Here is a 72,089-nt window from a genome sequence, read left to right on the forward strand (position 1 = left end):
AAAATCAATTCTGGAATAACTACTGTACACCGAGGAGTAAAACGTGTAGCCCCTCTTGGTGGTCCTTAGGCAGCACCAAGGATCAAAGAGTCTTTCCTCATGGCACAAGGGGCCTAGAGTTGGCCTCTGCCTCTGGTCCACTGAGGAGGAGTCAAGCTCCCCATTCAAGACCGTATTGAAATCCCCACAAATGATCAGATTACCCTTTTGCATTTTCTTAGCTAGTTGGATAACTTTATGTATAAATTTCAATGGTTTAACATTTGGAGCATATAAGTTCCAGCATGGAGGTGGTCCGATCCAGCTTCACTACCAAGATGATGAAGCGTAATTGCGGGTCAATGTTAATATGGTCCTGTAAAGAGAAAAAGATAGAGTGTCCCGAACAGCAATCAAGACTCCATTTTTTTTGTCATTAGCTGTGAAGATGTGCAGGAATTTAAAATGGGAACATTTTGGGGGTTTGATGCTGGAAAAATGCATCTCCTGTGCACATAAAACATTGCATCTCAGGTCCAGCGTAGTTTTCCATAATGCTCTACGCTTGTAGGGACTGTTCAGGCCTCTCACATTGTAAGACATTAGTTTAAGGTTAATTTACATGGTAGGTAGTGCTTTGTTGCCATCTAGTGATAGAAAAGTGTGATAGGAGGTTTACGAACCCCTTGTGGGACAGTTGTGTAACCAGAGAGAAGATGATTGGTAAGGCTTCCAGAAAGCCAACAGTAACTTGAAAGAGCAAAACAGTTCTTGCAAAAAGCAAAAGGTTTACGGGAAACATCACGTCAATGAAGTTGGGGAAAAAACAGTACTAAAATAGCCGAACAGCGGGTGATAGACATTCCATCACAGAGGCATTTTGAAAGTCTGGAAGGCACAGAGGATATTGTGGCACTTAAATCATCTGCAAAACGTATATCAGAGTGCTTCTTCTGACTTTATTGAATAAATAAATAGCTGTGATAATCATCTGACAAGCCACAGATCATAACAATTCATTCACAAAGTGACCCTTCCCTTCTCTACTGTTACCACCACCACCTGCCCAGACCCGTCGCTCTACTAGACAAGGAGCTAACAAAAGTTCAAAGAATGAACAGTAAAAAAAGCTCTAAAAGGAGCCAAGTACAGTTAATACTGTTGCAAAGACCTGGAAGGATAGAGAAAGGTAATACATCTACTCTAAGCCAGGAAAAAATGTATGGTAAGAGCCATCAGTGACCGCCTCGATTATGATTCTTGGAAGACCACTTGTGAGATACCAGTTGCCACTCAGGCGATATCATGGATGGAGGTGCATGCACAAGGGAGCCTGACAGCGACACTGGGAGGATATTCCATTGACTAAGAAGAATAAACCCTTCCTCAAGATTTGTGATGGGAGTAGTTGTCCTGTTGTAGGTAATAACCAGTGTGGCTGGATACTTTCATGTGTGTACAATCTTGTGATTCCTGAGTGCTTTCTTTATGGTCTCAAGGTTGCAACATCGTTGCACGGTGTGCTGTGAGAGATATGGAAGAATTAGTAAATCTGAAAATTGCTCAGGAAGGTGGTCATGTTTGTGGACAGAGTTTATTATTTTTTCTTTTACGTGGTAAAAGTGAACCTGTAGTGAGACATCACATGGAATGTCTCAAGGCAAGAATGCAGGTTGGGGTACTCAATGGACACTGTCTATGATGAGATCAGCAGGGGAGCGTAAAGAAAAAATCCTGCACATACTGTGGTAGTTGGGATGACAAAACAGATCCTGATACACTACAGATATTAAGGCTGTGTCGGCACGGTCCCCACGCCCTCCACCTGATGTTTTGATGTATAGTATTTAGCCTTCAGAGCCTAAGAATGATAACCTCTAACAATGAAATACAACCACACCCCAAATGATCCCAGCAAAGAGTCCACAACAGCCTGAGACAACACACAATATATACATATATACAACATTCCAGTGTGGCTGTACAGCGAGTCTGACTAGCACAGATCACAGTGGGGTTCTCAGTTACCCTGTGCCCCTAATGGACACATTTTTTCCAATGCTAAATACCTGCTCAAGCTCTTGGAAATTGTTGCCTGTTCACACTTGTTCAGATTTTTAAGTTGAAATGCAAACCTGTATGCTATTTCCATTGTCAATGTTCCAAACATATATTCTTTTTCTCTGAGGTTAAATGTCCCAGATAATACTGTAAAGAGCTGTCTAAATTAAGCAAAGTTGGCATGTTTAACCACTTGCTTACTGGGCACATATACCCCCTTCCTGCCAAAATTTCAGCTTCCGGCACTGCGTCGCTTTAACTGACAATTGCGCGGTTGTGCGACGTGGCTCCCAAACAAAATTGACGTCTTTTTTTCCCCACAAATAGAGCTTTCTTTTGGTGGTCCTCTCAGAACAACAGAGCTATTGTGCAGCCTTCAATTGACGGCAGCCGGTAGTAAGGTGGGTAATGAATACTATTCATATAACATTTTTATGTTTGTATTACATGTTGTCTTGAAATCCCCTTAAATCTCAATCATTATTGTTCTCTGTAAAACAAATTTGTATAAGTTCTGAGAGGACCAATGGGCTGCGCCCAAACTGTAATCTCAGAAGTAACCATTTTATGTAGTTTGAAAACCTCTCAATTTCCTGCAGAGCTGACCTTGAAGAGTACAGATGCATCTTGATGATGATGTTTGCTGTCAATGAGATTAACAGGGACTCCAATCTTCTGCCCAATATTACTCTGGGCTATCATATTTTTAGTACTTGTAATGATCCACGGAAAACTTTGGGATATGTCGTAAATATATTGTCTGGGGAAACGGAAGCTCCCAACTATTACTGTAAGGGACATGGAGAAGTGGCCGGTTTTATTGGTGACACTACTTTCCAATCAAGTCATGCGCTGGCTCAGGTACTTAGTCTGTATCAGTATACACAGGTAAGTGATCACTTCAATATATTAAGTATGTAATATGGTGTGTTCAATAGATGACTTAGTACAGACTAGGTAGAATTTTCATAGATTTTTTCTCTTGTTAAAAAAAAAAAAAATGTATAGCTTTATTAATCTTTAAGGGGCGCAGATCAAAATGAACAGAAATTTGTACATTTAGGGCACTCAGAACATAAGGGAAATATCTAATGATCATTATATACAGTCAGGTCCATAAATATTGGGACATCGACACAATTCTAATCTTTTTGGCTCTATACACCACCACAAGGGATTTGAAATTAAATTAATAAGATGTGCTTTAACGTACTGCAGACTTTCGGATTTAATTTGAGGGTATTTACATCCAAATCAGGTGAACGGTGTAGGAATTACAACAGTTTGTATATGTTCCTCCCACTTTTTAAGGTACCAAAAGTAATGGGACAGATTAACAATCATAAATCAAACTTTCACTTTTTAATACTTGGTTGCAAATCCTTTGCAGTCAATTACAGCCTGAAGTCTGGAACGCGATGACATCACCAGACGCTGGGTTTCATCCCTGGTGATGCTCTGCCAGGCCTCTACTGCAACTGTCTTCAGTTCCTGCTTGTTCTTGGGACATTTTCCCTTCAGTTTTGTCTTCAGCAAGTGAAATGCATGCTCAATCGGATTCAGGTCAGATGAATGACTTGGCCATTGCATAACATTCCACTTCTTTCCCATAAAAAAACTGTTTGGTTGCTTTCACAGTATGCTTCGGGTCATTGTCCATCTGCACTGTGAAGTGCCGTCCAATGAAGCATTTGGCTGAATATGAGCCGATAATAATATTGACCAAAACACTTCAGAATTCATCCTGCTGCTTTTGTCAGCAGTCACATCATCCATAAAAACAAGAGAACCAGTTCCATTGGCAGCCATACATGCCCACGCCATGACACTACCACCACCATGCTTCACCGATGAGGTGGTATGCTTTGGATCATGAGCAGTTCCTTTCCTTCTCCATACTCTTCTCTTCCCATCACTCTGGTACAAGTTGATCTTGGTCTCATCTGTCCATAGGATGTTGTTCCAGAACTGTGAAGGCTTTTTTAGATGTTGTTTGGCAAACTCTAATCTGGCCTTCCTGTTTTTGAGGCTTACCAATGGTTTCCATCTTGTGGTGAACCCTCTGTATTCACTCTGGTGAAGTCTTCTCTTGATTGTTGACGTTGACACACATACACCTACCTCCTGGAGAGTGTTCTTCATCTGGCCAACTGTTGTGAAGGGTGTTTCCTTCACCAGGGAAAGAATTCTTCGGTCATCCACCACAGTTGTTTTCCGTGGTCTTCCGGGTCTTTTGGTGTTTCTGAGCTCACCGGTGCTTTCTTTCTTTTTAAGGATGTTCCAAACAGTTGATTTGGCCACACCTAATGTTTTTGCCATCTCTCTGATGGGTTTGTTTTGTTTTTTTAGCCTAATGATGGCTTGCTTCACTAGTGACAGCTTTTTGGATCATATATTGAGAGTTGACAGCAACATATTCCAAATGCAAATAGTACACTTGAAATGAACTCTGGACCTTTTATCTGCTCCTTGTAAATGGGATAATGAGGGAATAACACACACCTGGCCATTGAACAGCTGAGCAGCCAATTATCCCATTACTTTTGGTCCCTTAAAAAGTGGGGGGCACATATACAAACTGTTGTAATTCCTACACCGTTCACCTGATTTGGATGTAAATACCCTCAAATGAAATCTGAAAGTCTGCAGTTAAAGCACATCTTGTTTGTTTCATTTCAAATCCATTTTGGTGGTGTATAGAGCCTAAAAGATTAGAATTGTGTTGATGCCCCAATATTTATGGACCTGGCTGTACACATCCCACTGGGTCCCACCATAATACTAACCACGTTCAATGCTTGAATAAGAGATCACCCCAGATGGCTCAATCCAACCATGTCCCCTTGGTAGGTTTTAGAGTTGTCTTCTGGCATTTTGCATCTAGTGTTCATATTATAAGCTCTGCAATCAGAAGGTGTAGGAAAACAAGTGTACATAGATTTGTTCTGAAGGAAGGCCTTGTTTGTGGTAAGCACTCATTTTCCCTTTTGTGAGCACATGGCTAGTTGCTCTTATTTGGCTGGATTAGTGATGTATGTATATGTATGTTTTTTTTTTATTGCACACAAGGAGCCCTTACCTATGGATCCATCTGATGTGACTCACACTGTGAAAGGATTGTAGAGCTATCAGTCAGATTTTGGGCATTTTACTATATCCAGGTCAGCCTATTTTTGGTTTACTCCCATATAAAATGTCTTTGATACAATTTGATGTAGCTGACAGCTGGTAGACGCTCTACCATCACTTCTACTGCTCCTGCACTAAGTATATTTTCTTTGCTTCCTTTTCCCTAAGATGTGAGTGGACACACATGCAGATTTTTTATTCTAGTGGGGTCTCTCTATATGTCTGATACCAGCAAGATGGTTTATCTTTGTTCTCCCCCTTAGCCTCAACACACTGGATAATACAGCTAGAGGTACGCATATATGTGTATGCTATATCATCAAGGATCCACCACGTAACTCCCAGTTTCCCCATTTGTACTTCTTTGACTATATAGGGCTGGTGCTCTTTGATATTCTAAGCCATGATAGCCTTGGGCCTTTACTATATACCTTTATACTCTAGATGTACAAAGAACCTGCAAGTATAAGAAGATAGGAAGAAAACATGACAAACAAAAAAGGAACACTATCCACACTACATACCAGAAAAAAACAAGACCACCAGCAATGTGACAAAAAATGAGCAATTGATAATTGATGAGTATCTGTCCTGGCCTCGCCCCCCATACTCCCGGAGTCTATGGGTGACTATACAGGCAGATGACCCTTTTTTGCACACAAAATAATAGACTGACATTTCTTGTCTGTGTCTTTATATTGGCACGTTACAGATTTTAATATATGTGTGAATGACACATGTGATATGTGGTAAAACTGAAAACAACAAGAATAATATAACATTACAATACAATAGTAAATATCACATAAAATAATAACTGAAATGTCTAATTCCTTTTCCTAATAGTCTGTGGAGGAGGAAAGGGAAGATTGCTTACCTCTGATGCCATGGATAGGGAGAGATAGCATCTAGGCTGCTGCCATGAGATTGAACATGCTGATCCCTTTGGCTGTTTCACTTCCTGACTCAAGAGGATGTGATGCTTTTTACATTGCATCCTTAAGTGGCTGGATGGCTTTGTTATAAACTATATTAATGTTTGGCCAGTAGGTGGCGCAAGCGTAACAGCTAACCTGGAACAAACATCATTTTTAGCTTAATAATGCAACAACACAATATACAAATTAAATGACAAGGTGAATTCTCTTTTCTGAACCTCAGGAGAGAGAAAGGTATCCTGGAGACATAACACTCCCCGTCTGGCGTTAACCAACGCCACTAACAGCGTCATTGGACACTAGTAAAATCAAGTCTGATATGGTTCTGAGAAATGACTTTACTTCACCCTGTTTGGAAGTCTTAACTTCGATCTTCCTGACATGTCCATCTTTGCTTGGTAATGTCTGCATTCAAGAACTTTGCTTACTCTGAAACAAAGTCTACAAAAACGTTGAATGGTGGAAATGGTACCTGGAATATTTTCTTATGTTTAGAACCATATGTGACCCACCTTTGTTGTAGGTCATAAGGAAGCTTCAGAATTATGACCTACAGAATTTAATCCCTCTGACTGCATCCAGGGAGGCAAGACCCGGCTGGTCTCCCTCTTCTTTAGCAAGAAGTAGTTCCTCTAGCAAGTCGGCTAATTCTCGTAGTTTGTGATAACCCTTGCTTGGTATTCTGGGAAAGTCCTTAATCATTTTAAACAGTGCATGCTCTATAGTCTCTGTTGAGCCATAGCACTCTACTAATCTGCTCCAAATCTGTGTAAGATCAGTCTCTGGTTGTTTTATGTTAATGTTCCTGATTCTACTGGCATGTTCGGCAGAGTCTTTCCCAAGCCATTGGACTAGGAGGTCTATTTCCTCTGCGTGAGCCAGGTATAGACCCTTTATGGTATTTTGAAAGGACGACTGCCAGGCTTTGTAATTTTCTGGCTGATCATTAAACTTTACAAGTCCTTTTGTGATTGGATCACGTCTGGCGAAAAACTTGGAAATGTCTGTTATAACTTGGTTGGTGTTAGAGCATGTTGGCGATTCACTATTGTAGTGGGAGTGTGGTGTGCGACCATACCTTTCAGAAGTTTCTGCTTTAGGCCCCCTTGTCTCGTACCATTGTGTAGTAGAAGGGTTATTCTGACGCTGGTTTGGAGGTTGAGGGTCATGGCGTGCATAGACATAGGCTTGATCTGTAATGTGCTGGCAAGAGTTCTGCTGCTTTCAGCTCTGAGGAGTTTGGTTGCTCTAATGCTCTGTTACCTGCAGTGTTTGGTTTGTTTCTCCTAGGACACCATCTATTCCCTGTAGAGGAGAAGTATTGTAGGATAATTTGAACTGTTGGTGCAAGTACTCTGAAGTGCATTGCGAGGGATTCGGCTCTCCTTGTTTGGAGCCAAGCACATTGTTGTGTTCAACACTGAGGCCTACGGCTGCTTCCAGGGCTTCAGCTTCAGCTATGGCAGTTGCAGCTTCACTTCTTGTAGTGAGCTTCTCCAGCGTGACATTTAGACATGTTTGTTCAAGCTTTATAGAGGCTTTCCAGGCTTCCAGTGAGGCCCTTTCTTGTGCTTTCTTGGCTTCTAGCGAGGCCTTTTCTAACTTCAACTGCATTTCTTGTCCAGCAAAGGTAACTTGAGCCTTTGAATAATGGGGGGAACTAATGCGCAAAAAAACACACTAACTAGAGCAATAGGTATTAATGACTAATAAAAGCTAAATAAAATTACACTAAGCAGCAGCCACGACAATATAGTGCTCACACACTGATATAAATTGATAGATAAGAGGGGTAATGGCGCTTGCTAATGAGCAAAAAATATAATAAATAAATATAATCTAAAATACTGCTTCAATCCTAATCCAAGTCCAAATGAGACGAGCCAAGTAGGCCAAAAAAAGGGGGTGTATCACTCCTAATCAATCCAAACCCACCACCAATCAACGGGATGATGAGGGGGGTGCACTGAGTGATGTTTTAATAATTATGAACCAATTGGTGGTATGTAAGAGTACCACCACCTGGCTACTACGAATAACGATAATCCAAGTATGTGTAAAAATAAATAACAATTACAAAATTAATATAAATATATAAAGCATAAAGTGGCAAACAAGAGCCAATAATGATTCAGGTGCAAAAAATTGTAGGTGACAACACGTGCAAATAAATATACATATAAATATAAAAATATAAAAAAAAATTAAAGGAAGATGCACACTCCACACTCCAAGATATGTGCTTAGAATATGATAATAATCACGTGTGTCCAAAATAGATCACAGTAAGGTGCTTCAATCAACAGTATTTTTCCAAGTGCATAAGTGCTCCAATAAAGTGCTTGACTCCACACAAGGTTCCACGGTGCATAACGTGCAGAACAAGTGCTTCGTTTCCCCAAGCCTCTCACCTCAGAAAGGCTTAAAAAAAGCCTATAGATCTCCAATACTGCTGGCTTAATAGCACAGCAGATTTTGTTTGTGATAGTAGACTCCAATCCCACTGGTTAGTGATCCCCAGGTCCCAGCAACCAGCTCTCAGGGTAGATGGCTCTCAATAAACAAATAGAAGCTCCATAGCGTGAAACTGATTAAATAAATGTAATAAATAAAAGCAAATGCACTTACAGCAGGCTTGTAAACAAATAGCATGTAGTGTGTAGTTAAGATGTCTCCGCTCTCGGCCGCGAGCAGAGATGGCGTCACCACCGGCTCTCCTCCTTTTGCGTTACGTGGCTGCACACGCCTCTTACTCATAGGATCGTAACGCGTAAGGAGATGAGCCGGTGGTGACATCATCTCTGCTCGCGGCCGAGAGCGGAGACATCTTAACTAGACCCTTAAAAATATACCAACCTCATTGTGTGTGAACATTCAAGAAAGTGGATACAAGATTAGGACGCGGTGGTATAGGACACCAGATGTAGTGCACAAGTTTTCCCCCTCCGTACCGGATAGGTGCTGGAGGTGTGGAAAGGCCCTGGGCACCTTCCTTCACATTTGGTGGGAATGTCCTCTGATCCAGCCGTATTGGCAAACGGTGCATGATGTGACGACAACGGTCTCTACACTCCCCCTGGAGTTTTCATCAGCACAGTATCTTCTTCATCTTTCGAAAATTGCCAAACAACGGTATCGCAACTCTGTAGCGATTCATATGATTAATGCGGCCAGACTATGTGTTCCTGTTCACTGGAGAGCCACAGAGCCTCCCACTGTCAAAGAATGGATGGCACGCATCGACCGTATTGCAGCGATGGAGGAGCTGATAAGTACTGCATATGATAGAATCTCTAGCTTCACTTCTGTCTGGAACGAGTGGTTTGAATTTCGGAACTCAGCAGAGTACCAAGCCCTTATACAGCATACAGGCTAAATAAGATCCTGAAGGAAATAGCTGAATGAAGTCTGGTTTATGACACTATTACTATATGCCGCTTTTTACTGTGATGTGGACGGCGGGGGTAAGGGGCCTTCCCACTTACCTCTTCTACCCTCCCCCTTCTCCCCTGTGTTGAATACCCCCCCTTCTCCCCCCCCCCCCCCCCCCCATCCCCTTTTTTTTTTTTTTTTTTTTTTTTCTTCTTCTCTCTCTCTCTCTCCCTCTCTTTCTCTTTCTCTCCCTCTCTTTCTCTCTATCTTTCTTCTTTCTTTTCTTTTCCACTCTTCTCTCCTCATCTCTCTTTCTCTTCTCTATAACAGGTATATCAGGGCTGGGTGTCGGAGGTGGACGGGGTATCCCGGGTCGACCCCTCACCCATCCCACTTGTACAAAGAGGATCCAAAGGGTGAATTTGGGACTTTGTAAAAGTAGTCAGGGGATCTAGGTAGACGGTTAGCTCTAGAAGGACATAAGGGGCATCTTACGTAATAACCAGTGCATATACTGCTTCTGGAGCGTCTGACTACGCATCCCCCTTGTGAGACATGTAAGGTTAAGATGACTTACACGGTGTATGTATCTGCTTTATAATAACTGTCTTCCATGCTTAATTCATGCTTTTCTTTCCTCATGTATACATTTTGTTGTATATCCTCTTGTGAGGACTTGCATTATCTGTTGATATTACGGTTATATTTGTATAATTGTCCATACCGGTTTGCTTTCAATAAAATCTTTATGGATTAAAAAAAAAAAATATACCAACCTTCACTAGCTATAGCTCTGGTTTTGCCTTGCAGGGATCTAAACTCGCTGGGGTACTAAAGCTTGATGGATATTCAGAGTAGACCCAGCAATTGGTCCTGTTCGCTTTCTTAGCTAGTTGGAGAATACACAAAGCTAAAAATATAAATAAACTAAGATACTCCTCATCCTTTGGTATAGTTGAGCAGTTTCTTGCAGTGGCTGGCGTGGATCCAGTTGTCTCATCCATCAAGCTTTTTTACAATGACCCAGTCACCTGAGAGACATAAATTGCCGCTCCAGGCAGGTCCTGCTTGGTTGTAATCTTCCTCTCAGGAACCAAGGGTGCTGGGAATGCACATGACAATTAAGAACAAAAGATGAATAGGAAAGCCACACTCCAATGCAACATAGCTTTATTGTAAAAAACTGGAAACAGGCACTACAAGTCACAGCAACGAAACCTAGGACAGCTGACGCATTTCACACTAACTTAGTGTTTACTCATAGCTGGTTGGAAAGAATGTAAACCGGTTATTGTGTCAGGGTCCAGGAGGGACTCATGTACCCTGTGGTGGACCTTTTGAAGTTCATGTTACAGTGACTGCACCTACCCCATCAGCTGAGAATGTTGACAGCTTCTGAGGGAAGTACAACCCTGTTTTTGGTTGACCTCCAAACAAACCTCTTATGGTGAATGACTGTAGTCATTGCATAACCTGTGCGTGGCTTACCATCTGGAGTGTAATACCTGGAACCATTGGCAAAAAGGTTCTCAGCATCTGGGATGGGAGCCTCCTTCACCAGACTGCTAGTTGCTGATTCAAATTCCATCAAAGAAAGACAGTCGTGGAACCTGTCCATCCCTCCAACAGCAATACGTCAGCCTTCCTCCTCTAGCCCGACGTTTGTCCACTAATGTGTGTCATCACGCCCCGATGAGAAACGTCGGGCTAGAGGAGGAAGGCTGATGTATTGCTGTTGGAGGGACAGACGAGCGCCATCTGATGGGTAGGAAGCACTGTTCGCTTTCTTGTTACATGCTTGCAATCTTCTTTTAATATGCGAGTGCATCCTTATCTCGACAATAAATCTTTTTAATCTGATAAGATGTTTGCGCAATGAGTTTCTCTCTAATTTTTTACACGGAATATCATTTAGTTTGCTATTGGAGTTGCTCTGGTTAACCCCTTGCTGATATCCAACCCTATTCAAATTTGATTGGTCCGTGGAGTGAGTACTGGTGGAAGATCTTTCTGGGAGAGGGATCATTTGGTGAAATGAGTGTTTCCAGGTTCCTTGATTTGGGATATCTTATATGTGCATTACCCTTGTACTGACGGTAAGGGTCAGTGTGTTTGGGTGCTGGTGGCGGCTCTCCTATTCCCTTTACACTTGATCTTCTTCTTTTTCCCTGGATCTTGTGGTTTGGATCTATGCCTCAATTGCAATATATTGGAGTGATTCAGTGGAACTTTTTTGTATTATTTTAGCGCTACACCTCATTTTCCATTCCTGTACATTGGTAAATTGTCAATGACATTCCTCAAAACCAACAACAACGAAACAACAATGAAACCCTCTAACTCTTACTTTCACGTTCCTACAAAAATACATCAGCCGAGACGCATAGGAGGGTCCCCAAAGTAAGTTCTAACATATTAATATTACTACATGCAAACAATCAGAAGAAATAAACATGAGACAAACATTTAGATACAAATGTGAGGGAGATACAGACGGAATGCTGCCTTCACTCTTTTAACAATAGAAAAAAATACAATGGAAACAAAATCACGAGAGCAGCTTGAAAACCTTGCATGGACCAGCCATACAAAGTTCAAAAACAGGCATGAGATTGTTAAACCACAAAAGCGTGTACTACACATCCATCAACCCACTCATCATTACAGATTTCTGAAGCCACAGTCGAGCTACATCTAAGGTCTTTGCTGCTCAGAGCCTGGGATTGAACTCAGTTATGAATTTCTCCCACCTCCAGAGTGATACCCCAAATAATGTGATTTTTAAGGCCCTGACGAAGCAGGGCAACCCATGAAACGCGTAGGCCATACTTATGATACATCTGACCAGGTTCTACACACCCTGGACCAATGGGACCCTGACACCTTGCTCTGTTGACTCTGCTGAGCCCCCCCCCCCACCATCCTCCTTTACTACTTCCTACCTTTACCCCTTCTTCTTATTTACTTCCTAGAAACCTAGGGTGTCACTTTTATTTATTTTTTTTTCCTTATTTTTCTCAATTACACAGAAAACGTTTCTCGGTATGCACTGATCCTAGGTGAGTGGTGGTGAGTCAATAAGGGCACACAGGAGATGCCTCCTCTCTCCAGCCACCCCCTATATCACCAATAGATAGATTAATGCATTGCATGAATCTATTCATAGACATCAAGAGCATGGAGGAGCATGGAGGACACCGTTCGCAGCCTGCAGCCCGCAGAATTTTCTGAATTTTTCAGTTTGTTTGCGCCCCCCAAAAAAGTTTTGAGCATCAGCTGCCACTGGGTGCCCTTACTGTAAATATGGGACTAAGAGCCACATATACTGTAGCAATACGTTCACTTCTCGTTCCCCTCTTTATAGTGGCTTGGTACCTGCTAGTTATTTTTTTTCCTGTCTTTTTTGTTTTTCTTTAATGGTATGTTCATAATTGCTAAATTTGTAAGTTGGTCTTCCACCACACTACAGGCTATGTCACAGGTAGAGATGAGCTTCGAGTTTGAGTCAAACTCAAGTTTGACTTGAACATTGCCTGTTTGGCGAACAGCGAACAATTTGAGGTGTTCGCGGCAAATTCAAAAAGCCGCAGAACACCCTGTAAAAATCTATAGGAGAAATAAAAAATGCTAATTTTAAAGGCTAATATGCAAGTTATTGTCCTAAAAAGTGTTTGGCATCCTGCCCCAGGGGACATGTATCAATTAAGGTGAACTCCGCCATCAAATAAAAAAAAATGACATGGGGTTCCCCCCAAATATCCATTCCAGACCCTTCAGGTCTGGTGTGGATTTTAAGGGGCACTCCACCCCAACTTTTAAAAAAATGGTGTGGAGTTCCCCAAAAAATCCACACCAGACCCCTTATCCGAGCACGTAACCTGGCAGGCCGCAGGAAAAGAGGGGGTGACAAGAGAGCGCCCCCCTCCTGAACCGTACCAGGCCAGATGCCCTCAACATTGGGAGGATGCTTTGGAGGTCTGTGACCCCTCAAAGCACCATGTCCCCATGTTGATAGGGACAAGGGCCTCATCCCCACAACCCTTGCCCGGTGGTTGTGGGGGTCTGCAGGGGGGGGGCTTATCGGAATCTGGAAGACCCCTTTAACAAAGGGGACCCCCAGATCCCGCCCCCCATGTGAATTAGTAATGGGGTACATTGTACCTCTACCATTTCACCAAGGAAGTGTAAAGAATTGTAAAAAAAAACACACACACACACCGTGGAGAAAAGTCCTTTATTAAAAAAAAAAAAAAAAAAACAGCGGTGGTAATCCACTCTCGGTCTCTGCTCCAAGGTTGTCGGTATCCTGCGATGGGTGATCTCCTCTCCGCCGGGGTCCAGCGATGAGAATATCTCTTCATCCAGGTCCGGGATCCAGCGCACGCATCGCCGCCTGTCTCCACCGGAGACAGCCCGGCGAATGATGTAGCTTCAGCCAGTGACAGCTCTTATGTAGGTGAGGGCGGGGCCGCCCGTCACGTGACCCCGCCCCCCTCTTTTTTCCTTCAGAAATGACACTTTGTGCAGGGACAGTTCTAAGCACGGGAAACAAGAGCTACTTCCCAGGCATACTATACACCCCCCTAGGTACGAAATTTAAAGGAATATTTCACTTTAATTGTTTCACTTTAAGCATTATTAAATTCACTGCTCCCAAAAAAACTGTTGTTTTTAAAACTTTTTGTTGCATTGATACATGTCCCCTGGGGCAGGACCCGGGTCACCAAACACTCTTTATGACAGTAAAGACCCAGGAGTTTCTGGGTCTCACCGTGCTGCCGGCCTGGCTGAAAGATTCTTGGCACCATGAGTTGTGTACTTTATTGGAACTGTACAAAGTGTGCGAGTGGTTACACGATCTTGTGGCAGAAGATCATGGGACAGCCTGACAACACATATCAAGTCTGTGGCAGAGACTTTGACGAGCTTTGCTCCAGCTGCTAGGCCAGTGAGAGTAGGCCTATCTGGTGGTTGCTGACATCCAGTGTGGAACTGAATTAATCCTCTGGATCTAAGTTGTACCGGTGATCCGCAAAGCAAAGATACTTGAGTCTCTCCCCATCCCTCTATCCCTCTATTGGAGAATTTTGTTCAATAAAAACCTTGAAAGAGACTTTGTGTTTGGTGCAGACATTTCTGTGGACAACTCTTCAAGGAGAACCCCTGAAATGAGCGTATGGAACAGTAAGGTAATGGCAGGCCCAAATCTAAATATGCCCCTGTTTGTGTGCCATTTATATATTCCATTCTACAATTAATGTATTCAATAATAACATCCCACTTATGTATTTCCCAACATATTATCCAGATCAGTTATCGGTCCACTGACCCTCACCTGAGTGATGGAAAAATGTATCCAACCTTCTTCCGTATGACACCAGACGATCGGGTCCGTTTTGTAGCTATTATAAAATTTTTGCAGCATTTTGGGTGGAATTGGGTTGGAATAATAACAACAGAGGACGGCAGTGGTGATGAGGAGGCAAAAGAACTGAGTAAGATGATGAGAGAACACGGGATCTGCACAGAGTTTATCATTACACTCATTGCTAAAGAAGCAGAAATGATTCAGACAACGAGAATCATTAATGAATCATCAGCTAAAATAATCATAGTGTGTGGAACTTTCACAATGTTCCTAGTTAATATTCTTCGTGATATACTCTCTATTACAGAATCATTCACATTTATTTTGCCACCTACATGGAATAAGATATCTTGTATGAATTTCCATGAGGACGCATTATTCAACTACAGCTTCATTTTTATTTGGCCACAACAAAAAGAAATAAACACCAGTAATTATAAAAATGGTGTCAACTTCTCCAGCTGCTTAAATGACCCCATAATGCAAGATCTTGGGTTTTTCTTCTTTCGCTGCCTTTCCCCAAGCAAAATCAAAAATGACATTTTACAATTTCTCTATACATTTTCTGTAGAACTTTGTACAGATGTAAATGATGTTTCACCATTTTTTGATGGTTATAGAGATATGACCGCCTATGCATACAAGGCTGTGTATGTTCTGGCCAACGCTCTACATGGAATGGACATGAAGAAAGATAAATTTGAACCAAAAGAATTACAGCACAGAGTAAGTTGTACAATAAGTGTTTATATTACTATGACTCTATTCTATATTATATAATAAATATGTGAAAGGGAAATTCAGGGAGTGAGATGGACGACTATCTTCACCCTCTCTCTCATTTTCTGGGCAATCAGGAAAACTGCAATCACCAACATGTTTCATTTCTCTACATACATTTCAAATATAAATAAACATGTAGCACCCCTTTACTTTCAGAAAGGACGCTATGTCAAATTTAGTGGGGAGTGAGAGAGTTATGTTGCTCTCACTCTGGAAATTGTCAAATTTGGCTGTCGCCAAATCTGGATTGTTCTGTGATTCAGTCTGTACCTCAGAAATGTGGTCTCATCTCTGGGCGGCAGGTGGCGCTAGAGAAATCAAGGCGGAGCCGCTTCTACCCAGCAGCCAATAGGAGGAGTGTTTCCCTCGCGGGGCATGCTGGGGGGGGAGTATTTCTGTGGTGGAGGCCATGGTTCTGGGTTCTTCGCGGGTTCCAGGTGCGGCACCCACCTTTAGGGTGTGCGCACATCACGGGCCCCGGCGTTATGGCCTACCAGGCCGGGGTCGTATGCCACGCGGAGTTCTATACTCTGGGCCCTCCTGGCCTGGAGCGAATGATGCTGCTAAGGGGCCCCAGTGACTTACTGGGTCCCCACTTCTACTAAAAAGATCCCAGGCTGTATTCTGTTCGGTGGGGGATCGGCTTGAGGAGAAACCCGGAGGCAGGTGATCCAAAAAGGCTTGAACGAACCACCGGGGGTCTGGTGACCGGACACTGACAGGTACGCTACGCTGTCAACCGGTGACCTTAACCTAATTTACTGGGAGGATTCGCTCTTCTGTTCACATTGTCAGCATTGGGCCTGTGGCAGAGGTTTCATCTGGCATCTTAATCTAATCAGAGCCAAGTCTGTGGCAGAGACTTGTTCCCCCCCAGAAACCTCAAGTGACACTCTGGCTGCCAGGTCTGTGGCAGAGGCCTGTCCAGGGGTACTTCACCCACTCTGGCTAGAGTGGTGACGTATTGATTCAACTACAGAGGGCAGAGTTGCTTTCTTCATCCAAAGCCTGATACTGCAAGGTTACTCTATTTTCATCAACCTATCCTGTCTACCTCAAGTTGATGTGTTGGTCGTGTTTAGATCAAGGAAATAAAGCATTCAGAAAACCTTATCTACAGATTGGACATTCAGTTACTGCTCTACACACTACCTTCACCCCTAGACATCACATAGAGGTAACTTAATACGCCAATCCCAAATCAATCAGCAGCTCCTTTGGGGGTAGCGCTACATGTGGGGGCTCGTCCGGGATTCGGCTGTTACCTCTGGCAACGGAAATCGCGAGTAAAGATTTATTAAGAGCAAAGAGTGTCATACTTTGAACTCTCCGGTAACGAGGGAGTTAATCCTCACACAGCTAAGCTTGAGCGTACATGCAGAAGAACATGCGCCTGAAACGTGTCTGGACAAGTTCTTCAAGTGGGAGGAGTCACCCACCCTTGCCTGAGACGTATAACAGAGTCTTTGCGCCAATTCTACAGATCACCGCCCACCAGCGAGAGAGAAGGAGAGACCACGTGCGTGATGTCTGCTGCTGCACTGCCGTGTGCTCTTTCCTAGCGATTGAGACCCCTGCTACTTCACCAGGAGTCTCCAGCATGTTTTCCTTGCCTGGGGTGCCTGTGACGGACACGGGTATCCGAATGTCCACCGAAGGACAAATTCTGCTCTTGTCGAGCAAAGGATCGGAAGATCTTGGGACTATTCTGCCCTCGCTGGCAGGAACTGTCCATACTGATCCAGCCGTTCGCCCGGTGCCAGAAGTGCCGGGCCTACCTATTTGTCGCCAAGTCACTCGCCAAAGCTCCTCTGGAGTACAGGGTGAATTATGTCACAGGAGTCATCACCACGGGGGAGGAAGCCACATGGCCAGAGCCATTCACGTCGGTGGCAATAGTGGAAGCGGAGGTTCGGGACATTGAGATTATTTTGGTTTCATCCACCTTGACCCTGTAATCGACTGCCTCGCCTTCTTGCTCACCGGAGGTAAGCCCTGTGGACAAACCGGACCAAGACGATGACCCGACAGGTGTGACAAGTACACAGGCCAAGACCACATCGGAGACCACCACTTCTACAGCAATCTCTATGTGGTGTGCCTCTATATGAGCAGGGCCTGTTCCAGCCTCCCGCAGCCACGGTCGAGGCCTACCTTGCCGGACTGGCCAAGGGACCCTACAGCCAAACCCTGCGGTTACTTGCCAGCGGAGGAACTGAACTCGTCGGACTTTGATTCTCTTTCCGACGATGGTGACCTCCATGATGACATGTTTGAGCCAAGGTTTCCAGAGACCCAGGGGTTTGGAGGATTCCGTGCCCCCTACGCTACTCGGAGGAAGAAACTCTCCGGCCGGAGCGCATTGCGTGGGTCTCAAGTTCCGTCAGTGGACATCCCGCAAGTGACCTGGGGAGTTGGTGAGTCAAATCCTGTTCCTTCCCTCACTGCTCCCATGCCCCATTGCCGTGCGCGCTCTGAAAAGGGCACCGGACGCTATAGTGCTGCCGGGACGCGGAGACCCACGTACCTTGCCTAGATTGGCCAGGCTACAGTGCCTGGTAGTTCAAAAGGTTGCTGCCAGCCATGGGTATGAGTACCCCTACGTGCCACCTTCCCTTTTGAAGAAAGTAGACGAAAAACGGGAAGCATGGTGTCAGGAAGCCATCTGGACACATTTAAAAGTGCCCCGCATTCTTGAGGGTACGGATTTGGGCCTGTCCTATTTAAACCCCAGGTTTGAGCGTTGCCACCGAGAGTGGAGCTGGGGTCGTCAAATTTACAGCGACCGGGTCGTGCTTAAGTGCCCTGGGAGAGAAGACCAGGTATTTTCGTTCACCACGACCACTGCAGAAGGTGACATTATCATTCTTCCTGACCTGCGGTTTTAAAAATAGGTCATATGCCTGTTCCTCTTGACCTATTTGCTTTCAAGAAGTTCTGGACAAGGGTTCTTACCCTCACTCAAGTTGTTTTTTCCCCTTTTTCCCCTGGCCTCTCCGGATCCACATCACGGCTTATGTGAAGAACTTCAGGGGGGTTGGGTTCCGTCAGTTAGTGGGGGTCCTTGCAAACTTCTCCACAGCATTGAAGGAAGATTCAGCGAATAGAGTTGAGCGGACACCTGGATGTCTGGGTTCGGACCCGAACCCGGACTTTGAAAAGAAAGTTCAGGTTCGGGACCTAACCCGGACTTTGACCCGAACCCCATTGAAGTCAATGGGGACCCGGACTTTTGACTACAAAAATGTCTCTAAAAAACTAAGGGAAAGGGCTGGAGGGCTGCAAATGGCAGCAAACTGTCGGGAAGAACATGGCAAGTACTCTGAAAATAAATGTGGATAGGGAAATAACTCAAAATGGCATAAAAAAAATTGCAAAATGTCGGGAAGAGCATGGCAAGTACTCCTAAAATAAATGTGGATAGGGAAATAACTCAAAATAACATAAAAAAAATAAAAATAAAAAATAAAAATCATTTTGACCTAGGAGGACGAGGTCCATATGTATTAGGAGGTTGAGGTGGATGTGGCGGTGTAGGTGGAAGCGGCGGTGGAGGAGGAGGAGGTAGCCAACACAGCAGGTTTTGGTTTTTAATATATGTATTTTTTGAGAGTGAGAAAGATCTAGGGTTGCTACCTCATCCCTTTAAACCAGAACACAGAGTAATTACACAGGTTCTGGGGCTAATTTACTGTCGATAAGGCACCAAGTGAGTTTAATTAGCAGCAACTTAATCAGCCAGAGAACCTGTGTAATTAATATGTTTTTGCTTTTAAAGGGATAAGATGGCAACCCTAGAAAGATCAGAAAAAAAACAATGGCTGGGTAAGGCCGGCCCAGTGTCTATTCTGCACAAGGTACGGACAAGTCCTCTGGGATCCATGCCTGGTTCATTTTAATGAACGTGAGCTTGTCCACATTGGCTCTGGACAGGCGGCTGTGCTTGTCTGTGATAACGCCCCCTGTCGTGCTAAATACACGTTCACACAATACTCTGGCCGCAGGGCAGGCCAGCACCTCCAAGGCGTTAAGGGCAAGCTCAGGCCATGTGCCCAATTTGGAGACCCAGAAGTTTAAGGGAGCATAGCCGTCATTGAGTACGTGTAGGCGTGTGCACATATACTGCTCCACCATGTTGCTGAAATGCTGCCTCCTGCTAAAACGTTCCATATCAGCTGGTGGTGCTGTTTGTTGTGGCGTGCTGACAAAGCTTTTCCACATTTTGGCCATGCTAACCCTGCCTTCTGAGGTGCTGGCGGTGCCCCTGCTGCGTTGGCGACCTCTTCCGCCTCCTCTGCCTTTGCCTTCTGCTTCCACTGTGCCCCCGCTGCCAGGTGGGAATTGCACCAGCAGCGCATCTACCAGCGTGCGCTTGTACTCGCGCATCTTGCGTTTGCGCTCCAGTGAGGGGATTAAGGACAGTACATTGTCCTTGTAACGGGGATCCAGCAGCGTGGCCACCCAGTAATCAGCACCTGTTATAATGTGCGAAACACGCCGGTCGTTGCGGAGACACTGCAGCATGTAATTGCTCATGTGTGCCAGGCTGCCCAGAGGCAACGAACAGCTGTCCTCTGTGGGAAGTGTATCATTTGTGTCCTCTGTATCCCCCCAGCCACGCACCAGTAATGGCCATGAGATGGTCTGTATGCCATCCTGCTGTGAACATGGTTCCTCCTCCTCCTCCATGTCTTCCTCCTCCTCATCCTCCACCGCGTCATCCTCCAGAACTGTGCCCTTGCTGGACAATTGTGTACCTGGCCTTTGTTGGTGCACGAACCCACCCTCGGAGCCACTTGTGAATGACTGCCCTGAAAGCCTTGGAAATTATTCCTCCTCCTCCTCCTCCTCCTCCTCCTGTGCCACATCCTCTTCCATCATAGCCCGTAGCATTTTTTCAAGGAGGCATAGAACTGGGATAGACACGCTGAGAGCGGCGTCATCGGCACTGGCCATGTTGGTGGAGTACTCAAAACAGCGCAACAAGGCACACAGGTCTCGCATGGAGGCCCAGTTATTGGTGGTAAAGTGGTTCTGTTCCGCAGAGCGACTCACGCGTGCGTGCTGCAGCTGGAACTCCACTATCGCCTGCTGCTTCTCGCACAGTCTGGCCAGCATTTGCAAGGTGGAGTTCCACCTTGTGGACACATCACATATGAGGCGGTGAGCGGGAAGTCCGAAGTTACGCTGCAGCGCTGCCAGGCGAGCAGCAGCAGGGTGAGAACGCTGAAAGTGCGCACAGACGGCCCGCACTTTCTGCAGCAGCTGTGGCATATAGGGGTAAGTTTTCAGGAAACTCTGCACCACCAAATTCAGCACATGCGCCAGGCAAGGGATGTGTGTCAAACCAGCTAGGCCCAGAGCTGCTACGAGATTTCGCCTGTTATCGCACAACACCAGGCCTGGCTTGAGGCTCACTGACGCCAACCACTCATCGGTCTGTTGTTCCATGTCCCTCCACAACTCCTGCGCGGTGTGTGGTTTTTCCCCCAAACAGGAAAGTTTTAAAACTGCCTGCTGGCGTTTACCCATGGCTGTGCTGAAGTTGGTGGTGAATTTGTTACAATGACTGGATGAGGAGGCGGTAGAGGATGAGGAAGCGGAGTAGAAGGAGTTAGGAACAGGAGGCAAACTGAAGCGCCCTGCTATCCTCGGTGGTGGAAGGACATGCGCCAAACTGCTATCCGCCTCAGGTCCAGCCGCCACTACATTTACCCAGTGCGCTGTTAGGGAGATATAACGTCCCTGACCGTGCTTACTGGTCCACGTATCCATAGTTAGATGGACCTTGGCACAGATGGCGTTGCGCAGTGCACACCTGATTTTGTCCCCCACTTGGTTGTGCAGGGAAGGGATGGCATGCCTGGAAAAGTAGTGGCGGCTGGGCACGACGTACTGTGGGACAGCCAATGCCATCAGGCTTTTAAAACTCTGCGTCTCCACCAGACAAAATGACAGCATTTCAAAGGCCAGTAATTTTGAAATGCTGGCATTCAGGGCCAGGGATCGCGTGTGGGTAGAGGGGTACTTCCTCTTACGCTCCAGTGTTTGGGAGATGGAGAGCTGAATGCTTCCATGGGACATTGTGGAGATGTTTGGTGACCCAGGTGGTAGTGTTGCTTGCCGGTCCTCTAATTGAGGGGTGGCAGGTGGCACTGTCACTACGGAGGTGGATGAAGAGGCAGAGAGGCCCGAGACTGATGCAGAAGAGGAAGCCAGAGACCTTTCTTGGTTTTTGAGGTGTCTACTCCACTGCAGCTCGTGCTTTTCACTTAGATGCCTGGTCATGCAGGTTGTGCTCAGGTTGAGAACGTTTATGCCTCGCCTCAGGCTCTGATTGCACAACGTGCAAACCACGCATGTCTTGTCATCAGCACATTGTGTGAAGAACTGCCACGCTAGGGAACTCCTTGGACCTGGCTTTGGTGTGCTCGGTCCCTTGCTGCATTGGGCAGTAACAGGCGTACTGTCTAGGGGACGGACGCTCTGCTTTGGCACCCTGCTCCCTCTTCTGCTGTGCTGGTGGCTCTGTGCGACCACCGCCTCTTCCTCCGAACTACATTGGTCACCTGCATGAGGTGGATTCCATGTCGGGTCGAGGACCTCATCGTCCTCCACATCATCTTCCACCTACCACTGCCCTCCTTGTCGGTCTGCACAATTGCAAAAGCAATCCAAGACGTGCTGTGATGGTCCCCCCATGTACTCATCTTGAAATATAAGTGGTTGGGCATCGGTGCACTCAATCTCTTCCCCTTCTAGGGCTGGGCTAGGTGGATGGCCCTGGGAACACATGCTAACAGACTCATCAAAAAGAAGAAGAGACTGCTGCATGCTTTGGGGCTCAGACTGATTGGCTGATTTGCAAGGGGGTGAGGTGAAAGACTGATGGTGGACATCGGCTGCAGGCGCCAACTCTGAACTTTCAGCACAAGACTGGTTGGAAAACAATGTGAAGGAACTGGAGGCACTGTCAGCAACCCAATCTACTACCGCCTATTCTGCTCCTGGCCTCAACATTCGTAGAGCTGGATTAGGCCCGACCAAATACCGCTGCAGGCTCTGTCGGCTACTCGCACCTGAGAAAGGTGTTTCACTTGTGCGTGTAGCTGGCACAGATCGACCACGTCCTCTCCCTGTAACAGGAGCTCCACCAGCAGCACCACGACCGTGGCCACGTCCCTTATTTGACGTTTTCCTCATATTTCTCAAATTTAGGGTCTTGCCCTAATTTTGAGAAATTTTAAATACAAAAATAGTGTAAGCTGGTGAAATAGGCAGAAATTCACCTATATATTTCTCTACCTGTAGCAAGAAGCAGGAACCTACCCCTAAAAAAATGTACTGCACAGACAGTATATCACAGGGGACAGGTGACTGGTGAACTAGGCAGAAATTCACCTATATATTTCTCTACCTGTAGCAAGAAGCAGGAACCTACCTCTAAACAATGTAATGCACAGACAGTATATCACAGGGGACAGGTGCAGTGCTGTTGAAATATACAGAGTCACCTATAGATTGCTGACCCTATAGGAAATATCTGGAACCTGTCCCTGAACTATGTACTGGACACACACACAGTATATCACAGGTGCAGTGCTGTTGAAATATACAGAGTCACCTATAGATTGCTGACCCTATAGGAAATATCTGGAACCTGTCCCTGAACTACGTACTGGACACACACACAGTATATCACAGGTGCACAGGTGGTGGCAGGTGCAGTTGAAATAAACAGAGTCACCTATAGATTGCTGTCCCTATAGGAAAATTTCTGGAACCTGTCCCTGAACTATGTACTGGACACAAACACAGTATATCACAGGTGCACAGGTGGTGGCAGGTGCAGTGCTGTTGAAATATACAGAGTCACCTATAGATTGCTGACTGTCCCTATAGGAAAATTTCTGGAACCTGTCCCTAAACTATGTACTGGACACAACACAGTATATCACAGGTGCACAGGTGGTGGCAGGTGCAGTGCTGTTGAAATATACAGTCTTCTATAGATTGCTGACTGTCCCTATAGGAACATTTCTGGTACCTGTCCCTGAACTATGTACTGGACACAAACACAGTATATCACAGGTGCACAGGTGGTGGCAGGTGCAGTGCTGTTGAAATATACAGTCTTCTATAGATTGCTGACTGTCCCTATAGGAACATTTCTGGTACCTGTCCCTGAACTATGTACTGGACACAAACACAGTATATCACAGGTGCACAGGTGGTGGCAGGTGCAGTGCTGTTGAAATATACAGAGTCACCTATAAATTGCTGACTGTCCCTATAGGAACATTTCTGGAACCTGTCCCTGAACTATGTACTGGACAAAAACACAGTATATCATAGGTGCACATGTGGTGGCAGGTGCAGTGCTGTTGAAATATACAGAGTCACCTATAGATTTCTGACTGTCCCTATAGCTGAACAAAATTCCTAAACTATATGAAGCACAGCAGATGTCACAGGAATAAAGTGTGCTTGCTTAGATTTCTGAAGCAAGAAGGATACAACTCTCTGACACTGTCCCTAAGCAGCAGCAGAAGCCTCTCCCTATCATAACTAAAGCACAGTGACAACGAGCCAGAAACCATAAGATCATGCAGATATCAAAGAAATAAAGTGAGCTTGTTGAGATTTCTGAAGCAGGATACAACTCTCTGACACTGTCCCTAAGCAGCAGCAGCCTCTCCCTATCATAACTAAAGCAGAGTGACGATCTGTGCTGTTTGCCTCTATCTAATATAGAGGCTGGTCACATGCTGGGTCACATGCTGCACTGGCCAATCACAGCCATGCCATAAGTAGGCATGGCTGTGATCAGTTCCCAGTCACAGTTGTAAAACAAATGGCGATTGGCTGCCGTGCAGTGCGCCAAAACATACCCGAACTCCGAACCCGAACCCAAACTTTTTCCAATTATTCGGGTTCGGGAGCAAAAAAAAAACAAAGTCCGTACCAAACCAGAACTTTACAGTTCGGGTTCGCTCAACCCTATCAGCGAAATAAATGTTTTATCGTTTTATTTCCCTTTTGCTGCTATTTCTTTGCTACTGAACTTGAACTGTCGTAGTACCAGCGCACTGACCGCTAGGGGCAGTGTTCTGCAACGTTCTTGCAGAACTGAAATGTATAAATGTTTTTTTTTCTCTATTTTGTTTATTGCAACAAGGTAAAGAGATTATGCTCAGCACTTAGATAGCTCCCTAGGAGGAAGGGAAATTGTGCTCTCTGAGGAGAGGGTGCAGTTTCAATTTCAACTTTGGAGATTTGTACATAGGAAAAATGTTATAATATATCAGGATGTATATTTTTGTGTATGTTCTCTTTTATATTTTTTATGCAGGTTATTGGACCCACCTACTATCAATACTGCGGAGAATGGGCAGCATAGATAGATAGGGTTGTGTATGTTGTGTAATGTCATATTGTTATTATAATGTTCCAAAAGCACTACGATTTGTAATCCAATGTTTACAATTATGTTTCTCTCTTTTCCTACTTTCCTTTACTGTTTAGCAGGTATCAGGCTGGCTTTCAGGCTTGAATGCCTTAGGACACTGGGGACAGTGTCATTTCCTTACTGTTTAGCAGGTATCATGCTGGCATTCAGGCTTGAATGCCTTAGGACACTGGGGACAGTGTCATTTCAAGTGGGGGGAGTGTGTAGCGCCCCTTTACTTTCAGAAAGGACGCTATGTCAAATTTAATGGGGAGTGAGAGAGTTATGTTGCTCTCACTCTGGAATTTGTCAAATTTGGCTCTCGCCAAATCTGGATTGTTCTGCTAGGAGGAGTGTTTCCTCGCGGGGCATGCTGGTGGGAAGTATTTCTGTGGCGGAAGCCGTGGTTCTGGGTTCTTTGCGGGTTCCAGGTTCCAGGTGCGGCACCCTCTTTAGGGTGTGCGCACATCACAGGCCCCGGCGATATGGCCTACCAGGCCGGGGTCGTGTGCCACGCGGAGTTCCAGACTCTGGGCCCTCCTGGCCTGGAGTGACTGATGCTGCCAAGGGGCCCCAGTGCCTTACTGTGTCCCCACTTCTACTAAGAAGATCCCAGGCTGTATTCTGTTCGGTGGGGGATCGGCTTGAACAAACCACCGGGGATCTGGTGACCGGACACTGACCGGTACGCTACGCTGTCAACCGGTGACCTTAACCTAATTTACTGGGAGGATTCGCTCTTCTGTTCACATTGTCAGCATTGGGCATGTGGCAGACGTTTCATCTTAATCTAATCAGAGCCAGGTCTGTGGCAGAGACTTGTTCCCCCCCCCAGAAACCTCAAGTGACGCTCTGGCTGCCAGGTTTGTGGCAGAAGCCTGTCCAGGGGCACTTCACCCACTCTGGCTAGAGTGGTGACGTATTGATTCAACTACAGAGGGCAGAGTTGCTTTCTTCATCCAAAGCCTGATACTGCACGGTTACTCTATTTTCATCAACCTATACTGTCTACCTCAAGTTGATGTGTTGGTTAAACATGTGCACAGAATTTTTTTTCGTTTTTTTTTGTTCCGTTTCGTATCGTTCCGTAGGTTCGTTCCCGTTCGTTTTTCGTAAGACGTCCGTTTTCCTGTTCGTTCCCGTTCGTTTTTCGTACGACGCGATTTTTTCGTATTCCGATCGTTTCGTATTTTGGTTACCGTTTTATTTTCGTACATGCGAGATGGTTCGTTATTCTGTTTAATTCATGTTCGTTACTTGTTAGACAATAATTTTTGTGAATTTTCGTCATTTTGTACTTTCGTAAATATATCGCGGGATTCGCGGCACTTTCAACACGCGGCTCATCCATATTAACTATTGTTAAGCCCCATACACTTGGTCAGACTTTTTTAACAACAAACATAAAAACGATCGTTTTACCGAACGTTCGTTCGTTTTTAAACTCCATCAGAAAACCATTTTTGAGTTCCAGGTTCAAAAGTCTGGCCAACTGATCTCCCTTCAGACAAAAATCCACAGAAAAGTTTATTTGGCTTTACTGTACTACTGTACTCAGCACAAGAGAGAAGCTGCTTCACTAACTAACTACACTCACTGTCCATTTTAAAAAAACGAAAATGACATCTTATAACAAAAGATTAGCATTCTGTATTTTGAAACCAAATTACGAACAGAAAAAAGGAATTCAGAATACAGAATACAAATCTTTTGTTATAAGATGTCATATGAACATACAAACAGAAAAAGGATTCAAACAAAATACAGAATGCAAGTCTTTTGTTATAGATGTCATATTCGTTCTTTTGCCGTTTTCGTTTTGTCGTATTTTCGTCGGATCGTTCGTTCGTATTTGCGGTTGTTCGTTATGCGACTCATTCGTAATCCCGTCGTTTTCGTATTTTGGTGCTTAATTTTTTTCGTACGTACACATTATTTTGCGGGTACGAAAATTAACATTTTCGTTCGAAAATAACATTCGTACGAACGGGAATGCACATATCTAGTGTTGGTAGTGTTTGGACCAAGGAAATAAAGCATTCATAAAACCTTATCTACAGATTGGACATTCGGTTACTGCTCTACTCACTACCTTCACCCCTAGACATCACATAGAGGTAACTTAATTCGCCAATCCCAAATCAATCAGCGGCTCCTTTGGGGGTAGCGCTACAAACACATATTTAACAAATTTTAAATGTACCACTCAAACCTAACACACGATAATTTTTCGGCATTAAGTAAACAAAGTTCCATGCGGATGGCGCCACCCTTGGGGCTGCTTTAGCTGATTTCCTGTTAGTAAAAGACGATTTGCGCTTTTCTGTCTGTTACAGCGTGATGAATGTGCTTACTCCATTATGAACGGTAGTTTTACCAGAACGAGCGCTCCCGTCTCATAACTTGCTTCTGAGCATGCGCAGGTTTTTAATGTCGTTTTTGCCCACACACGATCATTTTTTACAACCCGAAAAATGACATTGTTTAAAACGTCGTTAAAAAATGCAGCATGTTCGAAAAAAAATATTTGGCGTTTTTCATAACCTGAAAAATGATGTGAAGCCCACACACGATTGTTTTAAATGACATTTTTTAAAAACGTGTTTTTTTTCATGACGAAAAGTTATCGTGTGTACGCAGCATCAGGATCAAAGACACCAACATTCCAGGAAAGAACATTTTTTGAAACAGCGAGGGAAGGTACTTTAATAGGTGCCATAAACACATATATCATAAAAATATCCATTTGTATTACATTTCAACATTAAAAATTTGTAAATACAGACACATATTAAAATCAAGCAAAGAATATTGTATTCAGATTTATTTGTTGTTGACATATGCTCTTCAGTGGCGTCTCCAGCTTTCATATTTAGGGGGGCACATGGGGGGACAGGGACAAAAGTAGGGGGGCCAACTATAAAATGCAATTATATATATATATACAGGTGGTTCTCAAAAAATTAGCATATTGTGATAAAGTTAATTATTTTCTGTAATGTACTGATAAACATTAGACTTTCGTATATTTTAGATTCATTACACACAACTGAAGTAGTTCAAAACTTTTTATTATTTTAATATTGATGATTTTGGCATACAGCTCATGAAAATCCAAAATTCCTATCTCAAAAAATTAGCATATTTCATCCGACCAATAAAAGAAAAGTGTTTTTAATAAAAAAAAAGTCAACCTTCAAATAATTATGTTCAGTTATGCACTCAATACTTGGTCGGGAATCCTTTTGCAGAAATGACTGCTTCAATGCGGCGTGGCATGGAGGCAATCAGCCTGTGGCACTGCTGAGGTGTTATGGAGGCCCAGGATGCTTCGGTAGCGGCCTTAAGCTCATCCAGAGTGTTGGGTCTTGCGTCTCTCAACTTTCTCTTCCCAATATCCCACAGATTCTCTATGGGGTTCAGGTCAGGAGAGTTGGCAGGCCAATTGAGCACAGTAATACCATGGTCAGTAAACCATTTACCAGTGGTTTTGGCACTGTGAGCAGGTGCCAGGTCGTGCTGAAAAATGAAATCTTCATCTCCATAAAGCTTTTCAGCAGATGGAAGCATGAAGTGCTCCAAAATCTCCTGATAGCTAGCTGCATTCACCCTGCCCTTGATAAAACACAGTGGACCAACACCAGCAGCTGACATGGCACCCCAGACCATCACTGACTGTGGGTACTTGACACTGGACTTCAGGCATTTTGGCATTTCCCTCTCCCCAGTCTTCCTCCAGACTCTGGCACCTTGATTACCGAATGACATGCACAATTTGCTTTCATCCGAAAAAAGTACTTTGGACCACTGAGCAACAGTCCAGTGTTGCTTCTCTGTAGCCCAGGTCAGGCACTTCTGCCTCTGTTTCTGGTTCAAAAGTGGCTTGACCTGGGGAATGCGGCACCTGTAGCCCATTTCCTGCACACGCCTGTACACGGTGGCTCTGGATGTTTCTACTCCAGACTCAGTCCACTGCTTCCGCAGGTCCCCCAAGGTCTGGAATCGGTCCTTCTCCACAATCTTCCTCAGGGTCCGGTCACCTCTTCTCGTTGTGCAGCGTTTTCTGCCACACTTTTTCCTTCCCACAGACTTCCCACTGAGGTGCCTTGATACAGCACTCTGGGAACAGCCTATTCGTTCAGAAATTTCTTTCTGTGTCTTACCCTCTTGCTTGAGGGTGTCAATGATGGCCTTCTGGACAGCAGTCAGGTCGGCAGTCTTACCCATGATTGCGGTTTGGAGTAATGAACCAGGCTGGGAGTTTTTAAAAGCCTCAGGAATCTTTTGCAGGTGTTTAGAGTTAATTAGTTGATTCAGATGATTAGGTTAAGAGCTCGTTTAGAGAACCTTTTCATGATATGCTAATTTTTTGAGATAGGAATTTTGGGTTTTCATGAGTTGTATGCCTAAATCATCAATATTAAAACAATAAAAAGGCTTGAACTACTTCAGTTGTGTGTAATGAATCTAAAATATATGAAAGTCTAATGTTTATCAGTACATTACAGAAAATAATGAACTTTATCACAATTTTTTGAGAACCACCTGTATATATATATATATATATATATATATATATATATATATATATATATATCCTGGGGCCCTTTACTACGATCCCACTATGGGCCCTTTCACATGTTCGCAGTGAGCTCCCTTCCTACTATACTGGGGCCCCCCAGGGTGGCAGAAAACAAGAGATATATGTCACCAGCACACCAAGAAAATATAAGGGTCCAAAGCAGTGGGAGAACTATCATTGTTGCAAAGGTTGTCTTGCCACCGGGCCCTGGTGTTCTGCCACAGTGGGGATCCCCAGCTGTCCTGTCCCTGCTATTGACAGTGCTGGTCTGGCATCTGTCTCCTTGGCAGCGGCGGCAGTCTATTAGGACCTAGTGCTGGTGACATTATGGGTGCATGCAGGGGAAGGCTGGCACTATTGGTTATAGAGAGCCGAGCCCCCAGCTGGTCACCTAGCAGCAGTAATGCTATATAACCTTCTCTGTTGACATGCTGATGGCATGTGATCCAGGTGATGCTCCCAGTCAGATCTAATAAACACAGTAATTATTAGCATCAAGAGTAAAACCACATAAATATAATCAACTGTATGATCAGCAGCCATGTGGGCTCTATGCCTGTAAAGTGTGGGCTTTGATCAATAAAATCATTGATATTTATGACTAGGATTTGACTAAGAGCATCACCTGGATTGCATCCCGATCAGCTCGTCAGAGAAGGGTCCACTGCTGCTAAGCAACCTGCAGGGAGCTCAACTGTCTACAACCAATAGAGATGGGCTCCGGTGTGTTTGAAATCCCACATCCCCGATTACGCCAGGAAGCCGACACTCCACAGTGCTAATCAATGAATGGGCTGCCTAAGAGCTAAGACCAGCCATAGACAGTTTAAATCTCAGCTGGTTCAGCAGAAACTGGCTGAGATTTGAACCATTAATGAGCAGATTCTCTTATAATTATCACTAGTGGTTGCTATATAGCCACTAGTGATAATCACTGTTTGTCGGGAGAATACAATTGCTGGGCAGGATGGATATTCCCCTGTCAGCACTGTCTGTTGATGGGGGAATCATGCAAGTTTCTTTCCTGCAATCTGTGGATGCAGGAAAGAAATTTGCACCGTATATTATCTGCCTAACTGAAAGTGAAAGTAAATTGTGAATGTTTTGAAAGAACAGGAGAGGGGGAGGGAGACAGATGGGGGGGAGAAGGGATGGAGATAATGTAGTTCAGTGATTACAGTGTACTGCAGTCTGCAGTGCACACACTTAAACACGTTCCAGGCTAGAATATCTGGTTGTGTGAGCGCTCGCATTATGCAGTGTCGGCGAGCAGAGGGAGGGGAGGAATCCCCCGCAGAGCTGAATGGGGACGCTCTCCCTCTCGGGGAGCAAAATACAAAAATTGCAAAAAAAAAAATTTTTTTTTTTTGGGGGGGGCACATGGTGGGGCACAGCATGATGTTGGGGGGGTCAGGGCCCCCTCTGCCCCCCCTAGGGACGCCTCTGCCTGTCATGGCTCTATACATGTATATAGAGGACCTGTCGAGACTCTTTACATGTAAAGGAATATAAAGAGGACCTGCCATGGCTCTATAAATGTATATAGGAGTATAAGGAGGACCTGTCATGGCTCTATATGTGTATAAAGGAGTATAACGAGGGCCTGTCATGGCTCTATAGATGTATAAAGAGGGCCTGTCATGGCTCTATACATGCATATAGGTGTATAAAAGGACCTGCCATGGCTCTATACATGTATCCAGGAGTATAAAGGGACCTGTGAATTGCCGGCGGCCACAATGCCTTTTGCGCAAACTAATCAATGTACGCTAATTGTTTATTTATTTTTTTGGTACCAAAAATATGTAGAAGAATACATATTGGCCTAAACTGAAGAAAATTGTTTATTTTTCTAAATTTTGGGGATATTTATTATAGCAAAAAGTAAAAAAATATATATATTTATAGCACAAATAATAAAAACCGCAGAGGTGATCAAATATCACCAAAAGAAAGCTCTATTTGTGGGAAAAAAAGGACATCAATTTTATTTGGGTAGCGGAGCTGGCGGAACAGGCTGGCGGGCATCAGTATGCTGCCCCCCTAAAAGTGCTGCCTGGTACCCATGGTACCACCCGGTCCCATCATAGGGCTGGCCCTGGCAGGAAGCAGTAATCGGGACTGCAGTGTACTCGTCTCTTCCTGCTCCGCCCACCTGTAGTGGAGCTCTTACTGTGACTCAGCCAGTCACACTAACAGGAGCTCAAAAAGGGGCGTGACTGCTGCCTTAAAGAGGAGTTCAGCAATCAGGAAGGGCACTTCCTCCACTCTCTTTTGATGCAGGCTGGAGTGGCAACATGAAGCATAGGGATACTCTTCTGCCTGCTAACAACCCGCCCCTCCCACACTCCGCCCTGGACACCCGCCCTTTCCGCCCACCCATAGTACCGGCCCTGGGTCCCCCGGACAACAAACTTTGCACACTTGTACCGGCCGGCCGGTACCGGGTCCCCAAAGTCCGGGAGATCAGGCGCAAAAAGGTAACTCAAGTATAAGCCGAGGGGGGCATTTTCATCACAAAAAAATGTGCTTATACTCGAGTATATACGGTAAGTAATTGTCCTGATTTATTCATTCCTATTCTAGTGTCTTGAATGTAACCTGTCCCTTTTTTTAATATTTTTTATTTAATTCCAGAACTCTTATTACTGTACATGGTAATGTGTCTATTTCTGTCTTCTTTGAAAAGCTGCACAAATATGTGAGAAATCTTAATTACACCGACCCAACCGGAGGCAAGATCTACTTTAATGAGAGAAGAGAAGTTCCAACTGATCTCAGGTTACATATGTGGCTTTTTTTAAAAGATTATTTTTGTGCCCATCGTTTCAGAATTTGCAAGATTCTAAGCCCAGACTTTGTGCCTCAAACATTTCCCAATATGAGTGATCCCTTCTACTGGAAAAAAGGCAAAGTAAGAGATCACTTGATTGTTTTTCTTTTTATACCATTTTTCTCAGGAAATTCATAACTATGATTTATAGAACATTTTTAGCCTTATTTTAAAGTAGCACTACCCACACAGGAGCTGCAGGTGACCGGCTCCCCTATTCCTGCACAGCTAGGCAACATGCATTCTCTGCTTGCAACCGGAGAAAAGAAGTCAGTCCTTTGGCTTTGTTTTTATGTTTTATTAGGGGTAACAACTTGGTTGGGTGAAGGGATATGTGGGATACCCAACTTGAATTAAAGAACAAAAAACAGGGACAACTTCCTCCGTATGTACAAGGTCTTGAACTGTCCTCCTTTCTGGGCACAGACATCTTAAATTTCATGTTTATCTAAATCTAACCACTAGACATCGTTTAAGCACAATCCGTTTTTTTTTTATCCGATTCCTTACCTTTGTAATGCCGCATTTAGTGTTGTGTCAGTCATCCATTCCCCGCGGGAGTGGGTGTGTATTATCTTTTCCCCGACAAGCGCTATGTCTCCTGGGAGTGAGTGATAAGAATCCCAGGAGACGTGCTGTACTGTAATCCCGCGATATCTCGCGGGTCACATGATTCGGCAACTGTGCAGTCAAAACTGCACATTCGCAGGATAGAGCGGTGAATGCTGGGACGTCAGCATTCACCGTATCCTGGAAGGACATCCTGGTGGGCTTCAGAGTGCCCACAATCAAGTTGGAAACGTTCATCTATGAAATTTATAAAGTATCGTTTGTGGGACAAAAACAATGCTGGCGGCTACACGATTGGGACACACGAGTTGCCGATTGCCAAAGGTAAGAGTGCCAGAAAGATCCAAAAAAAAAAAAGAAAACCCGCGGAACCCCCGCTTTAAGATGAAAAATGCAAAAGCCTCTTAAGGACTAGGAACGCTCAGTCCCTTACAAAATAGTACTTTGAGTAGTAATAAACATCCAGGAGTATCTCCAACTCCTCTATAGACACGGATCCAAGTTCTACTGCCTGTAGGAACTACCAGTCCACCTGGCTGCTTCTTTACCAGCCCACCTGGCTTCACAGAAGATCTCCCAGGGCAAGGGAAAGGAACAATTTAAGCACAAGGCTGTCCTCCATAAAGGCTTGCTACATGTGGCAATCTTTCCCCTTGTGAGTCCTTGAACATGCTGGCGTACTCACACTGTCATCCTTGCTTCCGCTGCTTTTTAAGTAAGATTCCTTTCAAACTGCACTGCTGTCAGGATTCTCCCAAGCCAGCCCAAGCTCCAGCCCGAGGCAGAGCCCCCCCCCTTCTAGGGCCACCATAGGCGTGCGCAGCCTATGGCATTAGGGTGTGCACACCAAAGCTCAAACACACATGCATGTGTAATATACCGTATATGGCAGTGGGCAAGTCAGTAGGGCTTTGTCAGCAGGGCAGAGATTGTTGTCAGTGTCTTTATTTGTATTACTATTATTATTTTTTTACAATTTTATTTTTATTATTTTTTTTTATTTTTTTAAATATATATATATATATATATATATATATATATATATATATATATATATATATATATATATATATATATATATATATATATATATATATATTAGGAGCCCTGTTGGGGGGCTTTGGTGAAATATCAGTGGTCCAAACAGACCCCTGATGTCTAACTTTTGAGACAGAGAAAGGGACTGAGGACAGAGATTCCCCAGTCCCTTTCTCTGCAGCCAGGCAGCAGGGGGAATCTGCACAGTACAGGGTGATTAGGGTGTGCCCAGGCACACCTTACACCCTATGTGCGCACGCCTATGAGGGCCACCGACAGTTTCCTTAGCACTCCATCTCCATCTTCCACCCAACTCTCCAGACAGCATGCTTTATCTATACCTAAGGGATGGCATAGCCCCATGCCAGGACAACTTCCTGGAGATTGGCTAAGCTCCCCTAAGTTAGAAGATCAATTCTTCTGACCTCAACCCTCCAGCTTCTAGAAACTTATCCAAACTCCCAGAACCAGGGGGAGGCACCAGACACCTCCCTGTATGAGGAATCCAACTATTTTTGTGACGAAACGTTGGGTAAGCAACGTTCTGACGTCACCGTGCTCAGCTGTACCTGAAGACACGGGCAGGTGGATTGAGGAGCCGGCCGGCTCGATCATTTACATGCACACAGCATTTGACTCATTGTAAGTGCACATTTTATATTTTTAAATACATTTACCTTGGATTTTATGCTATGCAAGCTCCTTTTTTTTTCTTTTTATGGCGCATCTTGCAACATACATTGAATGAGGCTGTAACACATTGACGCTTTCCATGGTGGTCATTTAACCAGTTTAGATGCGATTTTTGATCTCCTGTGATAAGAGATCAATTCCAGCTGGTAAGTGTGTCATTAAGGTGGAGGTGTCTCTCTATCGTCACATTTCGGGTTGCAGTAATTTCCTTCACTAATTGGAGACTGAAGTTTGAAATATTTCTTTGGATTTTATGGGACTTCATTCACCTATGATATTTTATTTCTATGGACTTTAATTGGTTCATCACATCTTTACGGATTTTTCATTCTCTAAACAATTATTGAGAGTGTCTGAACATTATGTTTACATTCACGATTTTCATTCACATGTTTCTGGCACAGTTTATATATGTCACAGATTTATTTATTTAACCTTAATAGCGCAGCTTGTTTTTCTTGTGACCTGAAATAAACTCTTTACCCAGATTAAAGACTAATTTGCTTGCACCATTCTACTAGCACATTAGAAGGTGCTACACTAAGATATACTAGCAAATATGCTGCTCATGAATGGGATCATTTTTGAGTTGGCGAAGGTTGTTGATTGCGGTAATTTTGTGCACATGAAAAGTTTCTTATAAGCAGAGCTCCTAGAAGTGTCTCCTGGATAAATGGTGTCTGATCTAATGTGACCAAACAGGAACACATCAGCCAGTTGGTGACAGATTATGTATATTGACATTTGTGACAGTTGTGAGATTTTATTAGGTGCTACAGTTGTGGGATATTATTAGGTGTGACAGTTGTGAGATATTATTAGGTGTGACGGTTGTGGGATATTATAAGGTGTGACAGTTGTGGGATATTATTAGGTGTGACTGTTGTGAGATATTATTAGGTGTGACAGTTGTGGGATATTATAAGGTGTGATGGTTGTGGGATATTATAAGGTGTTAGGAGAATACCTGTAATGAGTGGAGACCAATGGCCGACAACGTCAGGCAAGCTAGTTCTCAGGTCTGCCAAAGATAGGAAAGTCTGAATTGCTAGACCAATGATCAGTGTTGGGGTCACAAGCTGAGATCTGTTCAGGACAGAGTTTCGTAGTTGAGGTCACAAGCCAAGGTTGAAGTAGGAGGAAAGTTTTGTAGTCGGGGCACAAGCCAAAGCCGTTTCCATACAGCAATAGACATAGCTCAAGTAGTATGCAAGAACAGACCACAATAATCTGGCAACAGGAAGTGCAAAGGCAAGGCTTTTATAGAAAGTTCATGGGAGGAGCAAGGAGATCAAGGTTCAACAGCAATCAAGACACAAGACAGGGTTATCCAACAGAGCAGGCAGTATTGTCCAATAGATCAGGCTGGGCGCTGTCCAGTTTTCCAGATAGCTCAGTGAGAAGAATCAATGCCAGACACAGAAGAGTTCCCAGGTTTGAGCCCAAGTCCTGACCACCCCCCCTTCTCCTCCCAGGACAGCTTCTGGAAGTCTTAGGGACAGGTTTTTGAGGAAATCTCTTGTGAAATGCTCTTAATCTTAAATATGCTCCTCAGGCTCCCAAGAATCCTCTTGTGGGTCATAGCCTTTGCATCTTAATAGGTATTGTAGTTTATCCCAATGAATACGAGAGTCAAGAATTTTAATCAATAATAATTTTTCCTCCCATTGCACTTTGAGAGGGTCTAGTGGGGAATGTGTATGACCAGAAAAAGGATTACTCACTTCTTTCACAGGGGTACATTTCTGAAGATACAAGATCCTGCGGCACGGTCTAACACTAAATCCTTCCTTGGCCCTACAGGCAAATAAAACACTTTCTGGACATCCCAGCGAAAGTAGTCGAATACACAAGAAACCCAACGGTGTTCGAATCCCTATGTTCCAGCTCATCACCCCAGTCTCACATGATTTTGGCTCTGTATGCCTCCGGGTTCAGGGAACCATACTCTTCTATGAGTGCGGATCATGCATTCTGGGAATCGGCCTTGGACAGGGAGATAGGGGATGCCAGTTGAGATCATGTTGTTTGGATAGTCTCTGAGAGTGTTAGTAAGTTAATTTGAGCCGAGACACATGATCAAAGAGAGAAACCACTACACGCTCGGACCTTACATACAACTTGTAATGTTGTAGAGCTCCATATAGTTCTAACCTAACCTCTAGACAATTTTGATGTTAGCAACCTGTTAGCTACTGTTGAGTAAGGATGAGCCGAACACCCCCCTGTTCGGTTCGCATCAGAACTTGCGAACACACCAAATGTTCGTGTAAACTTTAGAACCCCGTTAAAGTCTATGGGACTCGAACATTTGAAATCTAAAGTGTTCATTTTAAAGACTAATATGCAAGTTATTGTCCTAAAAAATGTTTGGGGACCTGGGTCCTGTCCCAGGGGACATGTATCAATGCAATTTTTTTTTTTAAATGGCCGTTTTTTCAGGAGCAGTGAATTTAATAATGCTAAAAGTGAAACAATAAAAGTGTAATATTACTTTAAATTTCGTACCTGGGGGGGGGGTGTAAAGTCAGCATGTGAAATAGCGCATGTTTCCCGTACATAGAACTGTCCCTGCACAAAGTGTCATTTCTGAAAGAAAAAAAGGCATTTAAAACCGGCTTTGCGGCTCTAATGAATTGTCGGCTCTGGCAATTACAGAGATGATTCATTCATAAAATAAATAAAAATAAAAAAGCTGGGGGTCCCCCAAATTCCATTAACAGGCCCTTCAGGTCTGATATGGATATTAAGGGGAACCCCGCTGTCAATTAAAAAAAAAATGATGTGGGGTTCCCCGCAAATATCCATACCAGACCCTTCAGGTCTGGTGTGGATTTTAAGGGGAACTCCACCCCAAATTTAAAAAAAAATGGCGTGGAGTTCCCCTAAAAATCCACACCAGACCCTTATCCGAGCATGTTAACCTGGCCGGCCGCAGAAAAGAGGGGGGGACAGAGTGCGCCCCCCCCTCTCCTGAACCGCACCAGGCCATATGCCCTCAACATGGGGAGGATGTCCTCATGTTGATGGGGACAAGGGCCTCATCCCCACAACCCTTGCCCGGTGGTTGTGGGGGTCTGCGGGCGGGAGTTTATCAGAATCTGGAAGACCCCTTTAACAAAGGGGACCCCCAGATCCTGCCCCCCCCTATGTGAATTGGTAATGGGGTACACTGTACCTCTACCATTTCACGAAGGAAGTGTAAATAGTTAAAAAAAAAACACACAGACACCGTAGAAAAAAATCCTTTATTAATAAAAAATAAATAAAAATCCAGCGATGTGAATCCACTCTCGGCCCGGCCCCCCGCTCCAACGTGGTCTTCTATCCTGCGACGGATGATCTCTCCAGCGATGGATGGGTGATCAGCGGTCCGGTTCAGCGATGAGAAGATCCATCTGTTTAGAGCGCAGCAGGCTAGCTCCACTCTCCGCTGGACACAGCCCAGCGGAATGACGCGCTGGAGCTGTGACATTTCTTATATAGGGGAAACGGCCACCAGTCACGTGACCCCGCCCCCTCTGACGCACCCTCGTACGTCACTGGGAAAGACCACGTATTAGCCTTTAAAATTAACACTTTAGATTTCTCCCATAGACTTTAACAGGGTGTTCCGCGGCTTTTCGAATTTGCCGCGAACACCCCTAATTGTTCGTTGTTCGCCGAACAGGCGAACTGGCAATGTTCGAGTCGAACATGAGTTCGACTCGAACTCGAAGCTCATCCCTACTGTTGAGCTTACTGTGTATGGAACCTGTACCCCAGTGTGATGTATTTCTCTGTATATTTCATGGAAAACTCTAATAAAATATTTTTGGAAGAAAAAGGATTACTTCTGAAAGGCTTTAAAATAGCTGTATGGAAAACAGGATGGATCTCCATAGAAGGTGGTAGTTTAAGGTTGTAGGCCACAGGAATAAGTTGTGCAATTGCATAAAAGGGTCCAATAAACGTAGGACCAAGTTTCTGAGAAGGAAGTTTAAAGTCTCGTACACACAATCAGTCCATCCGTTGAGAATGGTCTGATAGACCGTTGTCGTCGGTTAACCGATGAAACTGACTGATGGTCCATCGCGCCCACACACCATCGGTTAAATAACCGATCGTGTCAGAACACGGTGACGTAAAACACAACGATGTGCTGAAAAAATGTCAATGCTTCCAAGTATGCGTCGACTTGATTCTGAGCATACATGGATTTTTAATCGATGGTCATGCCTACTAACGATCGTTTTTTTTCCTATCGGTTAGGTATCCATTGGTTAAATTTAAAACAAGATTGCTTTTTTTCAACCTATGGATAAATAACCGATGGGGCCCACACACGATCAGTTTGGTCTGATTAAAACGGTCCATCAGACCATTGTCCTCTGGTTAACCTAAGTGTTTAGTGGATAGCCAGACCTTATCACTAGTGTTGCTCACGAATATTCGCATTGCGAATATTCGACTCGAATATAGCATATTCGAGAAATCGCGCTATATTTCGAATTTCGCGGTGAATATTCGCAATTCCGAATATTCACATTTTTTCAATTTGATTTTTAAAACAGATCACATCCTATCGACGTCTAAAAGCATTGCTGGTATGATTAGAGACCCTGGGCCGAGTAGCTAAGCTGAGGCGATCCTTTTATGTTGCCAAATTGAAAAAAAAAAAATTGCGATTTTTCGCTATTGCGAATGCGAAAATGATTGCGAATTTTCGATAACTGTGGTAGGAGAACTCTGATTGTCTCTGATGCAAAAGGGGGGGGCTTTGTGTATGTTTCTGTTATGAATATTTGTATGTTTGATATTATTATTTTTTGTAAGAAGGAAAAAATTGCGCATACCTTAAAAAAGGGGAGAATACAGCAGCAACTCAAAAATGTTATACAACATAAATTAATACAAGACAGAAAATGGAGTCGCTCTACAAGAATAAAAAATATGTCTAGTGACAAGACATGTGGGCAAATTATAAAATAAGCAAGCGCAAATAACTTGTGAAATACACAGTGAAACAAATATATAAAGAAATATAGTCCCAATAATAGAAAAATAATCTTTCATAAAAATGTCTTTGATATGTGAAGTGAAAAAAAGTCCAAAGCATGCAGCATGAACGTGTTCAATCTTCAAGGTGTTTGATTGACAAACGGCTGTGACAGATGGATAGAGTAAAGAATCACCACCAATGCAAAACACTTTTTATTTTGTATTGTAAAATATCACGAATATTCTGAGCCAATCAGAGTGCTCCTTCCGCATTTGCCGAATATTCGCAATTATTTTGTATTGTAAAATATCACGAATATTCTGAGCCAATCAGAGTGCTTCTTCCGCATTTGCCGAATATTCGCAATTATTTTGTATTGTAAAATATCAAGAATATTCTGAGCCAATCAGAGTGCTCCTTCTGCATTTGCCGAATATTCGCAATTATTTTGTATTGTAAAATATCAAGAATATTCTGAGCCAATCAGAGTGCTCCTTCCGCATTTGCCGAATATTCGCAATTATTTTGTATTGTAAAATATCACAAATATTCTGAGCCAATCAGAGTGCTCCTACAGCATTTGTCGAAATTGCGCAATAAATATCGCATTCGCATGTTGCGATATTTCGATAAAATATCACGAATATTCTGAGCCAATCAGAGCGCTCCTCCAGCATTTCTCGAAATTGCGCAATAAATATCGCATTCGCATGTTGCGATATTTCGATAAAATATCACGAATATTCTGAGCCAATCAGAGTGCTCCTACCGCAGTTATCAAAAAATCACAATTATTTTCGCATTCGCAATAGCGAAAAATCGCAATCATTTAATTTCGATAAAATATCACGAATATTCGAATTTCTCGAATATTCGAATATATATTCGAGATATATCGCGAAATCGAATATGGCATATTCTGCTCAACACTACTTATCACCTAATGCATAGGGAGGAATGGTTCGTCTGTGTCTATTTACAATCTCCTTATAGGATTCTTGAACTTCACGTAAGGTCTTCTTTAGTAATTTCTGATTATTTTGTAAAGCATACACCCTTGGATTTACAGTTGGGGGAGATGTGTGGACATTACTAGGGAAGATGTGTGGACATTACTGGGGGAGATGTGTGGACATTACAGGGAAGATGTGTGGGCATTACGGGGGAGATGTGTGGACATTACAGGGGAGATGTGTGGACATTATGGGGGAGATGTGTGGACATTACGGGGGAGATGTGTGGACATTATTGGGTGAGATGTGTGGACATTACGGGGGAGATGTGTGAACATTACGGGCGAGATGTGTGGACATTACGGGGGAGATGTGTGGGCATTATGGGGGAGATGTGTGGACATTACGGGGGAGATGTGTGGACATTACGGGGGAGATGTGTGGACATTACGGGGGAGATGTGTGGACATTACGGGGGAGATGTGTGGACATTAATGGGGGAGATGTGTGGACAATCATTACTGGGGGAGATGTGTGGGCATTACGGGGGAGATGTGTGGACATTACGGGGGAGATGTGTGGGCATTACTGGGGGAGATGTGTGGACATTATTGGGGGATATGTGGACATTATATCGGAGATGTGTGGACATTACTGGGGGAGATGTGGACATTACGGGGGAAATGTGTGGACATTACGGGGGAAATGTGTGGACATTACCGGGGAAATGTGTGGACATTACTGGGGGAGATGTGTGGGCATTACGGGGGAGATGTGTGGACATTACGGGGGAGATGTGTGGACATTACTGGGGAGATGTGTGGACATTAATGGGTGAGATGTGTGGACATTACTGGGGGAGATGTGTGGACATTACAGGGGAGATGTGTGGGCATTACTGGGGGAGATGTGTGGACATTACAGGGGGAGATGTGTGGGCATTACGGGGGAGATGTGTGGACATTACGGGGGAGATGTGTGGACATTACAGGGGAAATGTGTAGACATTACAGGGGAGACGTACAGTAGGTGTTTGTGATATTGTGTTTTTAGCATGACAGCATCGCGCTGATTCTCGGCGACATGGTGCCGAGATCTCGCCGACATCTCGCACTCACTGGAATAGTGACAGCACATTCCAACGTGCGCGTCATAGAAGCGACAGGAGATCTGACTTGGATTCCCGCCAATTCTACACGTGTGCGGCGTTTGTTATGAATCCTGAGGGGGAAGTCCCCGCCGGATTTTAAATAAAAATTTGGCATGGGTTCCCCCCTCAGGAGCATACCGGGCCCTTAGATCTGTTATGGGTTGTAAGGAGAGCCCCCCTACGCCGAAAAAACGGCGTAGGGGGTCCCCCTACAATCCATACCAGACCCGTATCCAAAGCACGCTACCCGGCCGGTCAGGAAAGGAGTGGGGACGAGCGAGCGCCCCCCCCTCCTGAGCCGTACCAGGCTGCATGCCCTCAACATGGGGGGGTTGGGTGCTCTGGGGCAGGGGGGCGCACTGCGGCCCCCCCACCCCAGAGCACCCTGTCCCCATGTTGATGAGGACAGGGCCCCTTCCCGACAACCCTGGCCGTTGGTTGTCGGGGTATGCGGGCGGGAGGCTTATCGGAATCTGGGAGCCCCCTTTAATAAGGGGGCCCCCAGATACCGGCCCCCCACCCTAAGTGAATGGATATGGGGTACATCGTACCCCTACCCATTCACCTGGAGGAAAAGTGGTAAAAACACAAATAAAAAACACAGGGTATTAAAATATTTTATTAGTCTGCTCCGGAGGCTCCCCCTGTCTTCTTTAGCTCTTTTACCAGGGGAAGCTTCTTCTTCCGATTTCCGGGGGTCTTCTCCTGCTCTCCGGGGTCTTCACCGCTCTTCTGTGACGTCTTCTCCGCTCCGGGGGGTCTTCTTCTATGTTCGCCGCTGTCCGCTCTTGACTCGGCGCACCCCGGTTCTTCCTCCCGCTGTCCGGTGCCTTCTCCTTCTTCCGCTGTTCTGTGACGTCTTCTCCTCTTCTTACGCTGTTCTGTGACAACTTCTACTTCTCCCTTCAGGCCGCTGTGCTGTGGCGTCTTCTCTTCTTCTCTTCTCCCGATGTTGACACGCCGGCTCTTCTCGCTGAAATGGCAGGTGCGCTGCTTTCATCGGACCTATATAGGCCTCACAGTCCCATCATGATCTGTACCTACCCATGTGATACCTACCCACGTGGGTAGGTATCACATGGGTAGGTACAGAGCATGATGGGACTGTGAGGCCTATATAGGTCCGATGAAAGCAGCGCACCTGCCATTTCAGCAAGAAGAGCCGGCCTGTCAACATCTGGAGAAGTGAAGAAGATGACGTCACAGCCCGGAAGAAGAAGAATACGTCACAGCACGGAAGAAGAAGATAGATGTTCAGCGCTGAAGGAGAAGGCACCGGACAGCTGGAGGAAGAACCGGGGTGCGCCGAGTCAACAGCGGAGAGCGGCGAACATAGAAGGAGACCCCCGAAGAGTTGAGAAGACCCCCCGGATAGCGGAGAAGACCCGTCGGGATAGCGGAAGAAGAAGCCCCCCCGCCGAAGACGCCGGAGGAAACCCGCCGGGGGTGGGGGCTTTTTTAAAAGTGACCCCCCCCCCCCGGCGGTGGAAGAGAACCAGACGGCGGCCCCCACCCACCCGAAGATGTCAAAGAAGAAGCTCCCCCTGGTAGAAGAGCTAATAAAGAAGACAGGGGGAGCCTCCAGAGCAGAAAAATACATTATTTTAAAAACCCTTGTGTGGTGTGTTTATTAACTTTGACATTTTTCCTACAGGTGAATGGTTAGGGGTACGATGTACCCCATATCCATTCACTTAGGGTGGGGGGCCGGTATCTGGGGGCCCCCTTATTAAAGGGGGCTCCCAGATTCCGATAAGCCTCCAGCCCTCATACCCCGACAACCAACGTCCAGGGTTGTCGGGAAGGGGCCCTGTCCTCATCAACATGGGGACAGGGTGCTCTGAGGTGGGGGGGGCCACAGTGCGCCCCCCTGCCCCAGACCACCCAACCCCTCCATGTTGAGGGCATGCAGCCTGGTACGGCTCAGGAGGGGGGGGGGCGCTCGCTCGTCCCCACTCCTTTCCTGGCCGGCCGGGTAGCGTGCTTTGGATACGGGTCTGGTATGGATTGTAGGGGGACCCCCTACGCCGTTTTTTCGGCGTAGGGGGGGCTCTCCTTACAACCCATAACAGACCTAAGGGCCCGGTATGCTCCTGAGGGGGGAACCCATGCCGAATTTTTATTTAAAATCCGGCAGGGACTTCCCCCTCAGGATTCATAACAAACGCCGCACACGTGTAGAATTGGCGGGAATCCAAGTCGGATCTCCCGTCGCTTCTATGACGGCTTTGTCTCTATCGCGGCAAGCCAGCTCGGTGCTGGCTCCCGCGATGGGGCTCGTAGGTGCTCAATCTCGCCGAGAAAGGGAGCGAGATTGACACAATATCGCGTGCACCTACTGTATGGACATTACTGGGGGAGATGTGTGGACAATCATTACTGGGGGAGATGTGTGGGCATTACGGGGGAGATGTGTGGACATTACGGGGGAGATGTGTGGGCATTACTGGGGGAGATGTGTGGACATTACTGGGGGAGATGTGGACATTATAGGGGAGATGTGTGGACATTACTGGGGGAAATGTGTGGACATTACAGGGGAGATGTGTGGACATTACGGGGGAGATGTGTGGACATTACTGGGGGAGATGTGTGGACATTACTGGGGGAGATGTGTGGACATTACGGGGGAGATGTGTGGACATTACTGGGGGAGATGTGTGGACATTACAGGGGAGATGTGTGGGCATTACGGGGGTGATGGGTGGACATTACGGGGGAGATGTGTGGACATTACGGGGGAGATGGGTGGACATTACTGGGGTAGATGTGTGGACATTACTGGGGGAGATGTGTGGGCATTACGGGGGAGATGTGTGGGCATTACGGGGGAGATGTGTGGGCATTACGGGGGAGATGTGTGGACATTACGGGGGAGATGTGTGGGCATTACTGGGGGAGATGTGTGGACATTACTGGGGGAGATGTGGACATTATAGGGGAGATGTGTGGACATTACTGGGGGAGATGTGTGGACATTACTGGGGGAGATGTGGACATTACAGGGGGAGATGTGTGGACATTACTAGGGGAGATGTGTGGACATTACTGGGGGAGATGTGTGGGCATTACAGGGGAGGTGTGTGGGCATTACGGGGGAGATGTGAGGACATTACAGGGGAGATGTGTGGACATTACGGGGGAGATGTGTGGACATTACTGGGGGAGATGTGTGGACATTACTGGGGGAGATGTGTGGACATTACGGGGGAGATGTGTGGACATTACTGGGGGAGATGTGTGGGCATTACTGGGGGAGATGTGAACATTACTGGGGGAGATGTGTGGACATTACTGGGGGAGATGTGTGGACATTACGGGGGAGATGTGTGGACATTACTGGGGGAGATGTGTGGGCATTACTGGGGGAGATGTGAACATTACTGGGGGAGATGTGTGGACATTACAGGGGAGATGTGTGGACATTACTGGGGGAAATGTGTGGACATTACGGGGGAGATGTGTGGACATTACTGGGGGAGATGTGTGGACAATCATTACTGGGGGAGATGTGTGGACATTACGGGGGAGATGTGTGGGCATTACGGGGGAGATGTGTGGGCATTACTGGGGGAGATGTGTGGGCATTACTGGGGGAGATGTGGACATTACTGGGGGAGATGTGTGGACATTACTGGGGGAGATGTGTGGCCATTACTGGGGGAGATGTGTGGACATTATAGGGGAGATGTGTGGACATTACTGGGGGAGATGTGTGTACATTACTGGGGGAGATGTGGACATTACAGGGGAGATGTGTGGACATTACAGGGGAGATGTGTGGACATTACGGGGGAGATGTGTGGACATTACGGGGGAAATGTGTGGACATTACGGGGGAGATGTGGACATTACGGGGGAGATGTGTGGACATTACGGTTATAATTAATCAAAATTAGTCTTTTAATCGATAAAAAAAAACGATTAATAGAACACGAAAATTGTAATCAGTAACAGCCCAAAATAATAATAATAATAATAATAATAATAATATCTGATTTCAGCCTCCGGTATCTCGATGTTCAGATCCCTGTATACCCGGCAGCAGAAAAAAGTTTGGATCTTCAATTCACAAATGCTGCTATGAGTGCGTCTCATGTCCAGAAGGAGAAATCTCCAACATTTCCGGTAGAGTTTGTATTTGTTAGTAAATTATTGTTGGACTGGATAGAAGGTATCTCTGTGTGTCATATGAAGTACATCTCTGTGATGTGTGCGCATTTCTCCAAGTTTTATCACTTTAACCAGTCGAGCTCCAGAAGATTTAAACCCCTTCATGACCAGGCTGTTTTTTGCTATTCAGCACTGCGCTACTTTAACTGCAAATTGCACACTGTACTCAAACAGAATGTCTTTCTTTTGGTGGTATTTTATCACCACAGTTTTTTATTTTTTTATGTATTGCGCTGCTATAAGCAAAAATAGAGAATATATTTTGAAAAATATATATATTTTTTACTTTCTCCTAAAAATCATATCCAATAAAACATTTTAAAAAACAAATTCATTCATACATTTAGGCCAAAATGTGATCTGCTACATGTCCTTGGTAAAAAAAATCCCAATAAGCGTATATTGTTTGGTTTGCATAAAAGTTATAGACTACAATCTGTTTGTACTGGAATTTATTTATTATTATTTTTATTTTTTTATACTAGTAATGGCGGCCAACATTGGGGCTGTCAATACACAAAGATCCTGCGCTCATGGAAAACACATAGCAGACTGTCTCTGGATGGTTTAGAGAAGAAATAAGTAAGTTATTCAATCATAAAATACTCGTGTATAAGCCGACCTGAATATAAGCCGAGGCACCTAATTTTACCACAAAAAAATGGGAAAATGTATTGGCTCGAGTATAAGCCTAGGGTGTCCATCTGCATTCCTTACTGTGCCTCATTTTCCCTCACTGTGCCGATGCCTCACTGTGCTGATGCCTCACTGTGTCCACACCTCACTGTGCCCACACCTCACTGTGCCCACACTTCACTGTGCCCACGCCTCACTGTGTCCACGCCTCACTGTGTCCATGCCTCACTGTGCCCATGCCTCACTGTGTCCATGCCTCACTGTGCCCATGCCTCAATGTGCCCATGCCTCACTGTGCCCATGCCTTACTGTGCCCATGCCTCACTGTGTCCATGCCTCACTGTGCCCATGTCTCACTGTGTCCATGCCTCACTGTGTCCATGCCTCACTGTGTCCATGACTAGACTTACGTTTAAAATGGGAGTATATAGAAGTGGTGCCCGGCTTTGAAAATGTGGTGCTTCCTGACCGTAGGTTCCCCAGACAGCAAACTTTGCACACTTGTAGAGGAGAACTGGGACCTACGGACGGCCGGTACCGGGTCCCCAAAGTTACCAGAGAAATTACCGTTTAACATGGGAGTCTATGGAAGGGGTGCCCGAATTTTAAAAAATCGGTGCTCCCCGGTCGTAAGTCTCCCGAACAACAAACTTTGCACACTTGTAGAGGAAGATGTGTGCCACGTTTGGACCGATACCGGGTCGCCAAAGTCTAGAAGATCAGGCTCAAAAAGGTGACTCGAGTATAAGCCGAGGGGGGCATTTTCAGCACCAAAAAATGTGCTGAAAAACTCGGCTTATTTTCGAGTATATACGGTAAGTAAAAATTAATAATGAATAAAAATAATGAAGCACTTGAAAAACCACCTATGATCCCTTGAGCAGAGGGAGGGGGCTAACAGGTCTCAAAATAGGATGATGAAAATGATGTGACCTGAATAGGAAAACGGGCTGGCCGCCGGTACCTTTAGCTAGGTGTCACTCAAAAGGCATGAGATCCAGCATGTGGGGGGCCCTCCAACATGCGGGGTGCAGATTCAAGAGCCATGTCTATGGGAGAGGGGAAACAGGAAGCTCCGTGCCGTCCTCTGGGATGACGTTAGTCCCGCTGAGACGCCAACCCAGGTCCTGGGGAAGCCGCAGGGAGATGAGATGAAAGCTCCGTGGAGAGCTCCTTCTCTCCAGGAAATGTTGCTCTCTGCTGGTCTCTAGTGGGGATAGCTGGAACTACCAGCAAGTATGTGATTCCCAATTACACGGTTCAGAAAAAGCCTCAGCCAAGGACACTAAAATAAAGTCAATGGCTACAACTGTGCTCCCATGTACAGGTGGAGAATCCCCACATCATGGCGGGGAATCAAGTGTATATTGGGGGTAGCCTTGACAACGCAATAATTCTAGCCCTAGACCTCTTCTTTAACTCAAAACATGCAACCTGTAGAATTTTTTAAACGTCGCCTACGGAGATTTTTAAGGGTAAAAGTTTGACGCCATTCCACGAGCGGATGCAATTTTGAAGCGTGACATGTTGGGTATCAATTTTACTTGGCATAACATCATCTTTCACAATATAAACAAATTTGGGGTAACTTTACTGTTGTCCTATTTTTTTATTAAAAAAAGTGATTTTTTTCCCAAAAAAGTGCGCTTGTAAGACAGCTGCGTAAAAAGTATTGCAATGACCGCCATTTTATTCTCTATGGTGTTAGAATTTTTTTTTATAATGTTTGGGGGTTCTATGTAATTTTCTAACAAAAAAACATGTTTTTAACTTGTAAAAACAGGCTCGTTCTTTAAGTGGTTAAAAAAAAAACACTCTGGGACTATCATTGAGCCAACGGTTAAGTCCGCAGCTAGGTTTACGCAAAGTATCAAAAGTGTCGGTTAATATCAGATTGTCTCCCGCAATATTGTAGTCCCGCTATAAGTCACTGATCACTACCATTACTAGTATAAATAAGGAAGGCATCCATTGTTTACAATTGTCATGTGATCTACTGTGATTGGCCACAGCAATCACATGGTACTTACAGTGGGCTGGTACAGTGATCAGTCATAAGCTGTGTCTGTGGACACAGCCAGTGAAGGATAGTGCCGCTGTGTGGCCCCACGACTATGTGAGAGGCAGATTCTGGGAGGACATCATAGGAGGTCCTCCCAGAACAACATGGCTTCCACCCGGCCATCATTTTGCTATAGGTGGGGCGGGAAGATGTTAATGTTACCACTTGCCAATGGGAAGTCTCTACATATAGGAGTTCAACTGTCTGATATCATCGATCTATCGATCTTATATTAATGAACGTCTTTAACATTTAAATATTGTATATTGAGGTAATTTATTATTTATTATATTTTTTCACATTTTATTGTTATATTTAAATGTATTATTTATTTTATTTTATTTTTTTCTCCCACGATGCACTGATGAAAATCCCATTGCTAGCAGTGAGACAACACAAGATAAGTTGTTTTCTCACAATCTCTGACCCCAATGCTCATTGTGTTTGTATTGTTCTTCCTGCAGACAGTGAAAACTGCATGAAATGTCCTGATGATGAATGGCCAAATGAGAAGAAGGATCGGTGTGTTCCAAGAGTGGTGGAATTTCTCTCCTACACTGATGATCCCATTGTTGGAGTATTTTCAGCTGTCTCCATCCTCTGTTGTCTTCTGACTGGTTTAATATTGGGGATATTTATACAATACCAGGACACCCCCATTGTTAAAGCCAATAACCGGGACCTGAGCTATCTTCTCCTGGTCTCCATCATGCTGAGCTTCCTCTGTGTCTTCTTGTTCCTCGGCCATCCAGTAGATGTGACCTGCATGCTGCGTGTCACCTCTTTTGGTGTCATCTTCTCAGTTGCCGTCTCTTCTCTACTTGCCAAAAGTATCATGGTGTGTATTGCTTTTAAAGCCACCAAACCTGGGAGTCCCTGGAGGAAATGGATGGGAGCCAAACTGCCCAATTTTATTATTTGTGTCTTCTCATTGGTCCAAGTCATAATCTGTGTCACTTGGTTGTCTATTTCTCCCCCCTTCCAGGATCGGGACACTCACTTTTATCAGGGGAAGATCATCATTCAGTGTAATGAGGGTTCAGTTATCGGCTTCTACTCTGTCCTGGGATATATGGGGCTTCTGGCAGCTGTGAGTTTCATTATCGCTTTTTTAGCCAGGACATTACCGGACAGTTTTAATGAGGCCAAGTACATCACCTTCAGCATGCTGGTGTTCTGCAGTGTCTGGATTGCCATGATCCCGGCCTATCTGAGCACCAGAGGGAAATACATGGTGGCTGTGGAGGTTTTTGCTATAATAGCATCAAGTTCTGGACTTCTTGGCTGTATATTTTTCCCAAAATGTTACATAATTCTGTTCAGACCCGACCTGAATACAAAAGCAGCTATCCACTAATATGTATGGAGCAACACTGGGTTACCAGTAGTTATAGCATTATCTCTATTGTTGCATATAATGAGTTTTATTTTGAAATAAAAGAAAAGAGTCAGAGTACAGAATACAACCAGGGTACATGAGTACCGCACACAGACACATAGTCAAAACCTGACAATACGTACTCTGAAAATAAGCAACTTTTTATCTTATAACAAAAGATAGCACAGGGCACATCACACCTAGGATATTGCCTGCTACTAACTAATACTAAGAAGAAAATTAGAGAGAAGGCAAAGAGAGAAAAAAGAGGAAAAACAAGGGAAGAAAGAGAAATATGTATTGAGAATGAACACTGCTATACTGTATATGAATATTTCATACTTACCTCTCTGGTGGACGGTGAGTTACATTTTTGCTCTGGACACTGCTGGCATCGGACACTTTGGGTTTGTTGGAAAGCTTGTCCCCTGCTGGGTGTAGTAGTTCCTCCCACCAGCCGTTCCATTAATACAGAACAATGTAGTCACTTAGTGAGGAGGAACCACAGTGACCAGAGGAGGACAAAATATCCAAAATATCCTAAATTGTCCGATACCAGAGACACCCATCACTCTTCCAGAGAGGGAAGATTTCACTCACCACCTTCCCGGAAGATAAATATCAAACATATTCTTTTGTAAGCTGATGGTAATGTCATTTTTTTATTATGTCACTTTTATTATTTTATATGTAGATGCATTCGGCTATATTAATAAATACATTTTGCTTGCTGTATTCTAAAATCATTTTTAATTTTAGTTGAAGATGAAGAGAACGCGCTCTTAGTAAGTGATAAGTAGACTTTATTTTTTATTTTTTTTATTCTTTATAGGACCTAATAAAAAAATATTTCTCCTTGTATATATTTCTTTAAAAATTTGGAAATGAATGTTCTTACTCATAAGGGCCTCATAATAGGATATTTCTGCCATCTCCAAGATCTTCTAGTCAGACATGTCAAAGAAAAAGCAAAAAAGATTAAAAAGTAACAATCCCTCCCCCTATCCCTTCCTATAAGTATTTTAATCATACACCATAATAACAACACTGCTTAAAAAGAAAAAAATATATAAATACACCCCAAAAATATTATATATTATACTGTAAATCAATATTCCTCATATAAATATAATCACTCTTATACAAAACATATTAAATATGAAAATAATAAAGTGCCAAACAGTGTTAGATGAATACATAGATATCCAATGATTTAACATACAAAATCTCATACCACATAAAATGGAAAAAAAAAATTGCAATATGATGAAATTCCCCCTAAATCATGTACAGCATGTGAAAATCGAGTCCCCCACACTACTAAGTACAATAAATCTCCTCCTCGGTGACATGGAAGGAGCTCCTTTGTGTTCTTCAATCTTCAATGAACCCCCCCAATCCGTCATCCACTCACCTTATAAGTCTGACCTCTTCAATGGATAAGTTGGTCATAGAGCGCTTGTTGTGTATAAAAAATCAGCCGGGGAACTCGGATCCACATAGACAAATGCAGTCAGTCACACAGGAAATCACACTTTTCTATAGAGAAGACTTGCTTCAAAAAATAAAAATCAGTTTAGCATAAAAGAGAAGTCCGATCATCACCAAATAATCATCAATATACCTGAAAAGAAATGCAAATACCTAAAATCCCCCCCTTCCCCTGAAACAAAATGCAGAAGAAAAGGAAGCAATGCAGTACAAATATTGATGTGTTGCCTTGCAGAGGTCATGACTACAAGGAATGGAGAGAGGGGTGTTTCTAATGGGTTACAAAGAAAATTTCTGAAGGCCGGAGAGAACCAGATTCCCATGGATTAACTGAATAATAGACCGTCTGTACTATCTGTACATTGGAGAGGGTGGGAGCTCCTAAAATGACTGAGGAACAGAGTCCAAGTACACACACCGGATCTTCACCAGAGAACCCGCAAAAGGCGGAAACTTCACCTTTGATAGTAGTGAGAGACAAACACTAGTACAGCGTACCTCCCAACAGTCCCGGATTGGGCAGGACTTTCCCACATTCACAGCTCTGTCCCACTGTGCTGTCATACAGGGGCTTTATCCTGCATCATTTTGTTGATTGTATGTTCTGGCTCAAAAGGACCTTCAGCAGTGTGATCATCCAGCACAGCCAGGGATTGGGGGACAAGCCAGATGGATGTGTACTGTGTAGACAGGAAGAGAGACTTAAGCTGTCAAATCGAGAGTGTAATGTTGGGTATGGGCGGGACTGCTACCCAGACACCTCCCTCTGTCAAACAACCAGTGCATAACCAAAGAGCCGGCATTCAGTGGTGTCGCTATGGTGGTGTGGGGAGGGTGGACCGCACCCATATGACACCCAGCCAGAGATGACACCATCAAGTAGCACCAGGACCGGGACAAGGGGGGACCAGAAGCCCTGGATGCAACAACTTTCTGGTAGGCAGGGCCAGACTGGCCTACTGGGATACCGGGAAATTTCCAGGTAAGCCGCCTGCCCTGGGGGCACTTTGATCTGTGGTTGCAGCACTCCCCTCCCCCTCTCCTCCTCCTCTTGTGTGTCACACACAGCGGGCATCTCACATTGTGTGTCAGGGAGCTTGGTCTGTGTTAGGTGGCGCTGTAACAAGGTCCTGGCTTCTACACAGGCTCGTGTGATAGTCTAGATCAGGGGTGGGCAATCTCGGCCCTCCAGCTGTGGTGAAACTGCAAATCCCATCCCATCATGCCTCTGCCTCTAGGAGTCATGCCTGTGATTGTCAGGGTCTTGCAATGTCTCATGGGACTTGTAGTTTCAAAACAGCTCAAGGGCCCAGTTTGCCCTTGCCTGGTCTAGATGGAACATTGATTGAATTAATGTTCCGCCTATGACACAAGCCAGTGTAGGAGGCAGCACCTTGTTACAGAGATGCCCACTGTGTGTGTGTGTGATCCAGGCAATGGTGAATGTGCATTTATGGGCAGTGAGGCTGCATTGATGGGCAGTGAGGCTGCATTGATGGACAATAAAATCCATACCAGACCTGAAGGGCCTGGTCTGGATTTGGGGGGGACCACCACGCAATAGTTTTTTTTTTTTTAATTTTGGTTTGGGGTTCCCCTTAATATTCATACCAGACCCTGGTAATGGACTGGGGGTCCCCTATGCAATTTAAAAACAAAATTGGCAGAGGGTTCCCCTTAAAATCCATACCAGACCCAAGGTGACTGGTAATGGACTGGGGGGAACAAAAGGCTGTTTTTTTCACTCAGTTTTATCTATATTGCAGAGACCCGACAATTCATTACAGCCACAATCAGTTTTAAATGACTTTTCTTCCATTAGAATTGTAATTTTGCTGCGGGACGAATGCGCCACTTTACAGGCATACTATAGTCACCCCCCCAGGCACAATATTTAAAGGAATATTTCATTTTTATTGTTTCAGTTTAATCATTATTAAAATTATTATTATTATTATTATGATATTCTTATTATACACGATTTATATAGCACCAACAGTTTACGCAGCGCTTTACAATGTATAGGGGGGACAACACAATTACAGTACAGTTCAATACAAAAGGTACAGGAGGCCCCGGCTCATAGAGCTTACATTCTCACTGCTCCCGAAAAAACAGCAATATTTAAAACTTTTTTTTGCATTGATACATGTCCCCTGGGACCGGACCCGGGTCCACAAACACTTTTTATGACAATACCATGCATATAAGTCTTTAAAATTAGCACTTTTGATCTTTCATGTTTGTGTCCCATAGATTTTAATGGGGTTTGGGTATTCATCCGAATATTTTTTGCTTGTTCGCAAGTTCTGGTGCGAACCGAACCGGGGGTGTTTGGCTCATCCTTAATGATGAGGCACTATTCCTCCCACTGGCACCAATGATGAGGAGGCTTAAGATAAAGGTCTGAAGTGCATTATGGACAATTTACAACCTTAAACACATTGGGCCAGATTCAAGAAGCACTTGCGCCCGCGCAACCATAGGTTGCGCGGCGCAAGGGCTTACTTGCTCCGGTGTAACGAGTGCTCCTGATTCAGGAACCTCGTTACACCGACTGCAGCCTAGGATGTGACAGACATAAGCCTCCTTATGCCTTCACATCCCAGGCTGCATTCTTGCGTTGGCCGCTAGGGGGCGCGGCCATTGTGATCGGCGTATAGTATGCAAATTGCATACTACCACCGATTCACAAAAGTTGCGCGGGCCCTGCGCACGCAAGGTACGGAGTTTCCGTACGGCGACTTTAGCATAAGACTGCTCCTGCTAATAGCAGGCGCAACCAATGCTAAAGTATGGCTGCGCTTCCCGCTCGTGAAATTAAAATTTCACGTCATTTACGTAAGTGAACCGTGAATGGCGCTGGACGCCATTCACGTTCACTTAGAAGCAAATGACGTCCTTGCGACGTCATTTGCCGCAATGCACGTCGGGAAAGTTTCCCGACGGAGCATGCGCTGTTCGCTCGGCGCGGGAGCGCGCCTAATTTAAATGATTCCCGCCCCCGGCGGGATCATTTACATTAGGCGCCCTTACGCAGGGCTATTTAGCATATCGCCCGCGCAATTTACGGAGCAACTGCTCCGTGAATCGCGGGCATTTCAAAATATTTGCGCGGGCGCAGAGAAAAATCTTTGCTCTTTGCCCACGCAAATATTGCGTGATTCTACCTGAATCTGGGCCATTAAGTGTTTGGGCAGATCTACCGAAAACCAAATAGGTTGATAAGCAGTGGAGATTGTGATCAGATAGATGGTGTGCTGCTCTTTCAGTGAGATATAGAAAGACCGTGGCTGTATACTATGATAGGAGAGAGAAGGGTTAATTGTGGAGGAGGGGTTTATGGAATTCATGGTTACCAAATGATATATATGTTGGGTGAGCCTCTCATAAATAAAACAAAAACTAATTAAACTTCACTGTGAGTGTATACATATATGTCATACTTGCCAACTGTCCCGTTTTTAAAGGGACAGTCCCGTCAAATAGGACCTAGTCCCAGCTAATTTAGCCTGCCGGGACTTGTCCCGGCTATTGGGGAAGGCAGGTGCGGCTTCTGGGTCTCAGCAGGGACCTGAGACTGCGCTGTGTGTTTGGGATGCAAAGCTCCTTTCTGTTCCCTCCCCTCCCTCCAGTCTCGTGCTGTGCGGATCCTTGTTATCTCTGACTCAGCCTCCCCCTCCAATCAGCAGCGCGGTTTGCTGTGAGACCTGGGAGGCGGAGCTCACTGTAGCTCCTGTCGGCTGGCCAGAGGAAGGGAGGAGGTGAGTGAGCTGAACTTTTCTGTGGGAAGTTTCCTAGGGTGGATAGTAGTAGTACAAACTTTCAAGGAGATTTTTTCTTAGGAGAAGAATCAGGGGAGATAGTGAGTTTGAGTGTGGGGGAGGGGGGCAGGGTGAGGTCTGCAGCCAAAACACATTTTGACAAATCACTTCTAAGCATGAACAGTCTGTGCAAACATCATCCAATCCAATTGCTCAGACTAGATAATGTGGAGTCATTTATAGCCATTCATGTAACCTGTGTGTGTGTGTGTGGTGAGTTCACACTTCTCATTGTACAGACTCAGAACCTGGATACATGTACAATCAGAAGTGTGAACTCACCACTTACACACAAGTTACATGAATGGCTATAAATGACTCCACATTATCTAGTCTGAGCAATTGGATTGGATACAGAGTGCTATAAACTGGATTACATAGATCTGTACTTACTATCTGTCTGTTTGTACTTACATCTAGTACTGTTGTAGGATTCATTGTTTTAAATGTTTTTAGTGGATGAGTTTTTTTTTTTATTATATCTGACCATTATCACTATCTGACCACTTCTCAGTCCCCCTCTCCTGTACATACTGCCCCCAGGTTGCATCACCCCCAGATCACATCATACAGACATCACTCCAAGCTGCTTCCTCCCCCCCCCCCCCCCCAGCTGAGGGACATCATTCCATGGTCACTTTCCTTCCCTTATCTTCCCAAAATCACTTCATGATTACCCCATAGACACCACAAGAAATCCCTCCCCATACTGCCACCGCCATACCCTCCAAACTCCTCTCCTGTACTAACTGTGCCCATCATACCCTCTGCATTCCTCCTCTCCTGTACATACTGCCCCAGCATACCCTGTGCACTCCTCCTCCTCTCCTGTACATACTGCCCCAGCATACCCTCTGCACTCCTCCTCCTCCTCTCCTGTACATACTGCCCCAGCATACCCTCTGCACTCCTCCTCCTCCTCTCCTGTACATACTGCCCCAGCATACCCTCTGCACTCCTCCTCTCCTGTACATACTGCCCCAGCATAGCCTCTGCACTCCTCCTCCTCTCCTGTACATACTGCCCCAGCATACCCTCTGCACTCCTCCTCCTCTCCTGTACATACTGCCCCAGCATACCCTCTGCACTCCTCCTCCTCCTCTCCTGTACATACTGCCCCATCATACCCTCTGCACTCCTCCTCTCCTGTACATACTGCCCCAGCATACCCTCTGCACTCCTCCTCCTCTCCTGTACATACTGCCCCCATCATACCCTCTGCACTCCTCCTCCTCTCCTGTACATAGTGCCCCCAGCATACCCTCTGCACTCCTCCTCCTCTCCTGTACATACTGCCCCAGCATACCCTCTGCACTCCTCCTCCTCTCCTGTACATACTGCCCCCATCATACCCTCTGCACTCCTCCTCCTCTCCTGTACATACTGCCCCAGCATACCCTCTGCACTCCTCCTCCTCCTCTCCTGTACATACTGCCCCAGCATACCCTCTGCACTCCTCCTCCTCTTCTGTACATACTGCCCCCATCATACCCTCTGCACTCCTCCTCCTCTCCTGTACATACTGCCCCCATCATACCCTCTGCACTCCTCCTCCTCTCCTGTACATAGTGCCCCCAGCATACCCTCTGCACTCCTCCTCCTCTCCTGTACATACTGCCCCAGCATACTCTCTGCACTCCTCCTCCTCCTCTCCTGTACATACTGCCCCATCATACCCTCTGCACTCCTCCTCTCCTGTACATACTGCCCCAGCATACCCTCTGCACTCCTCCTCCTCTCCTGTACATACTGCCCCAGCATACCCTCTGCACTCCTCCTCCTCTTCTGTACATACTGCCCCCATCATACCCTCTGCACTCCTCCTCCTCTCCTGTACATACTGCCCCAGCATACCCTCTGCACTCCTCCTCCTCTCCTGTACATACTGCCCCCATCATACCCTCTGCACTCCTCCTCCTCTCCTGTACATAGTGCCCCCAGCATACCCTCTGCACTCCTCCTCCTCTCCTGTACATACTGCCCCAGCATACCCTCTGCACTCCTCCTCCTCTCCTGTACATACTGCCCCAGCATACCCTCTTCACTCCTCCTCCTCCTCCTCTCCTGTACATACTGCCCCAGCATACCCTCTGCACTCCTCCTCCTCTTCTGTACATACTGCCCCCATCATACCCTCTGCACTCCTCCTCCTCTCCTGTACATACTGCCCCCATCATACCCTCTGCACTCCTCCTCCTCTCCTGTACATAGTGCCCCCAGCATACCCTCTGCACTCCTCCTCCTCTCCTGTACATACTGCCCCAGCATACCCTCTGCACTCCTCCTCCTCCTCTCCTGTACATACTGCCCCATCATACCCTCTGCACTCCTCCTCCTCTCCTGTACACACTGCCCCCATCATACCCTCTGCACTCCTCCTCCTCTCCTGTACACACTGCCCCCATCATACCCTCTGCACTCCTCCTCCTCTCCTGTACACACTGCCCCCATCATACCCTCTGCACTCCTCCTCCTCTCCTGTACATACTGCCCCCATCATACCCCCTGCACTCCTCCTCCTCTCCTGTACATACTGCCCCCATCATACCCTCTGCACTCCTCCTCCTCTCCTGTACATACTGCCCCCATCATACCCTCTGCACTCCTCCTCCTCTCCTGTACATACTGCCCCCATCATACCCTCTGCACTCCTCCTCTCCTGTACATACTGCGGAGTGGGTGAAGCTTCGGGGAAGTGAGTGTGGTAATCAGGGCTTTTTTTCAGGGGGAACTTGGGGGAACTCAGTTCCACCACCTTTGGCTCAGACCCTTTGGCGCCTGCTCACCACAATCACTTGTAAACACAGAAGTCTGGTTTCTGTGTTTACAAGTGACAGCTCTGCACTCTGTGTGTAACCCCCTGAGCTCTGCACTCTGTATGTAATGCAATCCTGGTGTTTAATGCCCCTTTAACACCCTTCTACTGTTTGTGCAATCTGAACGGGGTCGTGGTTGAGTTCCTGCACCTATTTTCTGAGAAAAAAAGCTCTGGTGGTAATTAGTTAATAGCTGTGCTGCAAAGTGTCCCTGGAATTTTTTTTTCAAATGTTGGCAACTATGATATGTAGCACTACGGGGGTATACATACATATAATTGGGTGTGCACTCTGCCTGTCAACTCCTTATCAAACTATTCCATAAACTCCTCCTCCACAATTAACCCTTCTCTCTCCTATCATAGTATACAACTACTGCTGAGAATTGATTGGGTCTGCACTCCTCTCTGTCAACCCCAGAAAATTGTCTCAAACCCCCCTTGAAACAACTAGATAACAATATGACTGTGGGACTCAATTGGAAATAGTTACATAGTTACCGTCACCCTGGTACTGGTCCTCACTCACAGTTGCTATAGACAGAGTCCCACACAAGATATAACTTAACTAGTTGCAAATTGTTTACTTGAAAAGAATATGACAGTTGTTATACAAATAAAATTGACTGTATACAGATCCCTGAAAAAGTCATAAAAACACAACTAGTTCAGGAACCCAACTACCACAACATGGGGTCAGATGTGAGTAAGTGTATAAGTGTACAGTGGAGGAATTTCCCAATACTATGATTCCGGTATTGGAACACTTCCCCACTAAGTCTCACACACACACACTAAAACAGCAGAGCAGTAAATACAATGGGCCAGATTCAGGTAGATCCGCGCAATATTTGTAAGGGCAACGATTTTTGCTCTGCGCCCACGCAAATATTTTGATATGCCCACGATTCACGGAGCAGTAGCTCCGTAAATTGCGCGGGCGCTATGCTAAATAGCCTGGCGTAAGGGCGCCTAATGTAAATGATCCCGCCGGGGGCGGGAATCATTTAAATTAGGCGCGCTCCCGCGCCGAGCGAACAGCGCATGCTCCGTCGGGAAACTTTCCCAACGTGCATTGCGGCAAATGACGTCGCAAGGACGTCATTTGCTTCTAAGTGAATGTGAATGGCGTCCAGCGCCATTCACGAATCACTTACGTAAACGACGTGAAATTTAAATTTCACGAGCGGGAAGGGCGGCTATACTTTAGCATTGGCTGCCCCTGCTATAGCAGGAGCAACCTTGCGCTAAAGTCGCCGTACGGAAACTCCGTACCTTGCGTGCGCAGGGCCCGCGCAACTTTTGTGAATCGGTGGTAGTATGCAATTTGCATACTATACGCCGATCACAATGGCCGCGCCCCCTAGCGGACAACGCAAGAATGCAGCCTGAGATATGAAGGCATAAGGAGGCTTATGCCTGTCATATCCTAGGCTGCAGTCCGCGTAGCGATGTTCCTGAATCAGGGGCATTCGCTACGCGGGAGCAAAACAGCTATTGCGCCGCGCAACCTATGGTTGCACGGGCGCAATAGCTTCTTGAATCTGGGCCCATGCAAATAGTCACATCAAACTTTAAAAGTTCATATGGCTGAATGGCTCCCTCTGGTGGACAGTTCAAACTGGTACGTAACCCTATGTGGTAAACTTTGAAGAGGAGTAAAGTGATGACTATTCCTTTAAGCTCAGTTTGTTTTCAGCTAGCTCTGTTGGTGCACTTATTTGTAATCCAGGGCCGGGGTCTCAACACTACACCAGGAAGTGACGTTTGCGCTCCATCCAGCAATACCCGGAAGTGTTTGTCATCATACAGACGGCTGGCGTTACCGGTATTTACATCTCTCGTTTAACGAGCATTCATGCATTCACACTTTTGCTGGATTGATTATTTTACATTTTACGTATATATTGAGAGGGGGGCACATGGGGAACAATAAAGTTTAAAGTTCGAAACAGTATCACGCTATGTAGTGCACTTTGTTGTTGTTTGCATGAGCCCAAGTGGATCCCATCTCTATATACAGTGTAAGGAGGTTCAAAAAGGAGAGAAGTAAGGTTGCTTTGGTTTGAAGGCAAATTATACTTATCCTTGTGGTAAGTGCATCCCCGAGAGGGGCTTCATGTGTTCATGTGGTGGTATATTGGTGAATGGTGGACTGTGAAGAAGATTTTTTACACCGCTGTCATTAACGAACTACACTTCTTTGAGCACCTCTCCCTATTTTATCTGCATTGTGTTCCTTTATGAAGAGTATCACATAAAGAAGTTTGTTCACCTCAACGAGAACAAAAGCACTGCTACAATATTTATTGGACATATTTGCTCTTTATCTATTGTTTTTTTATATATATCTTTCAATCTAAGTGGCTGCTATTATTTACATGTGACTTAGGGGGGCTTTCCTATCACTATATATTACCATTTTATGTCTGGATCGTCACTTATACTTTAACCCCCTGAGCACTGAGCTGTGCTGAAAGAAGAGGGCAGGCTTAGCATTGTTTTCATACAAATCCACATAATAGGTAAAGAAAAGGGTAGTCACTGTGAAAATGTGATGTAGTGGCAAAGAACCCACTATCCCTATGAAGCCGCTGTAACGCTCAAGTGTAATGGGTTCCTATCTGTATAACTGCAAGTGTCAGCAAGCACAGTTTAGCTACTTTAGCCCCGGGCCTGTTTTTCAGAGTCGGTGTTTATGAGACAAAACCATTTTTTTCTGCTAGAAAATTACTTAAAACCCCCAAACATTATATATATATTTTTTTAGAACCCTAGAGAATAAAATGGCAGTCATTGCAATACTTTTTGTCACACCGTATTTGCGCAGCGGTCTTACAAGCGCACTTTTTTTGGAAAAAAATCACTTTTTTAAATAAAAAAATAAGACAACAATAAATTTGGCCCAATTTTTTTATATATTGTGAAAGATAATGTTACGCCAAGTAAAATGATACCCAACATGTCACGCTTAAAAATTGCGCCCGCTCGTGGCATGGCGTCAAACTTTTACCCTTAAAAATCTTGATAGGCGACGTTTAAAAAATTCTACAGGTTGCATTTTTTGAGTTACAGAGTAGGCCTAAGGCTAAAATGATTGCTCTCGCTCTATTGATCGCGGCGATACCTCACTTGTGTGGTTTGAATACCGTTTTCATATGTCGGCGCTACTCGCGTATACGTTCGCTTCTACGCGCGAGCTCGTCGGGACGGGGCGCTTTAAAAAAAATGTTGGGGGCTTTTCGCATTTATTTTGATTTATTTTAGAATTTTTAACACTGAAAAAAAAAAATTATCACTTTTATTTCTATTACAAGGAATGTAAACATCCCTTGTAATAGAAAAAAAGCATGACAGGTCCTCTTAAATATGAGATCTGGGGTCAAAAAGACCTCAGATCTCATATTTGGGCTTAAATGCAAAAAAAAAAAAAAAAAAAAATTGGAAATGTCATTTAAAAAAAAAAAAAAAAAAGTTTCTTTAAGAGGCTGGGCGGGACTGACGTTTTGACGTCACTTCCGCCCAGCAGAGCTATGGGGACGGGCGAAGGAGATTTTTCCTTCAGTCTCGTCCCCGCTCAGCTGCCGGATGGTCGCGATCTCCTCCGCCGCTACCGACGGCTACGGTAAGCGGCGGAGGGCGCGGGAGAGCGGCGGGAGGGGGGCCCCTCTCCCGCCACCGATAACGCGATCTCGCGGCGAATCCGCAGCGGAGACCGCCATTATCGTTAACACGGCTGCCCACAGAAGAGATGAATATCTCGATGCCGTTACCGAGATATTCATCTCTAAAGTGAGGACGTATAACGACGGTGGGCGGTCTGTAAGTAGTTAGAATACAGGAACCACTCTTCTGCAACTCAGTCAGATATTCGATAGGCAAGTGCCTGCTCACCAATAGGAGTCCTCAGCTCGCTGGTATACTCCGTCCAGAACTCCTTCTCCGATCTCTCCTGAAATATGATGTCGTCGGTTCACCGCGCGGCTGCTCACAAATGCAGGTGGATGGATGGCTTCAAATATGGTGAAGCGTAGGCCGGTCCCTACCTGGCTTGATCAGCTAGGCTGTCCATGAGGATCCCTCCATCAGGCATTCTGCTCTCTAACTTTAGGACCAGGCTTTTCCGGCCCTAGGTACCTTCACACCAGGCCTCCTGCCGGTTGAAAAATTGCATCCAGAGAGAGCGAGAAACAGCCCCGCCTTCTCTTTTATCTCCTCCCCCAGCAGGCTGTGCAACCTTCCCATTGCACCGTGATATCACAGTGGCATTGTGGGTTTAGTAGTCTTAATCCTACCCAGGGCAATAGAGTCACTTCCTCTTGCACTACAATACCCACCATGCTTTTCTTCATGGGTTTTAACAGAACCAAACAAATAGTTAATGGCATAACATAAAATGGACACCAGAGGGAGCCAAACTCTTATCTAGGAACACAATGCAGTCTTCAAGGATACCTTTGGCAGTAAACCCTTGCTATACACTCCCCCCACTTGAAATCTTTGGTCCCCAAAGACAGTGGCAGTTTGTGATCTGTTACATGCTTTGCTCATATACAAGAGGAGGAAAACAGTTAGTGTACACAAGAAATCAAGCAATTTGCATTTTCATAAAACCCTGACAGAGGAAACTCCCACCAGCAAGCATGAGAAGGGAGGTTGTCCTGCCTACATGCCACCCTGACTGGGATGGCCCAACCAGATGAGCCAGGGGGTGAGTCGGGGTTGTCCTCCACTAAAGGTAAGGTAGAAGGACCAGGCGTCTCAAGAGTCTTTTTTGAGGTAAACACAGCTTCTTCAGAGCTTTCACCCAACAGGTCATAAGTCAGTCTCTTGGGTGGGTGAATAGCCCTCCTCTCTCTCTCTGCTCTTTTGGCTCTGGTGTTACAGGCACAGTAGACTCTGCCTCGTCTACAGCTTCTTGCTCTTCCTGTATATCAGCCTCAAATGATTGGACCTCTTCAGTGTCTGCTATTGGCATGGAAACTTGAGTATCCTCCAGCTCCTCAGAAGGCGGACTTTAAGGAACAAACTCGGGAGCCTCTGGTCTGAGAATCCCAGCGTCTGTCACTTCAGGTGGAGACAAAGGGGGGTCGTAAGCCCTGGCAGCTGAGGTGGCCACAAACAGTCTAATTCCATCTCTTCATCTTCACTGTCTTCATCATCCACAACTTGGGGTACAGTGACCGGTCGGGACCTTTGAGAGGCCGTGGAAGTCGCCTGTGGATCTGACGGTGATGACAAATTAAAGCGGGGGTTCACCCTAAAAAAAAATTCTAACATTACATCCAGCATACTAACGACATTTACAGTATGCAGGTCTTTTTTTTTTGCCGTACATACCATTATATTGCGATTTTCTCCCCGACTTCCGGGTTCTGATTCACGCGGGACTGGGCGTTCCTATCCCTGGGTTAGATGATTGACGTCTGGTGAAACTGTTCCCATGTCGCACAAGGCGCGTCACCAGATTTCCGTAAATAGCCGAGCTGCGAGTCGGCACTATACGGCACTACACGGTGGGCGCAGGCGCCGTATAGCGCCGACTCGCAGCTCGGCTATTTATGGAAATCTAGTGACGTGCCTTGTGCGACATGGGAACTGTTTCACCAGACGTCAATCATCTAACCCAGGGATAGGAACGCCCAGTCCCGCGGGAATCTGAACCCGGAAGGCGGGGAGAAAATCGCAATATAACGGTATGTACGGCGGAAAAAAAAAGACCTGGATACTGTAAATGTCGTTAGTATGCTGGATGTAATGTTAGAAATTGTTTTTTAGGGTGAACCCCCGCTTTAACTGCTTCTGATGCCCGTAGATGAGTCTTGGCAGCTGCTTGCAAATGACCTAAGGCTGTGACTTCCAGCAGTCAGCAAACTTGTGCTTCCCAGAGATGCCCAGATTCCTTAACAGCATCCTGTCACCTAGTTGTATATAATGCACTCGGACTCTGAGATCAAAGTTATTTTTATTCCTTTGTCCCTGTGCGTCTGAGGTAGCTTGGGCCTCATCATAGGTGGTCTTCAGACTTTTCCACAGGCGATCCACATATCCTATGTGGGGGGTTGCTGAAGTGTGATCCAAAGATGTGCCGAAGGCCAGATCTACTGGTAACCGGGCCTCTCGTCCAAACATTAGGCGATAAGATGAGTATCATGTGGCATCGTTTGCAGTATTGTCTGAGTTTAAAGTTCCAAGCATATCCAGGAGGGCTCGGTTGAACCTCTCTGGCTGAGGATCTCCTTGAGGATGGTATGAGGTGGTCCTGGACTTCTTAATGCCTAACAGGTCTAAAAGTCTTTTTATAAGGCTGCTCTCAAAATCTCTCCCTTAATCTGAATGGATACATTGGGGTAGGCCATAGTGCACAAATAACTTCTCCACTAAAATCCCGGCCACTGTGGATGTTTGCTGGTCCCTTGTGGGGAATGCCTGTGCATACCTGGTGAAATGATCAGTCACTACTAGGATATTTCCCTGTCCACTCAGATCAGGCTCCAAGCACAGAAAGTCAATGCACACCAACTCAATGGATCCCTGGCTCTAAATATGGCCCATGGGGGCAGCTCGGTGGGGAAAAGTTTTCCTTTGAATACATCTGATACAGAAGTGGCAGTAACCCTTGACTTCAGCCCGCATTCAGGGCCAGTAGAATCGGTCCCTCACCAGGTGGAAAGTTCTTTTGGGTTCTAGGTGGTCATGGTTGTCATGAAGAGAAGTTAATACTGTCTCCCTGAACTTCCTAGGTAAAAACAGCTGCCATTTTTCTTCTTCAGGACCATCAGAGGGGCCCCTTCGGTAAACCACCCCTTGATACAGCTGCAACCGGTTCCACTCTCTTTGCAGTAGACGAGGCTCCTTTGGGGAGTCAGTGAGGAACATGGCAGGGCATTAATCCTCCAGAGCCTTCAATGCCAAGTTACCCAGGGGGTCTTCCACCTGGTCCCTTCTCAAACCCTTCTTAGAAAGTTTTGGCAGACCTTCATGCCCAACTTGGGTTACATTGCAATAACATTCGGGAATACCAGCAGGGGGAACTCCAATGTCTTCAGCCCTGGATCCTCCCCCAGCTTGATGTTCTGCTCCCTGATACAAGGCTCGTACCACTTCAGGTGTCAGCCGCGTCCACTCTTCCATGGGATCACTGGAACAATGGGGCCTTCTTGACAGATCGTCTGCATCCTTGTTCCAAACCCCCGGTCGATACTTCAGGCTGAAAGTAAACCCTGATAGGGCAGCCAACCATCTGTGTCCTGTGGCATCCAGCTTTGCAGTGGTGAGGATGTAGGCGAGTGGATTGTTTTCGGTCTTAATCACGAACTCTGCTTGGTATAAATAATCTCTCAATTTGTCTACCACTGCCCACTTCAAGGCCAGGAACTCAAGTTTGTGTGTGGGGTAGTTCCTCTAACTCCTGTATGTATCTGACGAGTACTGTAAGAGTGTGAGCTATGTTATTCACTCTACCAATGCCTAAACCTGATGTAGATAAGTAAGCCTAGTGCCATATGCTTTTTATTATTCCCATGAATCCATAATAATCCTATTTATTTGAAACCAAAAGCAGCATGCACTGTCATTATACAGTACCATGAATTTGCAACTTTTACTCCAGTCCTTTGTCTGTCCCCAAAATCAGGCTCACATTACCAAAAGCTCCAGGTTATGCCACAAACTTTAACCCACTGTCATGGGCAGGAGTCCATATCTTTTGAGAGAGAGAGAGACAGCCCAGGAGATACAGGAGCGTACCCGATGCTGTGTGGAGACACCGGTGCCATAAAGGTACAGGATGACACATGATTCTTGGGAGGTCACTGTTTGACACTGGATGCTCTGGGTTGCACTAGGAACCATGAGAGATACAACAGTTCACAGGGCCATAAGAGATCAATTTAGCACCAAATTCACAGGGGCCACAGGAGGCACAAGAGTCACTGGAGGAACAGCAGTCACAGGGGTTGCTAGGGACAGAGAAGTCACAGAGGTCCCACAGTGGTCACAAAGACACTGAGGTCACTAGAGTACACAGGGGTAACAGAGTCACTGAATGCACAGAAGCACTGGGTTCACCATAGAAAGGAGAAAAATAGGGCTTATCTGTAGGTTTTTTCATCCGCTGTGTCCCCGGATATGGTTAATGCTTTGTCTGCCTGTGATGTTACAAGGCGTAATTCCCCATGGCTCCTTGCCTCTGTCGGCAGCGGTGGGGGAACCACACACTCTCTGTGAATGGAGAAGGAGGACGGCGTTCCGTGGAGCACAGCCATGGGATAACGCCACTTCCGGGTACAAGGTCGCGGGGAGGTGAATGCGTTTGAAGCATGCGTGCTTCTTCATCAGGCTCTCAGCGACCTTTTACCCCGGAAGTGCCTTGTAACATCACAGGCAGACAAAGCATCAACCATATCCGGGGACACCGCAGATGAAAAAACCTACAGATAAGCCCAATTTTGTATCTCCTTAGTGGGTGTCATTCTTATATTTCTGCCTTTTAAATAAATACCTTGTTTACAACGTTTAAAAGGCGCTGCTTTTCTCCTTTCTACTATTTTAGATCCATCTTCTATCTGTAAGCCGGCAGCCATCTCTGTGCTAGTTTAGTGTTCTTTACATGGCCATCCTTTTTTTTTCAAAAGAATTTATTGAAGAATCCAACATACAATTGAAAAATATGCACACAACGGGAGATCCCTCCACGTCACCCGAAAAAAGACATAGCATTTTGTTTATAACCTGTAAAGACATATAACAAAGGATCCAATAAAAACCTGAGACATATGAAGTCGGTACATCAAAAAAGAACTGGATGGATCCCTAAATTAGCTGGGTAAATATCCATAACCAGACCCGTTATCCGAGCACGTTGACCTGGCCGGCCGCAGAAAAGAGGGGGGACAGAGTGCGCCCCCCCTCCTGAACCGCACCAGGCCACATGCCCTCAACATTGGGAGGGTGCTTTGGGGTGCCCCCCAAAGCACCCTCCCAATGTTGATGGGGACAAGGGTCTCATCTCCACAACCCTTGCCTGGTGGTTGTGGGGGTATGCAGGCAGGGGGCTTATCAGAATCTGGAAGACCCCTTTAACAAAGGGGACCCCCAGATCCTGGCCCCCCCTGTGTGAAATGGTAATGGGGTACACTATACTCCTACCATTTCATGAAGGAAGTGTAAATTCTTGTAAAAAAAAAACACACACACAGTGTAGAAAAAAGTCTGTTATTAATAAAAAAAATAAAAAAACTCCAGCGGTGATAATCCACTCGTTCCTGGCTTCCTGATCCAACGTTGTCCTGATCCAGCGACGGGTGCGGGTGATCCAGCGATGGGTGCGGGTGATCTCCAGCGATGAGAAGATCCATCCATCCAGAGTGCAGCATCGCTGACCTCCTCTCACCGCTGGACACAGCCCAGCGAATGACACGCTGAAGCTGTGACATTACTTATATAGGGGAGGCAGGGCCACACGTCACGTGACCCGGCACCCTCTGACGCACTCTCTGCTACGTTACTGGGTAAGCCCAGTCTTCCCCCTTCCTGGGCTTCCCCAGTGACGTAGCAGAGGGTGCGTCAGAGGGTGCGGGGTCACGTGACGGGTGGCCCAGCCTCCCCTATATAAGTAATGTCACAGCTTCAGCGCGTCATTCGCTGGGCTATGTCCAGTGCTGAGAGGAGGTCGGCAATGCTGCGCTCTGGATGGATGGATCTTCTCATCGCTGGAGATCACCCGCACCCGTCGCTGGATTTTCTAATCGCTGGAGATCACCCGCACCCATCGCTGGATCAGGACAACGTTGGAGCAGGAAGCCGGGAACGAGTGGATTATCACCGCTGGAGTTTTTTTCTTTTTTTTATTAATAAAGGACTTTTTTCTATGGTGTGTGTGTGTTTTTTTTTTTACAAGAATTTACACTTCCTTTTTTAAATGGTAGGGGTACAGTGTACCCCATTACCATTTCACACAGGGGGGCAGGATCTGGGGGTCCCCTTTGTTAAAGGGGTCTTCCAGATTCTGATAAGCCCCCTGCCCGCATACCCCCACAACCACCGGGCAAAGGTTGTGGGGATGAGACCCTTGTCCCCATCAACATGGGGACAAGGTGCTTTGGGGGGCACCCCAAAGCACCCTCCCAATGTTGAGGGCATGTGGCCTGGTGCGGTTCAGGAGAGCGGGAGCCACACTCTGTCCCCCCCTCTTTTCTGCAGCCGTGCTCGTATAACGGGTTTGGTTATGGATATTTAGGGGGAACCCCACGTCATTTTTTTTTAAAATTGACGGCGGGGTTCCCCTTAATATCCATACCAGACCTAAAGGGTCTGGTTGTTGAATTTGGGGGGACCTCCGCGCATTTTTTTTCTAAAAGTCTGTGTCCCATTGACTTCAATGGGGTTCGGATTTCGGGTTCGGGTTCCCGAACCCGAACTTTTTTTTTAAAGTTTGGGTTCGGGTCCGAACCCGAACATCCAGGTGTCCGCTCAACTCTATTCAATAACTGAATGTCTTTGTGTTTTAAAAGCAAAGGAATTGTTTGGAGTGGTTAGAGAAGCCGCGCAAAGCCTACCATTTTGAAAAGGTGGCACCTGCCCAGTAACGAGAGAGGCAGATCCATCCAGTTCTGGAGTTCCAGTACAATTTTATTCAGCAGAGGAGGGTAGTTCAAAGTCTATAGAGAGGAAGGAAGTTTACCAATCTTGATACCAAGATAGGTGATATGGGATTTGGCTATGGCAAATGGGGAGAGTGCAGCCCAGGGAGGGTGTGGAGAAGAACCTAGTGGAAGAATCTCACTTTTATTATAGTTAATACGCAGGCCTGAGCATAATCTGAAGTCATCAAAGATATTTTTAACAGTGGTCATGTCTAAGGTAAGGTTGCTGGTGAAAATTAGTACTGCAAACAGAGCAGATCTCAGCTCATGGTCACCCAGTCGAATTCCATGTAAAGGAGCCTCATAGTTCAAAAATCTGGATAAAGGCTCTAGTGCCAAATTGAAGAGCAGGGGGGATAGAGGACATCCCTGCCTAGTTCCTTTGAAGAGGCAGAATTCGTCAGAGAGAAGATCCACCACTATCAGTCTGGCCGCAGGAGCAGTGTACATAGATTTAATAAGATGGAAAAAGGGACCCGTGAGGCTCACTTTCGAGAGAACAAGCGCAAGCCAATCAAAGCTGACGTTGTCGAAAGCTTTCTCCGCGTCCAGAGTGACAATGGTAAAATCCCCTCCCCTGTGTTGAAGCGCGTGGTCCAATACCAGCAATACCTTGCGGATATTAAGCGAGGCTGACCTACCTTTTACAAAACCTGACTGTGCTGGGTGTATTAAAGAAGGAATAATATTAGCGAGTCTGGTGGCAATTATTTTAGAAAGAATTGTAACATCCAAATTCAAGAGTGAAATGGGTCTATAGGAACCAGGGTCTAATGGGTCCTTTCCTTTCTTCGAGATTAGTTTTACAATGGCTTGGTTACCAGATGGAAGGTATTGTCCACCGGTCCAGATGTGGTTGTATACGTCGAGGAGTACGGGCGCGAGGGACTTATGGAGGGTCTTATAGAATTCTCCCGAGAGGCCGTCGGGACCTGGGGCCTTACCAAGGGCAGAATGGTCGATGGCGGAGGAGACCTCCAAAGAGGATATAGGCTCGTTCAGTGTCTGAAGTTGGGAAGAAGTGGCTAAAGGGAGATTGGCTTTGTCTAAAAACCTGTGGGCAATGCTTAGGTCAATGGAATATTTTGCATATAGGGAGGAGTAAAACGCGTGCATGATCTTATTAACTTCTTGCAGTGTCTTTTTAATGGAGCCCGAGGAGTCCCTGAGGGAAGTGATGTGTGTAGGTTTGTATGGGCCCTTGCATAGTCTAGCTAGGAGCTTGCCCGTTTTGTTACCAAATTTATAAAGGTGCGCGTCGACATGGGCTCGTTTTGTAAGTTCCATAATATCAGCCCAAGTGTCAAAGTCATTTTTGGCAATGCGCCATTCCTCTCTATTTCTAGTGGAATCTGAAGCAGCCAGGGCAAGTTGGGCTGTTTTGAGTCGGAGGCTGGTTGCCTTGTAGCTGGCCAGGGAGTGCTTTTTGTAGGAAGAAGCATAAGATATGATTCTTCCCCATAGATATGCCTTTCCGGCATCCCAGTACAGATTGGGATTAGAGACCTGGGCGGAGTTTGCTTTGGCATACTTCCTCCAAGCCCCATCAATATAAGTCTGGAAGTCCGCGTTCTTGTATAGATAAGAAGGGAATCGCCACATACGAGCAGGAGAATTAGGAGTCATGTCTTTTAAGTCAATAGATATTGGAGCGTGGTCAGATATAGCTATTTCATGTATTACAGTTTCAGCGATCCAAGGGATCACATTGTCAGTACCAAAAAAGAAATAGATTCTCGTAAAAACACCTTATGGGGGATGGAGTAAAATGTGTACTCCCTGTCCAGGGGGTGAGAAAGTCGCCACAGGTCAGTGAAATGAAGAGAGTCCATGGTAGAGACTAACTGAGTTTGATCGGAGTTTGGCGTGGTTTTAGGCAATTTTTTTGTGGTGGATCTGTCTTCCAACAAGTGCGGGGTAGAGTTGAAGTCTCCTCCAACAATATGTGGTATGAGGGGGTGTTGTAGGAGTTTGGAAGACAGGTCTCCCAGAAATTGTTTGCCAGGGGAGTTAGGTGCATAGACATTGGAGATCATAAAATCCCTATCCCCAAATTGGACATGTATAGTGAGAAATCTACCCTGGTCATCTGTGGTAGTCGAGAGTATTTTGCAAGGAAGGCGTTTGTGTATCAAAATGATAACCCCGGCTTTCCGGCCAACTGCGTCGGAGCCTATAACTGAACCCACCCACAGCTTTTGCATGCGATGAAAGTCTGCACTAGTCAGGTGAGTTTTCTGAAGTAGAGCTATGTCCGTTTTGAGTCTCTTAGGGTGCCTTAGTATCTTAAGTCGTTTGATAGGGGATAGAAGTCCCTTTACATTCCATGAGACTATTCTCATGGGGGGGTGGAGAGTGAATAGAAGTGTGCGGATGTAGTAGCTGTATGAGCCAATGGCAAGTATGGGGATGCTGACATTCGTGAGGGAGGAAATTCATAATTCCTGGGTGGTCTGTTATGTGTTGCATACACACAACCGGCTTTCCTGGCGGGAAAAAATAGAACATGTTCTCTTTTTTTTCCTGTCGGGACCACTGCGATAGAGCATACACACGGCTGGGAATCCCGGACAAAAGCTCTCATGGCAGTTTTCCTATCGGTAAAAATGGTCGTGTGTACGAGGCATGAGTCCCTGTTGAGGACAATTCCCTTTATTTTTTGTCTTGGTAATAAGGCTGACTGAAATAAAGAAAAAGGTAATAACTTGCCATACCCAACCCCATGAATGCCATACTAACCCATTTTACCAATCTACCATTTGTTGTTATGGATTTCTCCAGCAAAGTGAGTTTAGGGTCCAAAAACCCAACAAATCAGAGTAGATTTTGAAAGCGTAAGACTACTGAAAGTTGCTGAATATGAAATTGAAGAATAAACCAACTTTATTAGATCAGTTACACTGCCTGTTATAGATTTAATATTTGCAGAATGAAGTTACTATTCTTCTGTTCTTTGTTCTGTAGTGTAAATCGGTGTCAGTTGATGTGTATAAAGTTCCGGTGGTTGTGTCTCTTCCTGGCCAATCTACCGGTGACTGAGAGGATTTTCTGTGTGCCATGAATTGTTCTCCGGTGTTCTGTGTCTGTTACCTGCTGATCCTCGTCTTTCCCATCACATACTATGGGGTAGAAATGACCCGGAGCTCAGCACCCAGCTGTAGACTTAATATGAGAAAGCCAGCATGT

General features: G+C 45.5%; 1 protein-coding gene across 1 annotated transcript; it reads left to right on the top strand.

Annotated features, from left to right (window-relative positions):
- The first annotated feature begins 14,829 nt into the window (after positions 1 to 14,829).
- Positions 14,830 to 50,743, top strand: LOC120946545 (vomeronasal type-2 receptor 116-like). Its single transcript, XM_040361528.1, has 7 exons — positions 14,830 to 15,573; positions 17,355 to 17,584; positions 17,662 to 18,047; positions 18,365 to 18,452; positions 32,298 to 32,574; positions 45,883 to 46,006; positions 49,214 to 50,743. Exons 1-7 carry the CDS (start codon positions 14,830 to 14,832, stop codon positions 50,104 to 50,106), a joined length of 2,742 nt encoding a protein of 913 aa, XP_040217462.1. The 3' UTR covers positions 50,107 to 50,743.
- Positions 50,744 to 72,089: the final 21,346 nt, after the last annotated feature.

Source organism: Rana temporaria, chromosome 1, assembly GCF_905171775.1.
Source record: "Rana temporaria chromosome 1, aRanTem1.1, whole genome shotgun sequence".
Taxonomy (NCBI): Eukaryota; Metazoa; Chordata; class Amphibia; order Anura; family Ranidae; genus Rana; species Rana temporaria.

Bases quoted from the DNA above. Each gene is read 5' to 3' on its own strand.
- LOC120946545 (XM_040361528.1), top strand. From the start codon at position 14,830: ATGTATCCAACCTTCTTCCGTATGACACCAGACGATCGGGTCCGTTTT. The intron at 18,048-18,364 runs GTGAGTCAAATC...TTTAAACCCCAG, and splicing joins GCAAGTGACCTGGGGAGTTG to GTTTGAGCGTTGCCACCGAG. The intron at 32,575-45,882 runs GTAAGAGATCAC...ATCTGATTTCAG, and splicing joins TCTACTGGAAAAAAGGCAAA to CCTCCGGTATCTCGATGTTC.